General features: G+C 50.2%; 4 protein-coding genes and 1 long non-coding RNA gene across 6 annotated transcripts in view; 4 read left to right on the forward strand and 1 right to left on the reverse strand.

Moving 5' to 3' along the window:
- LOC4324827 (uncharacterized) overlaps positions 1 to 857 on the forward strand; it is a 2,346-nt gene extending 1,489 nt beyond the window's left edge. The window contains exon 2 of the mRNA XM_015766556.3: positions 56 to 857. Coding sequence (XP_015622042.1) covers positions 56 to 281 — 226 coding nt within the window. The 3' untranslated portion in view covers positions 282 to 857. The remainder of the gene's footprint in view (positions 1 to 55) is intronic.
- A 39,738-nt stretch (positions 858 to 40,595) lies between these two features.
- Positions 40,596 to 42,973, forward strand: LOC4324828 (uncharacterized). Its single transcript, XM_015789656.3, has 3 exons — positions 40,596 to 41,054; positions 41,142 to 41,268; positions 41,888 to 42,973. The coding sequence occupies exons 1-3, from the start codon at positions 40,681 to 40,683 to the stop codon at positions 42,731 to 42,733; spliced, it is 1,347 nt and encodes a 448-aa protein (XP_015645142.1). The 5' UTR covers positions 40,596 to 40,680; the 3' UTR covers positions 42,734 to 42,973.
- A 1,250-nt stretch (positions 42,974 to 44,223) lies between these two features.
- Positions 44,224 to 48,223, reverse strand: LOC4324829 (nematode resistance protein-like HSPRO1). The gene has a single exon (XM_015782520.3). The coding sequence runs from the start codon at positions 48,099 to 48,101 to the stop codon at positions 46,677 to 46,679; it is 1,425 nt and encodes a 474-aa protein (XP_015638006.1). The 5' UTR covers positions 48,102 to 48,223; the 3' UTR covers positions 44,224 to 46,676.
- A 5,922-nt stretch (positions 48,224 to 54,145) lies between these two features.
- On the forward strand, positions 54,146 to 55,390 carry LOC136354245 (uncharacterized). Its single transcript, XR_010737913.1, has 2 exons — positions 54,146 to 54,520; positions 54,645 to 55,390. It is a non-coding gene; the product is annotated as an uncharacterized lncRNA (long non-coding RNA).
- Positions 55,391 to 56,414: 1,024 nt separating this feature from the next.
- On the forward strand, positions 56,415 to 60,361 carry LOC4324832 (cell division control protein 6 homolog). Of its 2 annotated transcripts, XM_015766767.3 has the most exons (17): positions 56,415 to 56,675; positions 56,798 to 56,897; positions 56,976 to 57,199; positions 57,280 to 57,354; positions 57,430 to 57,536; positions 57,637 to 57,743; positions 57,836 to 57,895; positions 57,989 to 58,062; positions 58,161 to 58,211; positions 58,382 to 58,431; positions 58,534 to 58,594; positions 59,073 to 59,162; positions 59,248 to 59,313; positions 59,412 to 59,507; positions 59,592 to 59,681; positions 59,774 to 59,915; positions 60,065 to 60,361. In XM_015766767.3, the coding sequence occupies exons 1-16, from the start codon at positions 56,502 to 56,504 to the stop codon at positions 59,816 to 59,818; spliced, it is 1,470 nt and encodes a 489-aa protein (XP_015622253.2). In that variant the 5' UTR covers positions 56,415 to 56,501; the 3' UTR covers positions 59,819 to 59,915; positions 60,065 to 60,361. The 2 variants fall into 2 exon arrangements, with proteins under 2 accessions (XP_015622253.2, XP_015622249.2); XM_015766763.3 differs by having other exon boundaries at positions 56,798 to 57,199.
- Positions 60,362 to 62,652: the final 2,291 nt, after the last annotated feature.

Consider the following 62,652-nt stretch of genomic DNA (forward strand, 5'->3'; position numbering starts at 1 on the left):
GGCCTCTTGGGGTTTTACGGGCGCTGACCGAGGTGGTGGTTTTGCGCGGATGCAGGGCGGAGCACTACTTCAAGCGGGCGGTGCGCGCGGAGCCGGCGGACGCGGAGGCGATGGGTCGGTACGCGACTTTCCTGTGGAAAGCGCGCAATGACCTCGCGGCCGCGGAGGAGACGTACCAGGAGGCCATCGCCGCCGAACCCAGCAACTCGCACCACGCGGCAGCCTACGCGCACTTCCTCTGGAACACGGGCGGCGATGACACATGCTACCCCCTCGACTGATGCGCGTGCATGAGCCATGCCTCCGCGATCCAACACCTCCCTCCCCCAACAAAACTCAACACACACAAAAAGAAGCAAAGGATATTTTTTTACCACACTCCAAGAACAAGACGCACTTCTCCACCCTGCACGTGCTTGGCCGACCACGCCGCTACACTACACTACACTACTACGCGCTAGTAGTACAGATTTTTTCTTCTTGTGGTTGCTCGTCTCGCGGTGAGCCGGTGAGTAATATTGGGGTGATCCGCGGCGTACGTGCTGCTGCTTCCCGTTCTGGAAATCCGGCGAGCGGGGCACTTGGCCGGAAACGGCGGGAGCCGCGCTAAAGCTGGTGTGATCGATCGAGTTCGCTGCTCGCGGCCCTACGGGTTTGCCAGTTGCGTTTGCCCGAGGGACCCGTCCTATTGGCACGGATGCTTTGCGGCGTCATGGAGAGAGATGAGAGTTTGCTGTGTTTACCAGTGGAGTGAATACTGTAATACAAGTGCATAGCAGCAATCCAATTTGCAACCTGTAATTGTGCAGACGAATAAGAGGCTCTTTTTTTCCGCACCAACTGCGGCTTGCACTTAATTTTCTCTTCAACTAGCATGGTAGCACGCGCAGATTGTGCGGCTAGCATCATTATATTTTCTCTCATATAATAGCATATATGTTTTTTCAATATATTATTCAAATATATTAAAATAACAACATAATTTTAAATTTTGCAATAACTTGTAATATTCATATTGTATTTTATATACGTGTTAGTTATTAATAATTTTTAATATTAAATTTTAGTTATTTGTAAATTATATATATTCCTATATGGACTCTAGACTCGTCTTTTAATATTTCTTTTTTTAAATTCCGAATTTTCAGTAAATTGTATTTCTATATAGACTCTAGGCTCTTCTTTCAATATTATTTATTTTATTTCTGAATTTTTATTATTTCTAATTGTATTTCTACGTGGACTCTAAACTCATCTTTCAATATTATTTCATTTTTAATTTCGAATTTCAGTTACTTCTAAATTGTATTCCTATATTGACTCTTCTTCCCATGTTTTTCTTAATCTCAAATTTTAGTTATTTGTAAATTGTATTTTTATACGGACTCTTAACTTGTAGCGCCCGTTCCATCGTGGCGCCTAGCGGAAAAATTTAAATTCTAAGAACCCTAATTGCGAAATCTGTTTTTTTTTCTTGTTGTCAGTCTCCGTGCCAATCCCTAATCTCGAATTCCCGATCTATCGTCAAATTCAAATCCCGAATCCAAATCCTTCCCAAATCAAATTCCTCCGCAAAAGTCTATTTTGCCTCCCTCAGGTTCGGTGGGCCGATTTCCTCGGCCCATCTCTCTCTCTCCCCCAGCTCTCCCCTCGCTTTGCCCGTGCGCCGCGTGCATGTGCGCATGCGCGTGAGCCGACGCCGAGCCGAGCTCTCCCTCTCTCTCTCGTTCTCCCGCTCTCTCTGCCCGCTCCATCCCCGGCAAGCTCCCCGCGTGCCGTTACCTCGCGCGCGCGCTCGCCCGCGCAGTCGTCGCCGTCGTCAGCAGCTTGCTGCCCGTGCCTGCGCCGTCTGGCCCCGCGCCCTGCCGCGCTGCGCCGCCTGCGCCGCGCCCTGCCCTGCGAGCCAGCGCGCGTCCCCGAGCCGCGCCGCCTGCATCCGTCCAAAAATCGGAGGCAGCGCCTCCCGCTCCCATCCCTCTTCCTCCCCAAACCAGCATAGCGCGAGCCTTCTTTCTCCCCCTCCGTTTCCCGCTTTCCTCTCTCGGCCCGACCTCTGCTCTCCCTCCGCTCGGAGCTAGCGCCAGGGCAGAGGAGCGGCCGCGCCGCGCCAGCCCGTCCTCCACGCCGTTTGACCGCGCCCGTGAAGCCTATCCCATCCCCTCGAAGTTCCCTCGCCCCCTAGTGCCGCCCAAGGTCGGTTTCCGAACCGACATTGCCGCCCTATAAACCCGAGCCCCTCCCCAAACCAATCTTTCCCGTTTTCGCCCTCGCCATTGCCGCGCCCTGCCCTGTTCGCCGTCACCGTTCGTCGTCGCGCGTGTTGGAGGAGCCGGCACAAGCGAGGACGTGTGACGTGGACTCCGGGCGCACCCTCTCCTTCCTCTTCCCCGGCCCGAGGTCGGAGTGATCACATCCCGCGCCGTCGGCCATCGTCACTGCGCCCCTTCACCCCGCACGGTAGTGCCTCCTCCCCGTTCTCCCTCCTCGTTCCTCCTCTTCCCCTTAGCTTTCGGTAGAAGCTTGTAAAGCCTCCCCGTAGCTAGCTGGCGCCGCCCCGACCGCTGCCGCCGCTCGCTGTGTGCTCGCCGCCGTCGCTGCCTGTGCTCCGTAGCACCCGCACGTCGCCGGCCTCTCTCGTAGTGTCTCCGTCTAATCCGATGGTAGAAACGGACTCCGGTGGCCACGTAGATGCTCTAGTCCGGAGGAATCGAACCCTAGTCGCGTCGTTGCCGTTTCCTTCTTTTCTCACAGCCGGTTGCCGCCGCCGCAATCCGCCGCCGTCGAACTCCCTCCGGCGAATCCGAGCCGTTGGCTCGTCTCCCCTCGTCTCATGCAACCACCCGGTGTGCTCGCTTTCGCCTGTATCGCCGTGGTTCGCCCCGCCGTTCGCAGCCGCCGTCCGCCGTCCGTTCCGGCCGGCGCCTTCTTCAACCTTCCGCCGGCCCGCGTGGCAGCCACATAGGTGCCACGTCGGCGCCAGCTCGGCCAAGACCGGGTCAAGCCGACCCCGGTCCGCCGCTCCCCTCTGCCCCGCTCGCACGCGCGGTCCACCGCGAGCCGTGAGGCTGCGCGTGGGCCCGCCGCATCCGCACCCACCGCGAGCCGCGCGCGTGCACCGCGCCCCGCTCCAAACCCTAGCGCCGCGTCACGTGCTCCTCCTCACGGTGAGCCGAGCCGCCGACAAGCAGGTCCCACTCAGGACCACACGAGATGGACCCGACCCTCCGGCTCCCTCTCTCCTCCCCTCCCGCGCGTGCCTTGGGCCGCCTTCTCAGGCCGGCCGGCCCATTATGCTCGGCCGAGCCGCCCCTTTCTCTCGGGCCGCGCCCTAGCCGCCCGAGGGAAGTCTGTTTCCCCTCCCTCTTTCTTTTCTTTTTCGAAAGGGTTTAATTAAATCCTTTTTCCTTTAGACCAAAAATCCAATAATCTTAGAAATTCAATATCTTCTCAACCGTATGTCCGTTTGACTCCGTTCAACTTCCAAAATTTCTCAAATCTTGAGATCTATTTAATGGCACGTTTAGAGGTCAATAATAGGGCTTTATTTTCGCCATTTGTTGAGTTGTCCCGTTTCGCGTGTAGTTTCGGAGCCCGAAGACCCGCAGTGCGAGGATTTCAAGGATCAAGCTCTCGAGCAAGGCAAGTCACCTTTGATCATCTTGCACCTATAATTTAAATCTAAGTACTTCTTTTCCGCAAATATTGCATGAATAAGTTTAACACAAGTATTTCGGCCGCGGCTTGCGAGATAGCCTACCGGCCCCAATCCTAATTGTTGCAATTACCCTCCTTGAATTATTGAACACTTGAACCACCTTTGTCAACTGTTGTGCTTCGATGCACGGGCCTACAGGCACGCGCATCGGAACACCTCCCCTCAAATTTAAAACATCCAACGATGGGTAAAACTTGGGGTTTTACAAAAGACTTGGAAAACCCGACACCTGGGTCGGTGCTTGCGAACTAAAATTAAATTTCCAAAATCGCGGACCGGGGGACGTACCGGGAGTACGGTTTCCCGCTCTTGCACTTAAGGACCGTTTCCTTGGAATTTCATCCGAACATAAGGCAAGTGCGACCACATGGGTGGAATGGGACACCCCTGGCTGAGTAACTAGCTAATCGGGGGAACCATGATGGCAAGAGACATGTCGATTCAACGGGGTGGTGCCGGGGGGAACCCCCGGGCTTCCTGGCACAGTATGGTGTGGGACCTAACCTGATATCGGTCTGGGACCCCTCTCGTTGGCATATGGTGAACCTGTGTCGGCTTTCGAAATGCCTTGTCATGAAAGCCTCAAGGTCTCCAGACGTGGCCGTTCTGCACGGGCGGGGTGATCCGGGTTAGTAATGTCATGTGGGTAAAGTGTACCCCCTCTGCAGAGGTTATTAAACTGTTCGAACAGCCGTGCCCACGGTCATGGGCGGATGTGAGGTGATTCCTAGCGTAGTTTGACTACTGCTTGTGAAATTACTTTTATGGAATGGGTTCAATGTTTGGAAAATCTGCGGCTGATGGGATCAGCCAGGCCCGGGTGGCCGTTTGAAAGCCGTTGGCCGGGTGCCAACCTTGAATCAGTTCAAAGATTGATACATTGCACATACTCCGACCAGACGAGACGCACTGTCTCATCCGTGTCGTTTGAGAAGCACTCACTTAGTTGTTTCAACAAGGAGTTTAAATAAAACCAATTGCAAAAACAACAGCATTTCCTTTGAAGCCTGCATTAAACACTTAATTCCCATGGCTTGCTGAGTACTCCTGTACTCACCCTTGCTCTATATAAATAATCCCCCCCCCCAGTTGCTGAAGAAAATGATGTGGATCCTGCTGATGAGGAGTTCTTCCAGGAGCAAGTCGGCTACGATGAGTTTTAGGGTTTTGGCCTAGTTCCCAAGTCACGCCTGTGATGAATGGTCCAAGTCTTGGCTTCCGCTTTCCCTTTTGTAATGCAGTTGTGAGCTCAGCATCTATCCGCAGCCCAACATGATTGTACTCCTACTCTGTAATAAAGAGACCTCTGCTGCTGTGATATTCTGTCTTCCTGTGATACCAGCACTGTTTCCTGGGACTGGTATCGATTAACATGTTAATTTGGAGCGTCACGGGCTAGTTCCGTTCAGGGCTAGTTCGGGGCGTGACAAAAGATGGTATCAGAGCACAGGCTTGGCCCTAGGGCGAAACCCGACGTTTAGGATGACCCTAAGGATACTAAGTTCAAAAACTACTTGCTCAAAGGCTTCTTTTTGCTTTCTTTATTTTCAGTAGTTTATTGCTAAAATGGTTACTGATCTTTTCTCCCTCTTTCAAAATTGTAGATGGTAGTGAACGCCAGCTTCAGTTCCCATAGTTTTGGTGAGGGTCACCACGTCGCTCAGCTTCGTGACCTCGCCCGCTTCCTTGGCTTCTCGTGTCCCGAGTACACGGGGTACTCTGTGGACCGTGTTCCCCCTCGTTGTGAGCTTTCGGTGTACCTTTACCCTCGTGGAGGTATACACGGGGCTGGCCTTTGCCCACACCACTTCAATGTGGCCAGGCCCACTCTCCAGATCGTGTACCAGGACCTCTCCTGGACAGCACTTCGTCGCTTGGTCCACGACTACAGCCACCGCCTCGGGGGCTCTGCCTTCCGGCAGCTCCCACGCCTTCCTTCTGGCCGCACTGACACTAGGTACCCTTGTCCGTACCGCGAGCCTCAGCCTGTGCTGACTCGCATGGTTGAGCTTTCTGAGGCTCAAGCCACCCAGCACGACCTACTCCTTGAGGCTTACCGCTCTGGAGGCCCGTCTGGCCGAGGAGGGTGTCACCTCAGTTGACACTGCGTCTTGGGACTCAGGCCGCCTCTGCCACGCCAGCCACCTGTCTTCCCACAGCTCCCGCGGCTCCTTTCGCACTCCCAGTGGCCCACGCTCCCCCAGCTCGCGTGCGCCGTACTCTCCAGTGTACTCTCCCTACCCTCACCCAGTTAGCCCTTCCTACACTCCTGGTCACACCCCAGTCGCTTCCTCCCGCCGTGGCCCACGCTTTATCTGCACTGCGCGGAAGCGTGTTGTTGGTTCTTCCACTATGTTCCGCTTTGACTACCCAGCTCCCCCACCGCCAGCAGCTCGTGCTGCTGCCGGCCCTCGACAGGTTCCGCCGGTCTCTTCGCGTCAGCCGATCGACGTCTCTTCGACTGAGGAGCCGACTACAGGAGGCAGCCAGGCAGGCGAGGAGTAGAGGAGGCCGTCTTCAGCAGTTGTCCGTGTGTTAGGCCCCTTTTGTGCCACCGCCACCTCTCTTGGAGTCGTGGCGAGGTAATGCGTGCGTGTGTTTGATGTGGGTGTTGTTTGGTAGTCTGGTTCTCCTAGGTGGTGTGCGTACAGTCAAGCTCGGCGTAGCTCTGTGACTTGTCCACACCCGTTGTATCAGATGTCTTTATGATTTGAGAAAACCAGTTTATGCCTAGTGTGTGCTATCTGAGTTGTTATTTATTTTGCTTCTTGTCTTCCTTAAGTGCTTATCTGGTTCTTATCTCGCCCCTTTTCTGGGAGTTTAGATGGCTAGCCGCCCCCGTCGCGCTGCTCGTGCACCAGCCCGCTTCGGCTTTGAGGAAGGTAGAGTTGAGCCAGAAGCAGATCATGAGTCAGCTAATGAGCAGTCTCACCACAGCAACCGTTCGCACCGTACCGCTCCCCGCAATGCAGAAGTCGAGCAATCCCACCGCAGCAATCGCTCGCATCACACAGTTTCCCGTAATTGTCACGACCGGAATTAACCCAACGGGCGTTCCTTACGTGCGTGTATTATTCCTTGTCCCAGGAGGCAAGGTACACCAAAAGTTGATACATTTCAGAGTTTATCAAGCGGAAGCGTAAATAGTTAATTTATTACATGGGCGGCGAAGGCCCAGCACACACAAAGACAAATGAGAAACAGCGGAAGACTAGGGCGACGACCACAGGCGCTTGACGGCAGGCACGAGCTAGACACCAAAGCCTTCATCTTCCAGGGGCTCCTCTTCTGGGTTTGGGAAAAATTGAGCAAGACTGAGTACAACCACTGAGGAGGTGCGGGGAGGGTTTAAATAGAGTTAGAAGGGGGAGAGGGCGGCCGGAGGGGAAGGAAACCGGCGCGGCGCTCTCGGGCTCCATCAATGGCGCCGTCGAGATTTGCGGGGGCAAATCCGCCCGTTTGAACGCGAGAGAGGGAGGGGAAAATGGGGGGAAAGGGAGAGGGAATCACGGGGAATAATTCCCCCCTATTGATTGCACGCGGGGAGGACGGGGGCGGCGGGATTCGCGGCGGCGGCGGCGCTAGGGCGTGGGCGAGGCAGCGGGAGCGGCGGGAGGAAGGGGATGACGGGTGGGCCCCACCCGTCAGCGAGGGTGGCGGGCGGGCCCGCCCGTCAGTGGCGCGCGCGCGGGGAGAGGCCGGATGGGCCGCGGGGAGAGGAGAGGGAGGGGGAGGGAGATGGGCCGAGCCGGCCCGAGAGGGAGAGGGAGGGAAAGGGGTCTTTTTAGAGTTTTTCTTTTTATAAAACCTTTTCAACTTTGTTTATTTCTTAATAATTATTATTTGTGCTCTGAAAATTCCACTAAAATTTATTTACGCATTTTAGGCTTTTAGGAAATATACAAAAACCCTCTAAGCCTTGTTTGACTTTTAACTTTGCACATTTTAATTGTTGGAGGCTTTCACACGGATTTTAATTATTCTAGGCACAATTTAGAGGATATATTTTAGGGTCGTTTTGGGACGTGACAGTAATGCAGAAGTGGAACAGTCTCACCGCTCTCACTGCACTGCCAGTCACAATTCTGGTGAAGAACGCATTCCTTCGCCACCCCATATTCAAAATAACATGCAGCACTTGATGGCAGTTCAGACTCAAATCTTGCAAGGTTTAGCCACAGCCATAGCCGGTATTCAGCACAACGCGCATGGAAATGGCCACCCCCACATGGGCAACAACAGATCCAAGCAGACAGACTTTCTGAGGTCTCGTCCGCCAGAGTTCTCTCAGACCGTCGAGCCCGTTGAGGCTGACGATTGGCTGAAGGATGTAGAGAGAAAACTCAACTTAGTGCAGTGTACTCCTGTTGAGAAGACGTTCTACGCCTCTCACCAGCTAAGAGGACCTGCTGCAGATTGGTGGGAGAATTATTGCAATGCACATGTCGCGACCGAGAAAATTTGCATTTTCCCGAACGCTAGTGTATTAATCCCCGTCCCAGGAAAAGCCGGGGTACACCACACAAACATGATATAAAAGACACATCTTTATTATATCGATAATATTTACATTATTACAAAGGCACTTCAGGCCTGGCAATCAAAAATAAACAGCAGCGGACTAGCGGGCCTACGGCTCCATCTTCACAGGCGCTCAACCGGGGTATAAGCCAGGACTCCACCTAAGACATCTTCTCCAAAGCCTCTCTTACTGAAGAGGGGAAATATTGAGCAAGAGTGAGTACAACCACAGTACTCAGCAAGTCACACCGGCAGATGCATGATTAATGCAAGGGGGTACAAGGGGATAATAATAGGGGTTAAGTTTTGCAGTAAACAGCATTTAAAAGTCACTTAGTTGCCCAAAGCTATTTTGTAAACACGATCCTAGAGCTATACAATATTATTAATCAAGGCCGTGAACCCTCACGAACCTGCCTTAACCCAAGGCCTACGATGATTCAGACCGAACTGGCAACCCGACCCTGGGTCCCAGCTCGTCCCAAGCCAACCCAGGCCAACCATTCCACATTTTAGTTGTTAAGCAAATTTTAAGAATTAAAACACTGACTTGGGTACATTGCTCGGCTTGCCCATAACCGAGGGCGCGGCTATTCGAATAGATTATACTCTGATCAGAGGTGTACATCTTTACCCACAAGACACATCTTCCTCACGTGTAACCACGTGCCACATACCACCACGGTATACGGACGGAAGACGTGACATAGTTCCCAACCCATCCTAGCCATAAACAAGAGTACCGACCCAACCCCACCTACGGCCGGAACCCCCGGGACAGGCAGGCAGGATTGAGCCCCCTAGCAGCAGGACACCAGCCCTGTGCCATGACATCTCGACTACCGGGCCGCAGCTCGTGTAGCCTTCATTTGCCCTGGAGAATGTCCATCGACCCCCGACTTCATCCATCTCCAATCCGTGCACTTTTGTTTATAACCAGACTGAGCCACAAACTAAGCCTTACCCACTAGACATGTGGAAGTACGGTAGTGCTTTGCAACAGAGGCCCGAGCTTAATCCTTATAGTGGCCGGGGTGCTACTTCCCACAACTGGCATGCACCCAAACCCCACCGAAAAACAGGTTTTAGGGGCTTTGAAAGAGGAAGAGAGGGGTATGTCCAATTCCACCATAAGCCAACCATTCCATAGTGTCCAAATGATATGAGAATTCCCAAAGTCTAAAGTTATAAAATCACCTAATGTTGCCTAATTAATCAGCGAAGCATCTACCTAAATTTATACTAGTGGAACCATGAATAGAGTACCCACTAGTTGGGGTTTTGTTTATTCTAGGGTAAACAAGGTAATAATAACAATAGCAATAATAATAAGGCCATAACAAAGGTAAATAGGCAAGGCTAAATAAAACAGTGATAACGCGGGAATTTAAATAAAGCGATAATGCATTAATTTAAATCAAAATAATTTTATAAACTGGGATTCAATATGCTCAAGGATGATGTGACTTGCCTTGCTCGCTTTCCCAAACGTCGGCTTCAACTTCCACGAAGAGCGGATCTTCCGAAGCTGCAGCGTCTACACGACCAACGGAAAAGAAACGGCTTTTACTCTAATAAACTCCATATAACAAGCAGAAACAAAGCACAAAAATGGGTTCTTGACTTCTTAAGGAAAAATTAGAGACTTGAACGGTCCAATTCCGAGTTCAAATGGCCAAGTTATGGCCATTTGAAGTTTATATGCTATTTAAATGGATATTTGCGAATTTCTTCATTTAAATTTTAATTTAAAATAGATTTATTGCGTCAGCCGGGAGAGAGGAGCGCGCGGACCGGGTCCACGGGAGTGGGGCCCACGCGGCAGCCTCTCGGTCCACGGTGGACCGGGTGCACCCGGCTCACACCGGCCGGCGCCGTGGGTCCCACGCGTCAGCCGCACCCGAGGGCGCGGGCGGCTGACGGCCGGGCCCCACATGGCAGCCGCGGGGCGCGCCCGAAGGCGGCCACGCCGGCACAGCCGACGGGAGGCGGCGCACCCGCGCCCCGATGGTCGCCGCCGGTGACCACCGGCGCGGCGGAGCGGCGCCCGAGAGAGGGGAGGGAAGGGGGAAGCGAAACGGCGGTCCACGGCTCACCCCGAGTCGACGGCGGGGACGGGAACGGCGACCGGAGCGGAGGAAGGCGGCGGCGCGGCTCGGGTCGACGAGGACGGCGGCGTTCCGGCGGTCGGCGGGCGAAACGGAGGGGTGGATGAGGTCGGCGAGGTTGCGGCGAACCCGAAGAAGGCGACGCCGAAACGGGAGGAGGTCCGGGGCGACGACGGCGGCGGACCGGAGCTCGGCGGCGACGGCGGAGAGAGAGAGCGACGGCGCGAGCTCGATTCCGGCGGAGAGAGAGAGCGGCGAGAGGCGGAACCGGACGAAGGGGGTGCGGGGAGGGTTTAAATAGAGCCGGGGCGAGAGAGGGTGGCCGGGGAAGGGAGGAAACCGGCGCGGGAGGTCGGCCGCCATCAATGGCGCCGGCGGGATTAGGGGAGCGGTTTCCAACCGAATCCGAGGGAGAGAGGGAGGGAAAAATGGGGGGAAAGAGAGGGAATCACGGGGAGTGATTTCCCCCTCTTTATTGCGCGCGGGGACGGCGGGAGGCGGCGGGATTCGCAGCGGCGGCGGCGCTAGGGCACGGGCGAGGCGGCGGGAGCGGCGGGAGGATAGGGATGACAGGTGGGCCCCACCCGTCAGCGAGGGTGGCGGGCGGGCCCGCCCGTCAGCGGCGCGCGCGCGGGGAGAGGCCGAGTGGGCCGCGGGGAGGAGGAGAGAGAGGGAGGGAGATGGGCCGAGCCGGCCCAAGTGGGGAAGGGGGAAAAAAGGACTTTTTAGGGTTTTTCTTTTCATAAAACCTTTTTAACTTTGTTTATTTCTTAATAATTATTATTTGTGCTCTGAAAATTCAAGTAAAATTTGAGGGCTCCTTTTAGACCAAGGAGAATTTAACAAAAATTCTCCGGGCCGCATTTGAATTTTTCTTGTACGTATTTTAGTGTTTGCCAATTTCTTTTCGAATTTTAATTAATTCTATTATTCCTTTTAGCGAATGATTTTTAATTCGGGATGAATTTATCAGGACGTGACAGCACACCTCGAACCCACTAACATTCCATGGAATGAGTTCGCTACAGCTTTCCGTGTAGCTCATGTGCCTGAAAGTACTATTGACATGAAGAAAGAAGAATTTAACAGGCTTAAGCAAGGCAATAGTCGTGTCAATGAGTACCTAAGTCAGTTCAACAAGTTGGCTCGGTACTCTCCTGAGGAAGTGGACACAGACAAGAAGAAGATCAGGAAGTTCTTGAAAGGAGTCACAGTTGGAATGAGGCTCCAGTTGCTTGCTCATGACTTCCCCACTTTTCAGCACATGATCAACAAGGCACTTATACTTGAGGATGCCAGAAAAGAGGCAACCGAAGAATATAAGAAACGCAAGTCTAACCATCGGGGGAATTCTTCCTGAGGCGCACCTCGCCCTCGCTTTGGACAACCCATGCAATATCACCAGTCGGTCACTCAGGCTAACCGCCAGCCAGGCTATGCCCCTCGTCCTCAGATGAACCATCCGGCACCTCAGCCGCAGCAGCGTGCCCCAAATGGCAATACTGCAGCAAATAGTGTTACCTCTTTCAAGTCACCGCCAGGACTGTCAGCAGTTCAGTGTTTCCGGTGCAACCTGATGGGTCACTATGCCAGACAGTGCCCTCAGAATCCTACCAACTTGAACTCAGGGCATGCTAATGGCAGCACTGCCAGAACTCCTACTCCAGCAGCAGCTCAGTCCAGTCCTAGCTCGCAGGCAAGTGGACAAGGTTCCCGTGCTTCCAACAACTTTGGTCGAGGCCGGGTGAACCACATTCAAGCTGAGACCGCTTAGGATGCTCCAGACGTTGTGATGGGTATGTTCTCTGTCAACTCCGTACCCGCAATAGTTCTGTTTGATTCTGGAGCTTCACATTTTTTCATATCGCAAGCTTTTGTGAAAAGAAACGGTTGTGACGGAGCGTGGGGCTCCTCACCGGGAGACCGCGCAGGCCCCCCTTTGCCGGTTCGGCCGGGGGCGCTAAGTGAGGTTCTTCGCCCTCGATCTGAGGAACGTCAGCGAGAGAGGAAGTGCACAAGACACGGGCGACGTAGACAGGTTCGGGCCGCTGAGAAGCGTAACACCCTACTCCTGTGTTCTGGTGGATCTGTGAGTGAAGGAATACAGAGAGCCGGAGAGCCAGAGAGAGTTCAGGCTCTAGAACCCATTCGCTAGAGTCCCAACCCCTTTCTCTTTTTTCTCCTCCCCCTTTCTCTCCTAGGCCTGGGCCTCCTTTTTATCTGGTCAGGGGTCACCACAAGGGCCTCCAACTACCTAAGAAAGGAAACATGCTTTTTACAATGAGGGCTAGTCTACAGCCGGAAGTGACCTCTGACAAGCAGAGCACACGCCTCCTGCCCCGCTCGCCCGCTTTTCCGGTGGACGCCCATTTCAACCTTCATTTAATGGCCAGCGACTTCCTTGCCATACTTGCGCTGAAGCCTGGAATGGATCTGACCGGGACTGACATACCAACTCCAGGAGTTAGCACGCCGGCTCCGGCTAGGGACGAGAGCCAGGAAGCTCTCATCATTCCGACGGGATGGGGCGAGGCGTGTGACAGGCCGCCTGTTGCCACCTAACCCGCGATCTGACCGATCTGTGACCGGTCACACACCGCGACCGGTCACGGACCGGATAAGCGTGCGCTGCGCCGCATTAAATGCGGCGTGGCGCGCTCGTCCAACTTGCTATAAATGCGGTTAGGTGAGCCCGCTGTGCTCACCTAACCCACACACGTGGCGCCAAAACCACAGGGGGTCGGGGCGCCCCAGCCCTCGGGGCCGAAACGGGAGCGGCCCGACCCCTCGGGGAGACAGAGGGAGGGGTGGCCACGTCACCCTCGGGCTCGACCCCCCCGAGGGGGTTAGGCCACGTGGGTGACCGCGGCTACCCAAGCCTCTAGTCACGATACCCCCGGCCCCATGTCACCGACAGTAGCCCCCGGCGTCACGCCAGGGCAATCGCCCCCCTCGAGGGAAGCGCTCGGGCGTGACGCCACTCCTTAGGCCCGGTGACAGGTGGGGCCGGTCCCTACAGGCGGGCAGAAACCCAGCGGTCGCAAATCGCGCGCATCGGCAAAGGAAAACCGACCGACAATAATGAGCGGCCTCTTTAAGACCGCTACATTACTCGAGCAGCGCGCGAATCGGGACGAGCCGGTTCGTTTCGCCTGGAGACATGATGATGGCGCTTTTCACGGTTGGCGGGCGTAGTTAATGCGCGCACAATCTGCCCCATCTCAACCGCTACGGCCGCACATCTGCCGCGTGCGCCGCAAACGGGCGAGTGGGGTTAGTGGAGGCGTGGGCGCGAGAAACGAGGGGGCGAGGTAGCGGGCGCGGGAAGCGAGGAGCCGGGCATAGCATTGGCAAGGGTGTAAAGACGCCGAGCAAGGGATTCGTTTCTTTCCTCTCGCCACTCTTCCCCTTGCCTTCGCCACTTGTGCTCTAACTCTTCGTTTCCTGTGCCCTACCCTTGCCGCACTCGCTCGCTCTCAAGCTTCTCCTCCGCCGGTGTCATGGCACGGGGCTCCGCACCGCTCGATGGTAGCGTGCTGCCGCCTTCCCGCATCGTGAGCGAGAGGCAGGCCGGGCTGCCGCGCCGATTCATGCCGGAATCTGCCACCGGCCGGGAGGTGGTCGCGCTGGGTGAGGGACGCCCGGTGCCACACTACCCGGGGCGGTCCGTCTTCTTCCTCTCTTTCGCAATGGCGGGGCTGGTCCCGCCATTCTCTATTTTTTTCATGGATATTCTGGAGTTTTATGATCTCCAGATGGCGCACCTCACCCCCAACGCGATAATGACGTTGGCCATCTTCGCGCACCTGTGTGAGATGTTTATCGGGGTGCGTCCATCTCTCCGGCTATTCCGGTGGTTCTTCACCGTACAGCCGGTGTCGCCGCCGACGGTAGTCGGTGGCTGCTACTTCCAGCCGCGGGGGCAGGTGCTAAACCGCTACATTCCCTGCATCCTCCGCAAAAAGTGGGACGACTGGAAGAGCGATTGGTTCTACACCCCCCTCGCCGATGAAGCGCGCTTCCGACTTCCGAGCCAGCCCCCGGCGCAGGCCTCCAGCTGGCGGGCGGCGGTAGATCTGGGAGACGGCTACGACGCCGTTCTTGACCGCCTGGCGGGTCTGCGATCCCAGGGACTCACGGGGGCCATGGTGTTCGGCGACTACCTTCGTCGCCGGATCGCGCCGTTCCAGCGGCGCGCCCAGGGCGCCTGGGAGTACACCGGGCCCGAGGACTACATTAGGACCCACCAGGGGCGCAAATGGGACTGGGACCCTGAGGACTTCAGGATGGTGGTCCAACGGGTGCTGAATCTCAGCTCCGTGGAGGCATCCCTCATCCCCCAAGGGGTCCTCCCCCTCTGCTGTGATCCAGAGCGCGCCAAGATCCTGGCCATCATGCAGGTGGTCGGGGCGTCGGGGGAGCGGGCCCCCCGAGGCCACGATGGCGCGGGCGGGAGCCGCAGGGGGGAATAATCTACCCCGGGAGGGGGTCGTGCTTCTGGGCCCTGCGACGGGGGCCCGGGGGGCAGCCGCCCTGCCGACGCCCGGGGGAAGAGGAAGCAGGAGGGTACCCCTCCCCCATCTCCTCCCCGAGGGGGCGGGGCGGTGCGTGCCAGCAGCAGGCGCCCGGAGGGTGCCGTGCCGACGCCGCAGCCCGAGGGGGAGCGAAAGAAGAAACGGCTCCGCAAGATGGGGGGGATCGTGCCATGCCGGGGGAACCTCATCTCGCCCCCGAGGTGGTCGTTTAGCCGACCTCCCCGCAGGTTCGTCCCCGCGCCCACCGCGGCCGTATTCATTCTCCCATCTCCCAAGGCGAGTTTTCACTCACCCGTTTCTTTTTGTCTTCTGGTTTTTCTTCTGCCTCAGCGAGATCCCGTCGCGCCCCCCCGCCATTCCAAGTCCGGCCGGTCTGAGGCCGAGGAGACGGCGACCGCGGAGGCCCGGAGGCGGGAAGCTGACCGGCGAGAAGCCGCGGACCGCCTCCGGGAAGCCGAGGAGGCTGCCCAGGAGGCCGTCCGGGTTCGCCAGGCTGAGGAGGCCGCTCGGGAGGAGGCCAGACTCCACCGGGCCGAGGAGTCCGTCCGGGAGGCAGAGGCGGCGCGCGCACGCCAGACGGCCTGCCAAACCCCCGACCCGACTCCGCCCGAGGCGACGACGACTTCCGAGGCCACCCACGACGAGGCCGCGGGCGCGCCGCTCGGGCCCGACCCCTCGGGCGACGCTTGGGACGAGCCAGCTTCGGGGGACGCCCCCGAGTCCGGCACGTCGATCGGCGGGCCGAGCCGCGCGGCACCCACACCGAGGCGGCTCTCCCCTCTGTCTTCCGCTGCCCCACTGAGCGCGAAGCCCTTCCTGCAGGCCTTGGCCGCCGCGAACAGCACGGTGCTGGACTGGTTAAGTGCCCAGATGGAGGCCCTACAGGCGGAGCGGGCGGAGCTCGACGCGGCGTGGGCGCGCGTCGACAAGGGGCGGCGCTCGGTGGAGGCCATGGTGGAGGCGGGCCGCAAGGCGCACCGCTGGCACACCTCACAGCTCGAGGCCCGTCGTAGGGACCTGGCGGAGATCGCCAGGGAGGTGGAGGAGGAGCGGGAGACTGCCCTCATCGCCACCGCCGTGCTCGACGAGGCGCGGGACGACCTCCGCCTCTAATACGGGAGCCGGGCGGCGGAGCTAGAGGAGAAGCTCGACGCCGCCCGGGGAGTCCTTGACGCCGCCGCTGCCCGGGAACGGTGGGCGGCGGAGAACGAGGCGGCGTCCCGTCAGCGTGAAGAGGGCCTTGAGGCTCGCGCCACGGCGCTAGAGGAGCGCGCCCGCGCCCTGGACGCGAAGGAGAGAGACCTGGCCGACCGCGAGGCCGCCGTCGCCAACCGGGAGGCAACACTGGTGGCGCACGAGGCCGCCTGCGCCGAAGAGGAGTCCGCACTCCGCCTCCGCGAGGACGCGCTCACCGAGCGGGGGCGAGCTCTCGAGGAGGCCGAGGCCGCGGCGCAGCGGCTGGCGGACAGCCTGTTCCTCCGCGAGGCAGCGCGGGAGGAGCAGGCGCGCCGCAATCTGGAAGGCGCCTGCGCCGAGAAGGCCGCACTGGATCAGCGGGCCGCTGAGCTCGAGGCGCGGGCGAAGGAGCTGGACGCGAGAGCGCACAGCGACGGGGCGGCCGCGGGCCACGGCGACCTAGCCGCCCGCCTCGCAGCCGCCGAACACACCATCGCCGAGCTGCAGGGCGCGCTGGACTCGTCCGCCGGGGAGGTCGAGGCCCTCCGCTTGGCGAGCGAGGTAGGGCCCGGCATGCTTCGGGACGCCGTCTCCCGTCTAGACCGCGTCGGGCGGCAGGCGGGCCTCTGGGGCGGGCGGTACGCGAAGTACGCCGCCAACCAGGGGGGCCTCGCCCAGCGTCTCTCAGAGATGGCCGGGGCCCTCGAGCGGCTCCCAGAGGAGCTCGAGGAGACGATCAAGTCATCCTCGAGGGACCTCGCCCGGGGGGCGGTGGAGCTCGTACTGGCAAGCTACCAGGCCAGGGACCCTGACTTCTCCCCGTGGGCAGCGCTGGAAGAGTTCCCTCCCGGAACCAAGGACGGCGCGCGCGCGCAGGTCCGGGACGCCGCCGACCACATCGTCCACAGCTTCGAGGGTACGGCCCCTCGGCTCGCGTTCGCGCTCGACTCCGACGAGGAGGGCGGTGACGACGGTGCGGACGACAGTGACGACGAGGCCGACGACCCGGGCGCGTTGGAGTGAGCCCCCAGGCCCCCGCCAATCTTAATAACTTCTCCTTCTTCTTCCGAGGCCTTCGGGCCCCCTTCTTGTATAGACTGATTTAATCTGCAATCAAGTAAAGAGGAAATTTCTGCGTCGGTTCTGTTTGTTGTGTGTATGAGACGAGGACGGTCTGTGCCGCGGTCCTTCTGTGTCTTGGCTTGAACAAGGGCTCGTGCCCAGGCCCCAGCCTCAAACGGCGCGTGTCGGGGCTAGTGCCTGGGGAGATCCTCGTGTCGAGACTGGCCAGGCCGGGAGCGTGGTGACCGAGGGTTATGGATGACCCGATTGTGGGCCTTTGCCGATTCCCCCCCAGAGTTCACCACGCCCCGGGGCACGGCTCGGTTCTGGGCCCCGTTTGGCGATTTTAGCCGGCCCGGGCCACCGAGGGCAGGGTCGAGCACGAGCGTGCTAATTCAAGCCAAGATTCTTCAAAAGGAAACGATGGCACAGACACGGTCGTCAGGAAATCGAAAATGCTTTTATTGAAATACAGAAGAGAAAAAAGGTAAGTATGTGCATATGGTAGCCCCCGGCCAACCCTGCACGCCCGGGGGGTGCGGGGTTGGCCCGAGCCCGAGACATGACACCCGACCCCCACTAGGGGTAGAAGCGACGAAGGTGTTCGATGTTCCACGGGTTAGGCAACTCTGTGCCGTCGCCCGTGGCCAGCCGAACGGAGCCCGGCCGAGGGACGCCGATCACTCGATACGGACCCTCCCACATTGGTGAGAGCTTGCTTAGTCCAGCACGCGTTTGGACGCGGCGTAGGACGAGGTCGTCGACGCAGAGTGATCAGGCCCGGACGTGGCGCTGATGGTAGCGCCGCAGGCTCTGCTGGTAGCGCGCGGCTCGGAGGGCCGCGCGCCGCCTTCGCTCTTCCAAGTAGTCGAGGTCGTCTCGGCGAAGCTGATCTTGATCAGCCTCGCAATACATGGTGACCCGAGGGGACCTCAGGGTGAGCTCAGATGGGAGGACCACCTCCGCGCCGTAGACGAGGAAGAAAGGCATTTCCCCGGTTGCTCGGCTTGGCGTGGTTCGGTTCGCCCAGAGCACCGCTGGAAGCTCCTCGATCCACGAGTCGCCATGCTTCTTGAGGATGTTGAAGGTCTTAGTTTTGAGGCCCTTGAGGATTTCCGCGTTGGCGCGCTCCATTTGGCCATTGCTTCTTGGGTGGGCGGGAGAGGCGAAGCAGAGCTTGATGCCCATGTCTTCGCAGTAGTCACCGAAGAGCTCACTAGTGAACTGGGTGCCGTTATCCGTAATGATACGGTTAGGCACCCCAAACCGAGCAGTGATGCCCCTGATGAATTTAAGCGCGGAGTGCTTATCGATCTTGATGACCGGATAAGCCTCGGGCCACTTAGTGAACTTGTCGACAGCGACATACAGATACTCGAACCCGCCCGGGGCCCGCCTGAACGGACCCAGGATATCGAGCCCCCAGACAGCAAACGGCCACGAAAGAGGTATGGTTTGCAGAGCCTGGGCCGGCTGATGGGTTTGCCTGGCGTGAAACTGGCACGCCCTGCACCGCCGGACCAGGTCGACCGCATCGTTGAGAGCCGTCGGCCAATAGAAACCCTGGCGAAAGGCCTTGCCAACCAAGGTGCGTGAGGCGGAGTGGGCTCCACACTCGCCTTCATGGACATCGGCGAGAAGCTCGACGCTTTGTTCCCGAGGAATGCACTTCAGGAGGACTCCGTTAGCCGCGCGCCGATAGAGGGTCCCTTCCACCAGCACGTAGCGCTTGGAGATGCGCCGGACGCGTTCACTCCCTTCGCGGTCCTCGAGTAGAGTCTTATCTGCGAGGTACGCCTGGATCTCAGTGATCCAAGCAATCAATCTAGGGGAGCTGGGAGCGCTCCCCTCGGGTCCCGAGGCCTGGGCTCCGACGGGCCTCGGGGGCCGTTCAGGCGCGTCCGTCTCCCCTACGGGGTCGGGTCGCGCCGACGGCTGGGCAAGCCTTTCTTCAAAGGCGCCCGGTGGGGTCTGGGCTCGCGAGGAAGCGAGCCTTGAGAGTTCGTTGGCGACCGCGTTATCCCGTCTGGGCACGTGCCGAAGCTCTATCCCGTCGAAATGGCGCTCCATACGCCGCACCTGGCGCACGTAAGCGTCCATCTGCGGGTCAGAGCACTGGTACTCCTGACAGACCTGGTTAACGACCAACTGGGAGTCGCCTAACACCAGGAGGCGGCGGATCCCCAGTCCAGCTGCCACTCTGAGTAGCAACGGCTCATCTGGCTCCGGGGCGACCAAGACTGGGGGAGAACTGAGGTACGCCTTCAACTGAGTGAAGGCCCGCTCAGCCTCCTCCGTCCAGGTAAACGGCCCGGAGCATTTGAGGAGCTTAAATAGGGGTAGTGCCTTCTCTCCCAGCCTCGATATGAACCGACTTAGGGCGGCCATGCAGCCGGTGACGCACTGCACATCCCTAAGCTTACTGGGGGGGCGCATCCGCTCTATAGCTCGTATCTTCTCGGGGTTGGCCTCGATGCCTCGGGCAGAGACCAAGAACCCGAGAAGCTTGCCCGCAGGCATGCCGAACACGCACTTATCGGGGTTCAGCTTTATGCGGGCGGAGCGGAGACTTTCGAAAGTTTCCGCTAGATCCGAGAGTAAGGTCTCTTGGTTGCGCGTCTTCACAACCAAGTCATCAACATAGGCCTCAACATTGCGTCCTATCTGGCTACCCAAAGAAATTCGAGTAGTACGTTGAAAAGTAGGACCTGCATTCTTTAACCCGAAAGGCATTGTCGTATAACAATAAGTTCCTATGGGGGTAATGAATGCAGTTTTTCCTCATCCTCCCTAGCCATGCGAATCTGATGATAACCAGAGTATGCATCTAGAAAATACAAAAGGTCGCACCCCGCGGTGGAGTCGACAATCTGATCTATGCGTGGCAGGGGGTAAGGGTCCTTAGGACATGCCTTGTTAAGGTCGGTGTAGTCGATGCACATCCGAAGCTTGCCGTTCGCCTTGGGAACGACGACCGGGTTCGCCAGCCACTCCGGATGGATGACCTCACGGATGAATCCGGCCTCCAGAAGTCGCGCCACCTCCTCGCGGATGAAGGCTTGACGTTCCGGGGCCTGCCGCCGCACTTTCTGTCGGACCGGCCTTGCGCCCGGCCGCACGGCGAGACGGTGCTCAATCACCTCCCTGGGGACCCCGGGCATGTCAGAGGTCACATCGAAGTCCACCCGCTCCGTGCGGAAGTTGGCGGAACCACCGAAGGTGAACGGGAGGTCGATATGACCCAACGGCCAGGTGTGCCCCGGAAAACCCAAAATTTGCGAGTACCAATGATAGTACATTCCCCTTGTCGGTGACATGGGGCCGGGGGTATCGTGACTAGAGGCTTGGGTAGCCGCGGTCACCCACGTGGCCTGACCCCCTCGGGGCGGTCGGGCCCGAGGGTGACGTGGCCACCCCTCCCTCTGTCTCCCCGAGGGGTCGGGCCGCTCCCGTTTCGGCCCCGAGGGCTGGGGCGCCCCGACCCCCTGTGGTTTTGGCGCCATGTGTATGGGTTAGGTGAGCACAGCGGGCTCACCTAACCGCATTTATAGCAGGTTGGACAAGCGCGCCACGCCGCATTTAATGCGGCGCAGCACACGCTTATCCGGTCCGTGACCGGTCGCGGTGTGTGACCGGTCACAGACCGGTCAGATCGCGGGTTAGGTGGCAACAGGCGGCCTGTCACACGCCTCGCCCCGTCCCGTCGGAATGATGAGAGCTTCCTGGCTCTCGTCCCTAGCCGGAGCCGGCGTGCTAACTCCTGGAGTTGGTATGTCAGTCCCGGTCAGATTCATTCCAGGCTTCAGCGCAAGTATGGCAAGGAAGTCGCTGGCCATTAAATGAAGGTTGAAATGGGCGTCCACCGGAAAAGCGGGCGAGCGGGGCAGGAGGCGTGTGCTCTGCTTGTCAGAGGTCACTTCCGGCTGTAGACTAGCCCTCATTGTAAAAAGCATGTTTCCTTTCTTAGGTAGCTGGAGGCCCTTGTGGTGACCCCTGACCAGATAAAAAGGAGGCCCAGGCCTAGGAGAGGAGAAAAAAGAGAAAGGGGTTGGGACTCTGGCGAATGGGTTCTAGAGCCTGAACTCTCTCTGGCTCTCCGGCTCTCTGTATTCCTTCACTCACAGATCCACCAGAACACAGGAGTAGGGTGTTACGCTTCTCAGCGGCCCGAACCTGTCTACGTCGCCCGTGTCTTGTGCACTTCCTCTCTCGCTGACGTTCCTCAGATCGAGGGCGAAGAACCTCACTTAGCGCCCCCGGCCGAACCGGCAAAGGGGGGCCTGCGCGGTCTCCTGGTGAGGAGCCCCACGCTCCGTCACCCCTAGAAGGGATATAAGGGCAACTAAAATATGCCCAGAAGTTAACCTTAGAATTGAGGAAGTTGACTTCCTAGCCAAACCGATAGTCCTAGACTCGCAAAGCTTGGACATCATCCTAGGGATGGATTGGTTGGCTAAGCACAAAGGACAGATAGATTGTGCCGAAAGGTCTATCACCTTGCAAGGACCTGGAGGAAAGCAAGTCTGCTTTACCCCTAACACCCTTATCGCAAGTCGGTCTATCCTAACCAGTTTGCAAGCCACTCCTTTGGAATCGGTGCCCATAGTCTGTGAATATCACGACATATTTCCAGAAGAGTTATCGAGTATGCCACCAGACCGAGAGATCAAGTTCTCCATAGAATTAGCACCAGGTACCGCACCGATTGCGAAAAGACCCTACCGAATGGCAGCTAACGAGTTAGCAGAAGTCAAAAGGCAGATCGAAGAACTGGAGAGTAAAGGTTATGTGCGACCTAGCTCATCCCCTTGGGGAGCCCCAGTGCTCCTGGTTAAGAAAAAGGATGGCTCTGAGAGAATGGTAATTGACTATAGAGCCCTGAATGAAGTAACTATAAAGAACAAGTACCCGTTGCCACGGATTGACGATCTGTTCGATCAACTTGAAGGAGCAAAAGTTTTCTCTAAAATTGACCTAAGATCAGGTTACCACCAGTTGAAAATCAGATCTGAAGATATCCCGAGGACCGCTTTCTCAACGCGCTATGGTCTGTATGAGTTCACAGTGATGTCTTTCGGACTCACCAATGCTCTAGCATTCTTCATGAACCTGATGAACAAAATCTTCATGGAATACCTGGACCAGTTTGTTGTGGTATTCATCGATGACATCCTGATATACTCCAAGAATGAGGAAGAACATGTTGAACACCTGAGGCTGATAATGGAAAAGCTCAGGGATCATCAACTATTCGCTAAGTTCTCGAAATGCGAATTTTGGTTGGACCGAGTAGCATTTCTTGGACACGTGATCTCCTCCAACGGTGTCGAAGTAGACCCCAGCAAGTTTGAAGCCGTACTTGCTTGGAATCCGCCCAAGAATGTGTCAGAGATCCGCAGTTTCCTTGGCCTAGCTGGATATTATCGAAGATTCATCGAAGGGTTCTCTAAGCTAGCCAGACCTATGACCGAGTTGTTAAAAAAGGAAAAGAAGTTGGAATGGTCAACAACCTGTGAAGATAGCTTTCAAGAAATGAAGAAAAGGTTGACCACTGCCCCGGTTCTCACCTTGCCAGATATACGAAAGGATTTCGAAATCTTCTGTGATGCATCAAGGCAAGGCTTGGGATGTGTCCTAATGCAAGAGCGAAAGGTTATGGCCTATGCATCCAGGCAGCTTAGGCCTCATGAAGTCAACTATCCCACCCATGATCTTGAGTTGGCAGCCGTGGTTCATGCTCTTAAGATCTGGCGACACTACCTAATCGGGAACAGATGTGAAGTATACACCGATCATAAGAGTCTTAAGTATATCTTCACTCACACCGAGTTAAATATGAGGCAGAGAAGATGGTTGGAACTAATCAAGGATTACGATCTTGGAATTCATTACCATCCCAGTAAAGCTAATGTGGTCGCTGATACGCTAAGTCGCAAGACCTATTGCAATGCAGTTCAAGTATGGCCAGACCAAGATTGTCTATGCAGAGAACTAGAGAAGTTAAGGCTGACAGTGGTACAGTCAGGCGTCCCTGCTAACCTGACCGTGCAACCTACACTGGAATCGCAAATCCAAGAAGCTCAGAAAGATGATGAAGGTATAAAAGAGTTAATAAAAAGAATACACGAGAAGAAAGACACCAGTTTCACCATAGATGACCAAGGCATAGTGTGGTACGGATCACGCATCTGTGTACCAGCCAAGAAAGAATTAAAAGATATCATTTTAAAAGAAGCCCATGAGTCCGCCTACTCCATTCATCCAGGAAGTACAAAAATGTACCAGGACATTAAGGGATATTTCTGGTGGGCTGGAATGAAGCGAGATGTCACGGAATATGTGGCTCTGTGTGATATTTGCCAAAGAGTTAAAGCAAAGCATCAAAGGCCAGCTACCGATCCCCGAATGGAAATGGGAAGAGATCGGAATGGATTTCATCACCGGTTTGCCAAGAACCCCTAGCGGGTACGACTCCATCTGGGTAATCGTGGATCGACTCACGAAATCGGCTCATTTCGTGCCAGTGAAAACTACCTTTGATGGAAATAAACTGGCAGAACTCTACATGACCCATGTCGTATGTAGATTTGGTTGTCCCAAGAAGATTGTGTCAGATCGAGGCACTTAGTTCACCTCAAGGTTCTGGAAGCAGTTGCATGAAGCTCTCGGAACCGATTTAAATTTTAGTATAGCTTACCATCCGCAGACCGATGGTCAGACAGAAAGAGTAAATCAGATCCTAGAAGACATGCTTCGTGCGTGTGCCCTGGATTTCGAAGGCACTTGGGATCGTTGTTTGCCGTATGCCGAGTTCTCCTACAACAATAGTTATCAGGCCAGCATTCAGATGTCGCTGAATGAGGCAATGTTCGGAAGAAAGTGCTGCACCCCCTTGTGCTGGAATGAGGTCGGGGAAGCACTAGTGTTTGGCCCCGACATACTCAAGGCAGCAGAAGAGCAAGTTAAGCTGATCCGAGAACATTTGAAGACAGCTCAGAACCGCCAGAAAAGTTACACCGACAATCGGAGACGTGATCTCGAGTTTGAAAAAGGAGATCATGTGTACCTGCGGGTATCACCTCTCCGTGGTATGAGGAGGTTTGGGATGTCCAGCAAGTTAGCACCCCGCTACATCGGCCCCTACCTCATAACCGCCAGACGTGGCGAAGTGGCTTATCAGCTTGAGTTACCTGAAGGTCTCGCAGATGTGCACAACGTGTTTCACGTGTCTCAGTTGAAGAAATGTCTTCGTGTTCCAGAAGAACAAGTTCCCCTGGGCAATATCGAGCTGGAAAAGAATCTGACCTACAAAGAAATACCGATCAGAGTTCTTGAAGAGGCAGAACGTCAGACTCGACGAAAGACCATCAAGTTCTACAAGGTTCAGTGGAGCAACCATTCCAAAGATGAAGCAACCTGGGAACGATAAGATCATCTCCGCGCCGAGTTTCCGGAGCTGCTCCCTTAGGTGCTGAATCTCGGGGTCGAGATTCTTGTTAGGGGGGTTGGTCTGTAGCGCCCGTTCCGTCGTGGCGCCTAGCGGGAAAATTTAAATTCTAAAAACCCTAATTGCGAAATCTGTTTCTTTGCTTGTTGTCAGTCTCCGTGCCAATCCCTGATCTCGAATCCCCGATCTATCGTCAAATTCAAATCCCGAATCCAAATCCTTCCCAAATCAAATTCCTCCGCAAAAGTCTATTTTGCTTCCCTCAGGTTCGGTGGGCCGATTTCCTCTCGGCCCATCTCTCTCGCTCTCTCTCTCTCTCCCTCAGCTCTCCCCTCGCTTTGCCCGTGCGCCGCGTGCACGTGCGCATGCGCGTGAGCCGACACCGAGCCGAGCTCTCCCTCTCTCTCTCGTTCTCCCGCTCTCTCTGCCCGCTCCATCCCCGGCAAGCTCCCCGCGCGCCGTTACCTTGCGCGCGCGGTCGCCGCCGTCGTCAGCCGCCTGCTGCCCGTGCCTGCGCTGTCCGGCCCCGCGCCCTACCGCGCTGCGCTGCCTGCGCCGCGCCCTGCCCAGCGAGCCAGCGCGCGTCCCCGAGCCGCGCCGCCCGCATCCGTCCAAAAACCAGAGGCAGCGCCTCCCGCTCCCATCCCTCTTCCTCCCCAAACCGGCATAGCGCGAGCCTTCTTTCTCCCCCTCTGTTTCCCGCTTTCCTCTCTCGGCCCGGCCTCTGCTCTCCCTCCGCTCAGAGCTAGCGCCAGGGCAGACGAGCGGCCGCGCTGCGCCAGCCCGTCCTCCGCGCCGTTTGACCGTGCCCGTGAAGCCTATCCCTTCCCCTCGAAGCTCCCTCGCCCCCTAGTGTCGCCCAAGGTCGGTTTCCGAACCGACATTGCTGCCCTATAAACCCGAGCCCCTCCCCAAACCAATCTTCCCCATTTTCGCCCTCGCCATTGCCGCGCCCTGCCCTGTTCGCCGTCGCCGTTCGTCGTCGCGCGTGTCGGAGGAGCCGGCACGAGCGAGGACGCGTGACGTGGACTCCGGGCGCACCCTCTCCTTCCTCTTCCCCGGCCCGAGGCCAGAGCGATCACGCCCCGCGCCGTCGGCCATCGTCACTGCGCCCCTTCACCCCGCACGGTAGTGCCTCCTCCCCGTTCCCCCTCCTCGTTCCTCCTCTTCCCCTTAGCTTTCGGTAGAAGCTTGTAAAGCCTCCCCGTAGCTAGCTGGCGCCGCCCTGACTGCTGCCGCCGCTCGCTGTGTGCTCGCCGCCGTCGCCGCCCGTGCTTCGTAGCGCCCGCACGTCGCCGGCCTCTCTCGTAGTGTCTCCGTCTAATCCGACGGTAGAAACGGACACCGGTGGCCGCGTAGATGCTCTAGTCCGGAGGAATTGAACCCTAGTCGCGTCGTTGCCGTTTCCTTCTTTTCTCGCAGCCGGTTGCCGCCGCCGCAATCCGCCGCCGTCGAACTCCCTCCGGCGAATCCGAGCCGTTGGCTCGTCTCCCCTCATCTCGTGCAACCACCCGGTGTGCTCGATTTCGCCTGTATCGCCGTGGTTCGCCCCGCCGTTCGCAGCCGCCGTCCGCCGTCCGTTCCGGCCGGCGCCTTCTTCAACCTTCCGCCGGCCCGTGTGGCAGCCACGTAGGTGCCACGTCGGCGCCAGCTCGGCCAAGACCGGGTCAAGCCGACCCCGGTCCGCCGCTCCCCTCTGCCCCGCTCGCGCGCGCGGTCCACCGCGAGCCGTGAGGCTGCGCGTGGGCCCGCCGCATCCGCATCCACCGCAAGCCGCGCGCGTGCACCGCGCCCCGCTCCAAACCCTAGCGCCGCATCACGTGCTCCTCGCTCACGGTGAGTCGAGCCGCCAACAAGCGGGTCCCACTCGGGACCACGCGAGATGGACCCGGCCCACCGGCTACCTCTTTCCTCCCCTCCCGCACGTGCCTTGGGCCGCCTTCTCGGGCCGGCCGGCCCATTATGCTCGGCCGAGCCGCCCCTTTCTCTCAGGCCGTGCCCTAGCCGCCCGAGGGAAGTCTGTTTCCCCTCCCTCTTTCTTTTCTTTTTCGAAAGGGTTTAATTAAATCCTTTTTCCTTTAGACCAAAAATCCAATAATCTTATAAATTCAATATCTTCTCAACCGTATGTCCGTTTGACTCCGTTCAACTTCCAAAATTCCTCAAATCTCGATATCTATTTAATGGCATGTTTAGAGGTCAATAATAGGGCTTTATTTTCGCCGTTTGTTGAGTTGTCCCGTTTCGCGTGTAGTTTCGGAGCCCGAAGACCCGCAGTGCGAGGATTTCGAGGATCAAGCTCAAGATCTCGAGCAAGGCAAGTCACCTTTGATCATCTTGCACCTATAATATAAATCTAAGTACTTCTTTTCCGCAAATATTGCATAAATAAGTTTAACACAAGTATTTCGGCCGCGGCTTGCGAGATAGCCTGCCGGCCCCAATCCTAATTGCTGCAATTACCCTCCTTGAATTATTGAACACTTAAACCACCTTTGTCAACTGTTGTGCTTCGATGCACGGGCCTACAGGCACGCGCATCGGAGCACCTCCCCTCAAATTTAAAACATCCAACGATGGGTAAAACTTGGGGTTTTACAAAAGACTTGGAAAACCCGACACCTAGGTCGGTGCTTGCGAACTAAAATGAATTTCCAAAATCGCAGACCAGGGGACGTACCGGGAGTACGGTTTATCGCTCTTGCACTTAAGGACCGTTTCCTTGGAATTTCATCCGAACATAAGGCAAGTGCGACCACATGGGTAGAATGGGACACCCCTGGCTGAGTAACTAGCTAATCGGGGGAACCATGATGACAAGAGACATGTGGATTCAACGGGGTGGTGCCGGGGAGAACCCCCGGGCTTCCTGGCACAGTATGGTCTGGGACCTAACCTGATGTCGGTCTGGGACCCCTCTCGTTGGCATATGGTGAACCTGTGTCGGCTTTCGAAATGCCTTGTCATGAAAGCCTCAAGGTCTCTAGACGTGGCCGTTCTGCACGGGCTGGGTGATCCGGGTTAGTAATGTCATGTGGGTAAAGTGTACCCCCTCTGCAGAGGTTATTAAACTGTTCGAACAGCCGTGCCCACGGTCATAGGCGGATGTGAGGTGATTCCTAGCGTAGTTTGACTACTGCTTGTGAAATTACTGTTGTGGAATGGGTTCGATGTTTGGAAAATCTGCGGCTGATGGGATCAGCCAGGCCTGGGTGGTCATTTGAAAGCCGTTGGCCGGGTGACAACCTTGAATCAGTTCAAAGATTGATACATTGCACATACTCCGACCGGACGAGACGCACTGTCTCATCCGTGTCGTTTGAGAAGCACTCACTTAGTTGTTTCAACAAGGAGTTTAAATAAAACCAATTGCAAAAACAACAGCATTTCCTTTGAAGCCTGCATTAAACACTTAATTCCCATGGCTTGCTGAGTACTCCTGTACTCACCCTTGCTCTATATAAATAATCCCCCCTAGTTGCTGAAGAACATGATGTGGATCCTGCTGATGAAGAGTTCTTCCAGGAGCAAGTCGGCTACGATGAGTTTTAGGGTTTCGGCCTAGTTCCCAAGTCGCGCCTGTGATGAATGGTCCAAGTCTTGGCTTCCGCTTTCCCTTTTGTAATGCAGTTGTGAGCTCGGGATCTGTCCGCAGCCCAACATGACTGTACTCCTACTCTGTAATAAAGAGACCTCTGTTGCTGTGATATTATGTCTTCCTGTGATACCAGCACTGTTTCCTGGGACTGGTATCGATTAACAGGTTAATTTGGAGCGTCACGGGCTAGTTCCGTTCGGGGCTAGTTCGGGGCGTGACAAAACTCTACTTTTAATTTTATTATGTTTATTTTGAATTTTAGTTAGTTTTAAATTCCTATATAGACTATGTACTCTACTTCTAATATTCCTTATTTTTTAATTCTGAATTTCTATTTTTTTTTCTTAATTGTATTTCTATATGGACTCTATACTCTACTTCTAACATTCCTTATTTTTAATTCCGAATTTGTATTATTTCCTAATTGTATTTCTATATGGACTTTATAGTCTACTTCTAATATTCCTTATTTTTAATTCCGAATTTCAGTTATTTCCTAATTGTATTTCTATATGGACTCTAGTCTCCTCTTCTAATATTCCTTATTTTTTAATTCCGAATTTCAACTATTTCTAAATTGTATTTCTATATGGACTCTAGTCTCCTCTTCTAATATTCCTTATTTTTTAATTCCGAATTTCAGCTATTTCTAAATTGTATTTTTATATGGACTCTGCCTTTTCTTTTTCTCCGATTAATGTGAGAATTTCTAGACCATGAGAGCGAATGTGGAGGCTTCTTTTTCTATTCCTTTAATAATATAACTAGCTGGGTGGCCCGCGCAATTGCGCGGCTAGCACCCAAACAAAATCATATATTTTTTTAGTATGATTTTACTTAAAATTTATTAATAGCTATCTCATTGTCTTAAGACTTTGAAAGACCAAACCTTATCATCCTCGTGTTTCTAATTATATAGTTTTTAAAAGTCACACCAGTTGCTACCCCCTTATGTCATCTCCTTCTTTATTTGCTTGCTCGATCTACCACTATTTTTATTCATTCTTCTTGGAACCTTTAAAAATTGGATTTTGTAGTTTTTAGAGTTTATTGTCATGTTGGGTTTCATTTTTATAATTTCTAGATATCCCGTCAAACGTTGCCATTATACTCCTCTGCGGGCCATCCATTGTCTCTACTCTTTATTGTTATTGAGATTTTAAAAATCGAACATAATTATCGTTTAGGTTCATTTTTACTTTCTAGAAGTCCTGCCAAACCGTCAATAGCTTTGCCATTGTACTCCTCTACGGCTCGCCCGCTGCCTACCTTCTTTATTGTCATTGAGATTTTAAAATCGAACATAACTATCATTGTAATTCATTCTTTATTGTCATTGAGATTTTAAAATCGAACATAACTTGTAGTTTCATTTTTTAAAATTTTTAGAAGTCCTATCAAACGATGCCACTATGCCCCTCTACAGCATGTTCGCCGCCTACTTTTTTATTGTCATTGTGATTCTAAAAATCGAACATAACTATCGTTGGAATTCATTTTTTATTTTCTAGAAGTCCCGTCAAACGTCGGTGGCTCTGCAACTATACTCTTATACACTCCGCCCGCTGCTTCTCCTTTTTATTATCATTGAGATTTTAAAAATCGAATACGATTATCAATGCGGTTTGTTTTTTTACTGTCTAAGAAGTCCCGGCAACCGCCTTACTCGTTTGCTTCACGGCCTGCCTGACGTCCCTCCTTTTTAATCGTCATTAGGATTCTATTTGATGTTTTATTAACAATTTTTATATGTCGTATCAACCGCCACCACTCTACTCCTTTATAGGCCTGTTACTTAGTTTATTTTTATTCCAAATTTTAATTAATCTCGTATTGGGTTCTTATATGAACTCTTCTTTTAATGTTCCTTATTTTTAATACCGAATTTCAGCTATTTTTAAATTGTATTCCTACTTGGACTCTCATTTCCTTTTCTAATTTTGGATTTTATTTTATTTTTATTTCTAATTTTGATTAATCTCGTATTGGGTTCTTATATGGAAACTTCTTTCAATATTGCTTGTTTTTAATTCCGAATTTCAACTATTTTTAAATTGTATTCCTACTTGGACTCTCCCTTCCTTTTCTAATTTTGGATTTTATTTTATTTTTATTTTGAATTTTGATTAATCTCGTATTGGGTTCTTACATGGAAATTTCTTTCAATATTGCTTATTTTTAATTCCGAATTTCATCTATTTTTAAATTGTATTTCTACTTGGACTCTCTTTTTTTCCTAATTTTAGATTTTATTTTATTTTTATTTCGAATTTTGATTAATCTCGTATTGGGTTCTTATATGGAAACTTCTTTTAATATTGCTTATTTTTAATTCCGAATTTCAGCTACTTTTAGATTGTATTTCTACTTGGACTCTCCTTTTCTTTTTTTTCTTTTTCTCTGATTAATGAGGGAATTTCTAACCCCCACAGCGAACGTGGTGCCTCCTTTTAAAGTTGTTTTAATCATATAATAGATAGATTCAGCTATTTCTAAATTGTATTTCTATATGGACTCTGCCTTTTCTTTTTCTCCGATTAATGTGAGAATTTCTAGACCATGAGAGCGAAGGTGGAGGCTTCTTTTTCTATTCCTTTAATAATATAATAGATACGTGTACTCCTATACTGCTAAATTAAAACGATGTGCTAATGATATTTAGTACTACTCACGTAGAACATTCTGGAAAGTCAGGAAAGTATCCCGTGCTCTGTAAAGTTACTTTAGTTAAAGGATGTGAACGGGGGTGCCAGCAGTTGATAATTAGCGCTTAGCGGCCGTGTTGCACATGTAAAAAGGGATTAGTAATATCTGATATGATCTGAGCCCCCTGGTGAACTTGTGCATGGGTGCAGAAGTTCTGCGCATACAGCCCATTGGTGGCTTTATTGCAAGGCAGGGTTGTTGAGGATTTGCATAAATAATAGATTGAACCCAAGCTAGGCGTTCTGAAGGAAGTAGATTTCATGATAAAAACTCTTCATGTTTCTTAGCAGAAGGTACCAAATAATTCAAAGGTGCAATAATGCGCATTGGAGGATCAATTAAGCTAAACGAACAAAATTTAGAATACACTTTTTTTTAATAATTTACGCTTATATATGGGGAGGAATTGTATAAATATACGTGTGTCATAGATCGATCACGCGGGTGCGCTCACAAATCCGCACCGCGGTGTGAGCGTCTCCACTTCAAGTGTATATTTCTACTATTATTTTCCATGCATGTATATAAACATGAATTATTAAAAAAAGTATATTCTAAAAAAATAAACTGCACTACTATAATTAGGAGTATAAAGAAAGAAAAAATGTGATCATATTGCACGCCCATATATTTCTGAGTCCCTTTTTTCCGTGTAAAAGATCCTCCATTTTGATGTCCGCTTGTAGTGTAACTGTGTAAGCCATATTCTGAACTAGAGGTAGTATAATTAGAGCAGTAAACATGCCAAGAAACTAGGCGTCAAAAATGAAGAAATGCAATATACAGTGCCGTCTGCAATCCGGACTGCATGGGGTCTAACAAAGACTATTGTCTTCATCGAAGCCCCTGTTGAGCTGAGCTGTGGTGCTGTTTCTACAGGAAGAAATGCATAACGGAATGACGGTCACAGGGGGACACAGAGGACTAGAGGAGCTTCCTAGAAATGTAACTGTAAATGCAGTAGAACTTCTTAAGAATTCAGTAAATCATCGTCATCGGCGTGTGCCCAATGCAAGAAATAATTCCTTGTCGTCTGCCTTCTGTCCACACTCCATCCGTCGATGCCTGATGATGTAGAGCATTCGAGCCACCGAATAAATGGCTTAATCTCTGATAAATTAATCAGCATGGATGCTAACTAGTCATCAGTGGGTATGATCTACAATGCGATGCAATGATGGGCACTAATACCCCACAAATTAAGCCGAGTCTTTTCAGTACTTTTTTTGCCATAGTGGAATTACTCTACCAGAGCATCACCGGCCGATAATGAATTGAAGTTGCCAGAATTCCATGGGAAACGCGGTGCTAAGGACTACAGAGTTTGAAGAGAAACTTAACCATCGCAATCTTCCACCGAACTGCTTACTCATATTCGATCATCGATATGTTTTCCTGTTTGCTGATCGATCAGAACTTCAGAAGACCACATTATATCCGAAGCTTCTGAATCTGCAAGGGATGAGTAGCCAAACCCGACATGGCCATGCTCACAGCTCCATGAAAACTACATCTGCTCGAATCTACTAACTCATGTCGCTTCAGCAAGCAACTAGATCAGAGAAAGAGATGGTTCCGATCATGACATGTACGGTGGATGCAACCTAGCTCGTCAAATGTACGCCCACCGATCGAGTTGCCGGTTATGTAGCACGATCGATCGACGCGAGCTATCAATCAATTCAACCGGGCACATGCTCTGGGCCACCTGCAGAGTGTAAGATTGTGCCTGAACTTATTCTAAACTGCTGTTCTTGATCAGGCCTCGACATGAGCCTCGCCGTGTTGCTCGATCTCGCATGGCCCCTCTGACGGAGCTAGGGTCCAGAGTTTTGAGTTATTTCCAAGAGGAAAAATCCATGGCGAAGTGTGGGGGTTCAGAATATTAGTGTAGCTTAGTACGCAGCAATGGGATGATGACAAGCGCCGGAGGAGGGAGAGGGGTGCTCCATGATTTCATTCTGCAGCTTAGTAGTTGCTTGCTTTATCGAGATTGATAGAGGCACGTGGCAGAATAAGCCTATTTGCTTTGGGATTTCCGTCTTTTGAAGCTGATTAGCTACGAATTGTGCATGTATTATCATCATCCTGACATCCTTTGCTACGCTACGCATGATTACCGATCACATCTTCGGTACTTGATCAGGAATATATGTAACAGATATTTTCACGCGAGTAGCACAAGCTGGTTGAGAAGGGATTTGAAAATTCCAGGATAGTTCAGCCATTCTTGACAGAATCACAGAATCACGCTTTGTATCGTGTACTGTATAGCTGAAGAATGAGGACCCGACCCACATGTGAGCAGCTTCGACTGACTCTTTTGCCATGTCTGATTCAGTGAACTTTGGGGCAGTCCACATCCAATAGATTTGGTCGAGGCTCTGGCGGTTCTGGACTACATTGCGTCCAATTCAGACTCTCTTTTTTTTTTTTCGACATGGTCCAATTAAGACTTCTGCGTACATAAAAGCTGATTAAAGAAAAACTTGTATCAACTTTTTAAGAGAAAGCCCATAGCAGTTAAAAAGCCCGTTGAACCCAACACCTAAGCAGCCCATATGCTCACACCAAGGCCTTAAAACAATAGTCCCATATTACAAAGCTGGGTATAAGTTCACTTTCACTCCCTAAAATATAGGTTTAATGTGTTTCTTATCCCTCAACCGTAATACCATATATCTTGACCCTAACTATTAAAACTAGTATAATTTGACTCTCTCAACAATATTAACGGCAATTTTCGATGACCAAGACACCCACATGGCAACCCAATTATCAAATACACTTTTAAAAGAGTAGGGCCCACATGTCATCCCAACACTCTATCCCTTCTCTACCCACTCTCTCTCCCCATATCGTCTTCTCAGCAGTAGCAATGCGTTAGCGGGGAGGCGGGGCATTGGCAATAGAGCGGCGGTGACGGAGGAACTCCAGGGAGGTGTGGCATGGTGCGCCGGCTAAGGGCGAAGGGAGTCCCCTTTGCCACCTCCAACTTCCCATTTTCCCTCCTCTCTTGCCCTCCCGACTCATGCGTTCCTAGGCAGTGGCCGACCCATGCATAGCTCTAGGCGGTGGCGGTGAGTCGAGACCTGGAGCCACCTGGGAGTCAGGAGGTGTGACACCACGTGGTGGCCATGAGCGCAGCTTGGCAAGCACACCCTGAACGCCCTGGGAGCCAAATCCTGGATGATGACGACGCCCAGGAGAGCCTCTTCATCGAGCATGTCGCGGCGGCGTGCGTGGGAGCATGAGATGGCGCCACGGGGAGAGCCCGATCGGTGCTCATTGCAATCGTCCCTCTCTGACGTCATCGCTAAGGAGAGGAGACAAAAGTACCTTCCCCACGGCAAAAGCTGGTGTGAAAGGGAGCCTACGTGTTGCATGCCAGGGTGGGAGAGAGAAGAGGAGCGCTCACTGCCAGCCGCCGCTGCTCCCGTTCTTCGTCCCGCCGTTGATCCTTCTCGTCGTCCCGTCACTGCTCCCGCTTGTAGTCCCACCGCGACCGCCGCCGCTGTGGAGAAGAGGGACAAGAGGAGACAGCCATGGGAGGAAGGGCCAAAGGGGGAAGAGAGAGAGAGAGAGAAGGGGGAAAGAGAGGAATGGGGAAGAACGGAAGGGGAGTGAGAATGATATGCGGGTCTCACATGCTGACTCAGTTGGATAGACCAAGCTAATTAGCCACATCAATGAAAGCCACCGTCAATACTGTCGAGAGAATCAAATTGTACCTGTTTTAATAGTTGGAGGGAGATGAATCATATTAGACATATATTGAAGGAGTTGAACTGGACTTATTCCCAAAGCTGGCCAACCACATAGTCCTACGCAACTAATGGGCTTACCGGGCCATCAATTTTATCACCCTAACCATCCCCATTTTGCAATGTAAAAACGCAATGTCATATGCTGTGCTAGGAATGAGGAATCTATCCATCAATACCTTCCACTCCGTATTCTATCCCAATAAGTCGCTCTGATAAATTAAGTTCCCACTTCAAAAAGATATAACAATTAATTAAATGGATCTTATTGTCATGACGATCGATCATACTAAGAATATATGTTAATTAAAACATGCCTTTGGAAATACCAATGACTCTTTAGTTTTTAGCTTTGGTTTCCCTTAAAACTAAATAAAGTCAGTGTTGTGGATAATGAAATACAGTTGTCGGACTGAGAGGATACAAACAATCAATGGAATACCGATTAATCATAATTATATGGAAATTTGGTCTTGACAGATATATGGTTTCCCATTTACTTCACTTGTTAATTGATTTACATATTAAATAAATTATATAAATAAATTATTAAATGATTTTTAAAGTTCTAAAAGAAAATCAGGGCGTGACACCCATTTATCTACACTACTATTGATGCAAAAAAAACACACTGGCCTAGGAGATCTGCTTAGCTCCAGTGCATGTCCAAGATTTTAATGAGATGCGGGCGTGCCAGTCAGTTTGATCATGCAGCTGACAAGATATGTAAACAGCAGATCGGCTGACAAGCCAATGGAGTAATATCAGCCGATAGCCGATATTAGTCGATGCTGATTCTAGCCGATGTCGATAGGGTTTTAAGCAATCAGCTATATGTTCAATGTAGACAATGATATAAAGACAATCGTCTGATGATAATAAGATATAAAAATAATATAATCCAATAGAAATCAATCGGCTAATAATAATATGATAGGATAAGTACTGATCCGATGGTTAAAGCATATACATCGGCTAAAAGTCCGATGCCATAAAATCCAATCGATTTAGATAAACAGTGAGACCTTTGTTGCAATCGGCTAAATCCAACTTGTATGTAATCTTTGTAAGCCGATGCAACGTCCAGATAACTTATCGGCTAGTACCGCGATAAAACACTAGGTCGGACCTAACCGATGCAGCATGAGATTATATATGATAATCTAATACTTGATGAGCCGATAGATCTGTCTAATGTGATGGATATAACAAGTCTATTTATAACAGCATTGTGATTGTAGAGATATATCGGCTAAGACAGAAGATCAGACATAACCAAGACAGTCCCAACTAAACTGATGCTTTTCTAAACACAATGCAATTAGAGATAGAATTGAGATATAAGGTAGGCAAATATATCAACCAAACTAGAGTGATCCAAGAGATCGAAGCGATACAGCTTTGAACAACACCAATGTAGCTGATAGATTCACCAGGGCCGATGGAACGTAAGACTTACCCCTTCGTCGGAGATCGAACTGAATCGATGCAGGCCCGCGTCAAGTGCCAAATTCCGCCGGTTGATAAGTAAAACCTCAGAAAAGAAGGTAGCGATGCGCCGAGAGTAGTATTGATCGAGAGATCAATTACAATAACCCCGGGTGTATATATGTATACCCATGGGTAGATACTAATCCTTGTAGGATAAGAAAGAAACTTTCCTAAAGATAAAAGGAAAACATAAAGTCCTTATCGAACACTAAACATACTTCCCTAAAGATAAAAGGAAACTAATAGACTATTCTTAATTAATAGATAAATTGACATGCCGCATCCTCCTTGAACTCGGTCACTTCTAGATAAACTTCATTTAGTAGATTAATTTTCATAACCGAATCTACTAAGAATCCGACTATTGGCGACTTGATAATTCCCATCGGCCGATTCCATGGCTCTGAAGTCGATACTGACTCTAGGCCGATGATGACTTTGGAGCTTACCAAATTTCACTATTAACAACTACTACATAAAGTGTTTTTACATTCTCGGCCAAAACCTATTTTCGCAGTCGAATGGCAGCCCGCCTTCCCACAAGTGTCTACGAAAATAGAGATTATCGTAGGTCCATCCAGCCGCATGGGTGAATCGATTATCCAACATGACCGGTTAAGACGGCCAACTGCGATAATGTTTTTTGGGTGAAAAAATAAAATCAAAATATCCCCAAATCCCTTCTCCTCTCACAAACCCTAGCTCTAGATCCAGATCCAAAAGTTCATCACGACAACAACAGAATCCATTAATCCATTACTTGAAATTGAAATTGAAACAGAACCAAAAACCAAATGCGAACAAACATAAACTTCATCCACATCCACAAACATGAACTCCATCCACAAACAAACATAAAACAAATGAAGATCTGGCCACCTCCACCGTCTTCTTCGCCGCCGGATCCGGCCGACGCCACCACCATCGTGCGGATGCGCCACCTCCACTGCCATCGCCGCCACCGAGACAGGCTGAAGAGAGAGGCACGATGCGACCCTCTTCACTACTCCCCGCCCCTCCCAAGGTCACCGCACTAGATCTGTTGATGGCAACGGGGTGCCTGATCTTCCGTCAAGTAGAGAAAACTATCAATTTGGTGGAAACTTGACACATTATCGTGCTTCTGATCAACACTATCCGAACCCTATAATTGCAGCACCACGTCTTCTCTGGTTATCAACCATGTCGAAACCGATTGACCTTGTTGCTGCAAATTGAAAACATAAGCAAGAACAAGAAAGGTTGCAACACAAATGCAGATGATTGATTAATAACTCGAAGTTGGGGTTCCACAAATCAATGAACGACGAAACTGGAATGGTATAAATAATCTAAGTAAACCCAACCCTAACTTGATAGTGGCTACAATATATATAGGTTCTAAGGTCGACCAAGGAGGCAAGGACACCTGGATGCATCCTTATTTGATTCCAACACGATACACGGCCCAACAGCCCAAAAGACGGTGATGCAACACCCGTACATATTCTAGACGCCACGTGTTTCAACAATTCCATTTGACTTTGAAGGAATGATGTGAGACCAGGTCCATTGGAAAGGCGGTCTTGTTACCTTTCCATACATAGGTAGAACGTCGAAGATGGAGTCCGAATGTGACTTGTGCGACATTTTTTGCACAGACTGCTCAGGGAGCCCGAGGTAGACTCGAACATGGTATGATTTGGGCCTCCATATTGACTTGAATGCCCTTGATGATCTTGTCCATCTTCTAGCTTCTCTCCTTGTTCTTCTCCATAGTTCCTAATCATAATAAAATTATTAGGTAACAATCTTTCCTAAAAATCACATGAAGAAGTACTTAGGAACAAGCTCACCTATAAATGCAATTGTCGGGTGTGAGCTCTAGTGATTGGACCTTGTACGAAAACATGAGAAGTATTTTGCGTATCCAAAGGAGTAATGTCCTCATCATCCATCCTCATGTGGCTGCGCTCAACCTCCCTGCCGCCTCCTCTTTGCCATGCCATCGCCGGATCCACCCCTCTCAAGGCCAGTCAGCGGTGGGTCTACAAGAGAGGCAAAGAAATCGTCGTCGATCCGTTGCCTCCATGCTCAGTCACCATCGGAGCGGAGGGGGAAAGGTGATGGGAGAGCAGGAGAAGGAAGGCTGACCTTCGCCGCCCTCTGCCATTGCACGCTGAGAGAGAGAGAGAGAGAGAGAGAGAGAGAGAGGACGGGATAGCTAGAGAGAGGGAGGTGGAGAGAGGGTGTCAGTGGCTCGGTGCGGGTCATTGCACAATAAGAGGTCCACTTGCGATAATACATTACCGCAGACTGGCCTTGAACCGCCCCCCAGGGGAGCGATTTTTTGCATGCGGGGTCAGTTATGGTCCATTTATAGCCTGGGGGAGGCCTCGTATGGAAAAATCAAATCTGTAGTTGTGCTAATACCCGATTAATTTCAAGGCTCTTTTTATCCAGCAAATTGATTCCCTGATCCTTTCCATAAAGAAAATCGTTTTCCATTACCTTATGATGAAAAGAATCCATTTTGATCATATTTGTTGCTACCTGCTACGAGTACATCAATAGTACAATCATCAACTACAAATGCCACACATATAAAGTTACTCGCTGACTAGTTGGCATCCATGAAGAAATAAAATCTGCACAAACATTGAAACTTTTTCAAATTGGACACCCATGAATGAATGTATGATTATGGTGACCAAATACTCCAAGTGACCTTTACAACAAATGAGCTTGTTCATCTCAGTTTGGTCCTCACTTCTCAGCTGAGAATCCCGTTTATGTACCTACACAAGATTAGCACAATTGCATAAACTAGAAGACAATCCTCTTTAATAAATATTGACTTCTTCCTTATTTGTGGTTCCAAATGATTGTTAGCCTATGTGGTGAAAGCTTTCTAGCTGAAATTGTTTAATCTTGTACACGTTTTGGCCCTTCTAAAAGGCTTCCGTGTACTAAGGGCCTGTTTGGCACAGCTCCAGCTCCAGCTTTTTTGGAGCTAAAGCCCAGCCAAATAGTTTCTGCTCCACCTAAAATGGGAGCGGAGCTAGGTGAAGCGCTCTCATAGAATGAACTAGAGAGGTGTAGTTGGGTTTAGGCAGCTCCACAACTCCACTCCATACTCAACTCCTGAAGCTAAATTTTGGGAGTTGGAGCTCTACAAAACAGGCCCTAAGAAAGCTTGTGTAAAACGTTATGTTGTGTAACACTGATTACCTAGGGTTAATGGTAGTTAGTAAGTTAAAGATGTCACGGCTCAAGCTGCTACTGTACTAATCATTTGTGGTAAGTAGTTAATCATATACGTTTAAGCATTCTCCTTGGAAAGTACAAGGAGCAAATGAAGTAATTGGATGAAGTAATCAGGAGGCGTGCCATTACGGCGCCCCAACGTCTAGTTTTCTTATATACTTATCAATCAGTCTTTGAACAACCGCTCCCATTTGGATATGACTCATGAGGACCAATTAGCTCCATTGGTCATTCTTCATCCAATGGCTATGGTTCCTTTATCTCTATTTTGTCTTTTTGGTATCAGATGGCTGCCGCTCAATTGCTTACATGGATGAACCTAGCTAGTACGAATTGGTGTTGGCGTTTCACTTAGAGAGAATGGGACAATCGACATCAAAATGCCAAAAATTTAAGGATAAACCCGTTACTTTAGAGCATATATATGATGTATTATCCCATAGATAGTAGTTATCATGCACCATTTATCATTTGTTTTTTCTTCGGTACCTCGACTAATTACCGGTTATTCTGCTAGATATGTAACGGCATTGAATATATATCCCTATTTAGACATGTCGGTTTTAGTATGCAGTTTCACTAATACGACAAATCTTTGTCGTATGTGAAATCAAAACGCCAGATTTCTAAAAGCTTAAATCCGCGGGTAGTTAACATTCAGTATTTTTATAGTTTAATTCTTGATACTTCTGAAGATAACAAATTCTAAATTTGTGATGACAATAAGATTAACCTGTTTAAATACTTTGGTGAACATTGGCCGGACTCTTGAAACAGCCGTCCATCCTATTGATGCATTACAGCATTGCTTATGGTATCTTGATCAGTACTACTGGATTAAATGCTCAAGGACTGTAGCCAAATCAACCATGGTGGTAGACACACACTCAACGTTCATATTCATGCCTGGCATGGGATGTACACTAGAGTGCTTTGCATGGCATGCAGATACAGCCATATACCTTTGCTCAATGCCTATCCTACTGGCAGCTCATTGCCACTACTGATATGAATTTTATATTGACAACACCCTTTTGTCTGCCAGCTCACCTCTTCAAACGTTGCATGCACTTGGTGTACACAACCTCCTGGGCTATACGGACAGCTTAAAAGAGACCTGGAAGGTTATAATCTAGCTCTATTTGTGACCATTGGATCACTTCACAGATGAACGGCTGATGCATTCCCTCTTCTCCTATATAAAGAGAGGACTCAGGTCTCCATCACACTATTCTATCCCCTTATTGACTTTCTCTCAATCGACCTCATTCTGTCTTTCCTAGAAAATCCTCCACCCACAATCAAAAATCTATGCTTCCAACCTCAAAGAACAAGTTGATGGCGGCTGCAGGTAACTCCTTCCTCAACCAAGATCCGACGATGATGGGATCTGGGATGCCGCATATGTACTTTGCAAGCTCTAGCCATGGCACCGGTGCCCACTACCAAAGTCCTGGTGGTGCTCCCATCACCATGGCAGTCCCGGACATGGGGTTTCTTGTTGCAGGGATAGGCATAGCTCCATCTAGCTTTGTGATGCCAGAGGGGGCCCTAGCAGCTAGCTATAGCGCCATGGCTACCGTTCCAGTAGGGGTTGTTGTTCCTCAACAGCAGTCGTCACGATTTGGGGGCAACAATGGTAACCCTGGGTCGTTCAAAGGAGCATGGACAAGGCAAGAAGATGAGTAAGTAATAGATCAATCGACTTCTAGTGAGATTTTATTTTTCTCACTAACAAGATTTTTTATATCTATGTGTTAACTTGTTTTCAGAGTTCTCAAACAAATGGTGATACTCCATGGAGATCGTAAGTGGGCAACGATTGCAAAGAGCCTCCCAGGTCGGATCGGGAAGCAGTGTCGCGAAAGATGGACCAATCATTTGCGCCCAGACATCAAGGTTTTACTCTTAACTTCTTGATTCCTATATTATTATGTAGATCTAAGGGGGTTTCTTCATCCATGTGATTTTGAGGGGTGATTTCTTTTTAGATTTACATTAAAATCATGCTAAGCAGTATTCTAGCATAGGGATTATCGAAATAATTCATTTTGTTGCGGTTGTTGTGTATGCTAATCTTAATGTTCTAGGCACCGAGTAATCCAAAGCCTCCGTTTTATATGATGTTTTTAGGACTAGAAAATCAGTAGATCTTGGGCTACAAGATCAAAGATTCAGACTCATCATGTCCCTGCAGGAAAAAAAAACAAAGGCAAATCTGTCCAAAATTGTACCTACTTCAATTAATGCGTATTACATTTTATAAGGTTAAATCTCTTCTTGATTTATAACTACGGAGTAAACAACAACAGTGTTATACAACACCCTGCATGAATATGGTAGCCGTTAATGATCATATATAGATATATTTTTCTATCCTTAATAAATGTACTGCTTAGATTTAAATTATTCCAACTATCTACCGATCTTAGAAGGTTCGAGGGCATATTTTCTTGTGTTGTGTCGCCGATTGCGTGGATGAAATTAGTATTCAAAAACTGTACAATTTATACTGCAGAAGGACGTCTGGACTGAGGAGGACGACAGGATGCTGATCGAAGCACACAAGACTTATGGGAACCGTTGGTCAGTAATCGCAAGATGCCTCCCTGGCCGGTCGGAGAATGCTGTCAAGAACCATTGGAACGCGACTAAGCGGAGCCTGAAGTCGAAGCGTCGGATGAAGAAGAAGAGCGTGCAAGTGGTGAATTCACCGCCGGGGCAGCTCTCCCCCCTTGAAGAGTACATCCGCAGCCAGTACCCGTCGGCCGTTGAGACCACACCGCCGCCACCGGCCGTGCCTGCACCGCCTTCCGACGTCATTGTGCACGGTGCCGGATCGGTCAGCGCAGGTCCAACCGTTGCCACACAGGAGCCCACCGGCACCAACCCATCGGAAATGGGGATCTACCTTGGCCTGGGTAACCCGGCTGGACCGACCACCCAGCAGCTAGCGGCGATGAACCTGAACATGTCACTGGCGCCGGACCTCAACGCCTACAACGATCAGCGAGAGGGGTACTACCTCCCGTTCGTCCCGCAGGGCAACCTGCACTATGGGATGCATGTGCCGGCACCGCCGGTGCAGCAGCAGCAGCAGCAAGGGATTAGCGTTGATCAGGGCCTGCATTCTTCTTGCCTGAGCCTGTACCACCCGTTCCCGGGAACCCACCCGGTTAGCCTGGATTTCGGTTGCCAATCCAGCAACCATGCCAACGCAGGTGGCTACTACAGTGAAGCTGGCCCAAGCAGCGGCAGTGGCAGCGGCGACCCTGACGACGTCGACGTCATCCAGATGGCCTCCAGGCAGTTCCTGATGCCGTCCGAGGCTGAGGTCACTCTCGACCTGACCAGGTTCAAGTGAGGTTCGCAGTGCCAGTGCCAATGCCATATCACCGCTCGGTTAATAAATTTATCTTTTGTTTTAGCAGCTCCTGTTACCTTTCTCCAAGTACAATGCATACCTGACTGTATGACTGCAGTGCGCGTTTAAGCTTTTCTTGTATTTCTGTTTGGTACATTCGGTGATCATTCGAGCTTTGCATTGTCCATGTGGTGTACTGGTGTGGGAACTTTAACTTGTTGTACTAGTACCTTTTATGCATGGATCAATGTGTGGATTTCATAGTTTTCCCCCTAAAATTAGTACTCCTATTCCTCGAAAAGATGCTTTTAATTTTGTAGTTTACTACTGTTGAGGTATTGGAGCGTGGAAAGTGGTAGCACCTGGTACGTCTACTCCATGTACTACAGTCTTTGCTTGCTTCCGCGGATGGTGCGCAGCTATCTGGGCTTTAAATGTTGGCTCGCAGACAAAAAGAGCGCAAGAGTTTGACGTGCAGCAAAGCTGTTCAGTTCCTCTCCCCGAACCACTCAAACGGCTGCCTGCGCGCGTGATGCGCCAGCCAAGGATGCATGCATTGCATGCAGCTAGCTGCCTCGGCGTACTTCACTGCTGGAAGTAGCCCGGGAATAAAGGCGAATAATTGTAGTACCTTAATTAACTATTATTACTACTCTGCTACTGGAGTTAAGTTGTAACATTTGTCGTATTAACTTCAAGTGCCAAATGTGTCATTCAGCATCTTTCACACCAATACACCATGGTAGTAACCAGTAGGCAGTAGCCAGCCACTCCATAGTCCATGACACCGTCTGATTCCGAACTCTGACTGATATGACAGATTTTTCCTGAGTTCAGTGCAATGTCCTATGTGGGAGGCCCAAACCACGTGGGGACGGCCCAATCCTTGCCGGAAAGTTGGTTTCACGGGAAACGGGCCTCCTGAATCGGCCCTAAATGTATCTTAACTGGGCCGAAGCCCGATCCTTTAGATCAGATGCTTCAATTTCGAAACAAGTTCATTCTAGATACCTCAATTTGTCGCCAAATATGATCCTTAGTCTTGAAAACCGGATACAACACATCCTTCAACTTATCAAACCGTGCAATCGAGGTCCCTCGATAGTATTTATCTCCGGTTTTGACTGACGTGGTGCCTATGTGGATCGTTTGACCAGGTCTTCGTCCGACGTGCGCTGGCGTGGCGCTTACGTGGCAATGTGATCCAAATATAATAATAAAACCATGGGGCCCACATGTCAGTTTCACACAAAATAATAAAATATAGTGGATCCCATGTGACCCCACATATCATCTCTATCCTCTCTGTTTCTCCCTACTTATCTGTTTCTCCCTTCTTCGGCCGGCAGAGCAGGGGCGGTGGTGCCGTTGTGGTCGGAGCAAGCCGGCGGCAAGAAGGCCCCCTCTCCCTCCTTGCCCAACGATGACGACTACGAGAGCCGCGCACCGCCACCTCATCAGGAGATGACGAGGATGGAGATGAGATAGCGGAGAGGGAGGATGCGGGGAGGCCGACGAGTGTGGCGGAGAGGCCTCCCGGCGCTCACCGCCAAGCTCAAGGCCGTCGGCGCCGCCGTCGCGCTCGAGTAATCCCGAGCAGAAGAAGGGGTTCGCCCTTTTTTTTGGTTCCTATTCATTATCCTTAGATCGAAGATGCTACGCTTGTGGATGCCTTGATTTGTTTGGATTGAAATTAGATGCAATTGGGGCAACTGAGCTGGGATGAAGGTCTTGATTGCATTGTTGTAGCTTGCCTAGTTACTGATTTATCATGTTGCCTAGTTACCGCCTTCTGCAGCAGCGCCGAGGCTGGACAGCATGCATCCGCGCGCCATGCTAAGCGCCGGCGGCAAGAGCGGGTTTCTCGTGGCGGCCATCGGAGAGAAGGGCGATGATCGACAGGAAGGAGCTAGGCGACCTCGTGTCCCCTCCCGACATCCTTCCTCCCTCCTCGAGCTCCTTGGCCTACCAGCGAGCGCGCGTAAGAGAGAGATGTCTTGTGGCCGCTCTTCTCTATCTGGGGCCCATTCCCAGCGTAAGGGAGACGAAGAGAGGGGAGAGGAGGAAGAAGATGAGGGGTGAGTAGACTAGCATGTGGGGTCCATGTGGTCCCCATCATTTTTTATTAGTTTGTGTGTGAAACTGGCATGTGAGTCCCATTGGTTTTATTATTTTTTCGGATCAAACTGCCACGTAAGTGTCACGTCAACGCCACTTTAGATGAAGACCGAGTCAAACTAGCCACGTCAGCCAAAACCGCTGTAAACCACCGAGGGATCTCATTTGCACCGGTTTTGATAGTTGAGGATCTGTTATATCTGGTTTTCTGGTTGAAGGATGAAAATCGGATTCATTGACAAGTTAAGGGACTTCAGATGAACTTATTCCTTCAATTTCGTCGGCATCGTGAGTCATGATGTTGCTGTTGGACATGCTGGCATGTAGGCCCAATAAATTAGGCCTTACCGTCAGAAATGGCCCATATGCCCTTTTGATCTCCTTTCCTTCGTACTAGGCCTTTTTGGTTCATCAAAGATGGCAGGGAGATTTCTAAAAGTAATACTATATGACAGAGGGATGAAAGGTGCTTCGTTCTACACACGTAGATACGTTTAAGGTTGGCGACGACGCTTGCGGAGAGTTTTTGGGAGTACCTTGAAATGAATGGGCGCATGTTGATGGTGTGTTTGCAAGTGTGCCTTTTATGCAGTAATTGAGAAAAGAAAAGGTTATAATCCTTTGAATGTTGATATAGTGTTTTGCTTTTTCTTTTTTTTTTACGACCACTACATGAATAGACAACTCATGTTGTATTTGTATGCCCATTTGCATGCTGATGGTGTTCATCTCCCTTTCCGGCTAGTGCAATCCGAGGAATTATACCCAGCTGCGCAGATACAATGGATTTGCGTGCAATCGCCCACTGGTTTAGCCATTTGGGTCGTCCTACCGAGGAACTCAGACTGCCTCTGACTGGGAGGCATGTGCTGGTGACGCGGTCTCGACGAATACATGTTGCCCAGTGCACCTGCCGGGATGATCTGGACAAAATGGTGGTCTAGCTAGTTCATATCTAGTTGGACTTGGACCGGTTCTTTGAACGTAAGGAACGGCGAAATTGTGTCTAACACGTCTAGATTCTAGAAGCAGCCTACTTAATTTGAACCTTCCTTAACCCTTCCTGTAGTAGTTGGCATGTTAGTCAGTTAGATAAGCTGTAAAAATGCGGTTGTATAGCTTCAGTACAATGATCTTTGGCTGAATGCTGTTTTTTTCCTCTATGGTCTACCTTATCGGTTTTGTGATGTCCGGATTAGTCGCTGGAATTTCTTCCTTTTTTTTTCTCTGTTGATGAGGGGGTAATTGATTGTTCTTCCAAATCTGTCATGTGCAAGTATTACATAAACAGCTCGGTCGTTACTTTTAGTTGCATACTCTAACTCATGTCCATATATACCAAGTCCGCTCAAATCTTCTATTAGGACATGGTCAGCTTAAGTCTCAAAAGATGGCCTGAGCCACATCCTCTTGATTTGATTCATCACCAGGATTACATTTATAGAGCATTGCTGTAACTAGGTATATAAACATATATAAAAAATACTACTATCTGATTAGGAAATAATTTTTCCTTTGAAACAATTCGTAGTACATCAAACATTATCAATATCGGACACATAATCCATTGAAACATATTTACAGAGCATTATATACATCATCAGTACTCTAATTGAAATATATGATCCTAGATCATTTTCCCGTTACCATCTAGTAATCAAATCTAAACCAAAATGTCTCCCAATAAAACATTTACTCGAACTGAAAGATGAACGCGACCACTACCCTACAGAAATAAATCATAAATGTATTAAATGTATCATCAACCTTGAAAGACTGCAAAATTCAGGGTCCGGCGGCATCCATCCGCCACTATTTCCGCCGCTCAGCTTCGCCTGGACGAAGCAGAGTCACCGTCACCGGCCATCCGCCGTACCCAGTAGTCGGCCAAGAACGTCTTGGCGGCGTCGAGGCTGGGGAAGTAGGGCGGCTCGAGGAACATCTGCGCCAGGGGGTCCATCTCCTCCGCCGGCGAGAACAGCGCGCGGTTGGTCGACGACTCCGCGGTGCCCATCACCGCCGCCACGAGCTGCCGGTACGCGAAGAAGAACCTCCTCACCGCCGCCTCCACGGCCTGGAACGCCTGCAGCAGCTCCACCTTGCCGGCCTCCTCGCCCTCGCCGCGCCGCCGGCTGTGGAACAGCCTCATGGCTGCCTCCTGCACCCTCGGCCCGCCGTTGGGGTCCACCTCGACGCCAAGCACACATGGCACACGCTTCTTGAGGTCCCTCGTGGCGTTAGCGACGTGCAGCAGCGCCCTGGAGCGGAAGCAGGAGGACGCGTCGGAGCCCGGTGCCGCCCGTATTGCGAGCTGGCTCTTGAGCCGCAGGAAGTCGTCCGGGTCCATCAGCAGGTGCAGGTCCTCGACGTCGGCGAGCAGCTTCCAGACGCGTTCCAGGATCCAGCAGTCGCTCGCCGCGGCCTCCCAGTTTCTTGCTTCGATCCGGTTGTTTAGGCGGGTGAGAAGCTGTGAGGCCGCGCACAGCCAGGACTCGAGTATCTGGTGGATAGTGAACAGCGCCTCGTTCTCCTTGTTGCGGTAGCCGGTCTTGGGCTCCGGCGCGATCTTCGCCTTGAGGGCGTGCAGCTCGTGCGGCCTCACGACGCGGTCGTACTCGAGCACCGGCTTGCCGGCGAGGTTGGGCTCGCCGAGGCCGAGGGTGAACACGCAGCCCTGCATCTGGCTCTCGATGGCGTACTTGATCCTGGCCGCCACGGTCTCGGACTTGTCCCAAGCGGCGAGCCGCGGGAGCAGGCTGGCCTCGCTGACCTGGCACACCACCGCGGCGGCGCTACCGGGAATCTTCCACACCTCAGACGCGCTCCGCTCCCGCGGGAGCACGCCTTTGGACGCGCTCAGCTCGGCCAGCGGCGGGCACTGCTCGCCCTCGCAGAGCGCGGCCACCAGCTCCACCTCCCTTGCCGCGAGCGCCTCCAGCCGCCGCGCGAGCTCGCGGCGGCTGGCGTAGCCCCGCGGGTCGGAGAGCGCGACGGAGATGAAGCGGAAGGTGATCTCCAGCGCCTGCAGCGCCGGCTTGACGAGGCCCTCGTCGGCCCACTCCGGACAGCACCTATCCTTCCACAGCCTTGCGAGCTCCGGAAGCCGCAGGTACTGCTCGTACTCCTCGACCGCCGTATCGTCCTGCACCCTCAGAGGCGCAGCCACCGCCCCCGACGACGACGAGGAGGACGCGCGCTGCTTATCTTCCGGCCGCACCGGCGATACAGGGGACAGCTTGGGCGTTGCCATCTCCGCGCTCCAGTTGAGTTGAACTCTCCCTCGATATGATCAGCGTCTAGTTTGAATTTTCCAACTGTATACTCCCTCCAGTTATCGATCGCTAATCCTCGCTTGTCTTTGAGTTTGGCCTCGAGAATTAGCAGATGAGTCGTCTTTATATACTGCTGCGCTAGGTGGAAGTGGAGTATTACAGCTGTACAAGGGGAGCGTGCCAGCATGGCGTGTGGGCCACGCTGCTGCAGCGTGATTCGAAATTCAATTTTGGAAACCGCGGGTGGGCCGGGCCCTGTGCCTGTGGCTGGCGTTCGCAGAGAAAGGCAATAAATAATCGTGCAAAGTGAGAAAAGAAAGAGATCTTGAGCTTATCCGGATGAAGGAGAGGTGACCTCTAGTTGTGTGAACTGTGAACGGCGGATGCGCTCGTGGCCTCGTGATGTCCAGGTCGTCGTGAATCGCGATGTTCTCTTGCGTTGGGGCAGCTCACGCCGACGTTGTATTCGATGTAATGCTTAACGCGGACATCTCTATCCGTTGCGCACTTGCGTTGCCCACCCTAGGTAGGCCGGCACGAACGAGGTTCGCTGAATGGATAAACGGCGTCTCTGTTTCTCTCGCTAGTCTCGTAAAAGAATACTATCAAATGAAAACTTCGTTCGCTTGCCCTACTTTGCTTGTGGTTTATACTTGTGGATGATTCTATATTGGAATACTAGTTCCCGAAGCGAACGGCGCAGCATGTATGATGATTTTGGGTCGGCAATATCGTCAATGAACGACGTCGTAGCTCTGTTATTTTCCTATATGTTATTCCATATCGTGAGCGTACGTAACTTTCATCGAAAGGCTTTTGCAGTTTCGCCCCGCCCGGCTTTCGGTAGTGATAGATATCTAGGATAGGCAGTTGACCTCAACTGAGTTTTCCCTCTTCGGTTTATTTAGCACCAAACGTTCTTGTCAACCAATTTTGTAATATGTAGTGAGCGTTTAAAGTTGTCTTTCTGAGCTTTCTCCTTATCTTCTCGGGTTGTTGAGCACGTAAGAATACAAATACAACCAATCTAGACTGCATGCTATGGCCTTCTTTACACTATACTCAAAACGACTGTGTGATACCACTTATAGACGGGGTCGACAGTTCTAAACCATAAATTAAGCACGGTCGGTGGAAATAATCCCATATGCACTACACAATTACTACTTCACTTACTGTGAACTTTCGGTTATACTGACGCCTAAGTATCTCTCTCCTAATTATCTCAGCAAAAAAGTTGTCTTGTCGTAACGCACTAAACCAAGCCCAAGTAGGCAGCAGCTCGTGTAGTCGTGTGTCTATTGGCTAGTGCGAAACAACCGGATCAATTTCAGTAGGGCGTCGCAATGCAATGCTGATACGACGTGCACCTAGCCCATCACCCACGCTCAAATTCCACCGTCACCCACGCTCAAATTCCACCAGCGGGTCGATCGCCGCCGCGACCGAAAATTCAGCGGTCGTGGCGTGGATTTGCCGGACGACCGCCCGCCCGGCCGTCCGCGAGCGCTGCCGAACTTTGACGGCGTACGCGCCGAGACACCGCGCGGCCCTGCTCCCCAGCCTCCTACTAGTCAGAACCGGCAGTAGCCGAAGCAACCAAGAAGGTTGGGTGGATATGCGTAATGCGTTGATTTGGGAGGGAAGCGCCGTGTTTTGCCATGTGTCGCCTTGCTATTCGCGGTGCTTATCGCTCGAGTGGATTTTCATATTGGTTGACCTAGTATATTCCACGACGACCTGTGCTGTTTAGTTAGTGGCGTAAATTAATTCAATTTTGGAGGATTGGTATTTTCGCGATAAGTACGAATGCGTTTTTTTTTTTAAGTTGACCGGAGGAATGGGAGGTTGAGAATAGGTTTTTGTGCATATCCAGGAGAGATGGAGATCGATACAGGCTAGCTGGGGACGGGTTGAGGCTTTTTAGCTGAAGAAGACGTGCTCGTACGCGAGATGAAAAGCATGTAAGGTCGGCAGATTACCTGCCTAAGTTACCCTGTGCGACAGAGCATATGACGTGCACCGACTGATTTTGTTCAGTTACGCAACGTTTCAGTATACATAACTGTGCATGCGAGTTCAAATGATTACCTCAAACGTATAGAGACATCATATGGTATTTGTTTTCAAGGGATTAGTTTACTCAATGAAGGAAACGGGCATGCGAAAAATTCAGATCGGTTTCTCTCTGACTCCGAGAGTACTCGCCTCTCAACCCATGAACCGCGAACAGCCGCTACAACTGCATTGTGGATAACATTGACCCCTCTTTATACCGAGGGTGGTGCATGATCCCAACTGGCAACGAGCGTGCTCGTGCATGTGCATGAACCCGCCATTAAAACCCGTCACGGTCGTTTCGTCGAGGGCCATAATTCGTGCATCAACGGCTGGGCTCCGGCGCGTGAGTCGTGACGTCTGGGAAGGGAGGCCGGGTCCATGCCGATACGGGGCCAAGATTATGGCCACCAATAACATCTCATCATGATTTCCGGATAAGAGCTTACGAAGGTAGTAGTAGCTGACCAGCCGGCCTCCGACGCCTCCCTTCCTTGCCGCCTGCGCGCTAGTACGAATAACGAATGGACAAGGACGACCGGCCGGTAAACGTCCACGACCCGATCCGAGTATCTGACCAATCCGTCACCAGGATTAGCTCGTTAAGTTTCTAGGCGGACAAGACTTTCACGCAAACGCACGTCCGTCGCTGTCGTGAAAAAGAGCTCTCGATCTCCCAAGAAAACCGATCCGATCGCGGCCCCGGTGTCCCGTACGTCGATCACTCGATCACCGATCGAGGGCGACGTGTCTAGGCTGAGGGGAGACAGGGACGCCCCGCCACGAGCGAGGAGGCGCGCGCCTCGCCGGTTAACCCGCTGTTGCCGGACGCGACGCACGCCGGCACACGCGGGTGACAGCTAGCGGTTGGCGAGCGTTCTCACGAGTTTACCCCGGTCCGCGACTCCGAGGGTGCGTGCTGTGCATGAGCCGATGCGCGTCGGCTGCACAGCGCAGCGTAGTGGTGCGGTGTGACCGACTGGCGTACTTGTGCTGGCGACGGCGGCAACTGGGGTTGGGATTGGATTGCGCCGGTGCAAACGCGACATTCGTTTTCTCCGTTCCGTCCCCTAGCCGACGCGCCTTCTCGTGATGCGGGATCTGGGTCGGACGAAGGAAAGAAGGCTAACGACAGAAGTTCGGCGGTGTGTGTGTGGGGCACAAGGGCTTTCAGTTTTCGGCGTTCCAGATAAGGGGAGGCCTCGTCGCACATGGCGTGCCGCACGGGCCGCGGCGCACTACGGGATTAGACGAGGCCCATCATGTGCGATGCCCAGCTCGGCCATATGCTGCGAGGGGGCATCGGTCATCGGTGCGCGCCGGCTGAGATGACCAAGCCGACGAGCTGGCAACCGTTTCACCGTACATGGCAGCTCATGATCTTATCTGGTTTGATTTGAAGACTAGTCCAATTCGCACGGTACTGTATTGCGTAGGGTACTATGAAAATCATTGGTTTATGCTTCCAAGCAGACATTACGTCGAGTATCTACCCTTAGTTTCAGACATCACTGAAGCCATTTTTACTACACCAAGGTTCACAATTTCGTTTAGGGTCAAAATACAAGCCCATTGATATGAAGAATTTCGATAAAGGATTTTATAAAACCAAGTGGTTCCGGGAGCTTCGAATTACGGAAGAAATTCAAATAGAATTGTGCACCCTAGCTCAAGCTAAAAAGTCAGGTTTGAGCCTAGTCCCAACCTAAAAGACCAAGCCGAAGCTAAGTCCAAACACCTTTTTTTTTAATAAGTTCACTTTGAGTCCCTTAACTAGTGATCAAATCTAATTCGTATCCTTAAACCACAATATCTTGACCTCCAACTATTAAAACCGGTGTAACTTGACTCCCTCGACGATTTTGGAGGGTGGTTTCGCTGACGTGGTGTTGACATGATCTTCGTCCTACGTGGTGTTGACATGACGCTTATGTGGTCACCACATGGCGCTACGTATGACGAGGACCAAGTCAACACCGCCATATAGTCGCCACGTCAGTAAAAGGTGATTACCTTTGATGTTGTATGCCACATGCTCACGTGACTAAGGCGTTGTGTTTGCACCTAAATGACAAAGTTTGGGACGTGCAATACACCCTGCCTCTAAACATTTTTCTAAGAACTTTTTTTTTCTAAACCTGTTTATATAGGTTGGAAGCATCTAAGATTAATTTAAACATCGAGATTTCTAAGTCCAAACAAATAGTCATGAAAATGTTTGAAAATATTTTTGAGCTTTAGTAATAGTGTCATCGTTGGCTTAAAAAAATACAACTCAAAAATCAACATGAAAAGAAGATACAAAGAGTAAAAAATCTACTAAGCAGTAAAATGGATCATATTTTATAGTTTACTGGTAATGAGGAAAAAACAGTTTATAAATAGATAATTTCTCAAATCAAATAGTTCAAGAGAGTAAAATTAACTATTATTTCCTTCTATGAATAACTAGCAAAACTGCCCGTGCATTGCCACGGAAAGAAAAAAAAGAGAAAATTGAATTACAACATATTAAATTATAATTAAATGAAATACAAATTTTCTGGAATATTTTGGGTATTTTTTAAGTAGGTAGGTATATAATTAAATTAATTTACAAGTAAAATAAGTGTGAGAAATAAAATGATATGGTTGGATTTAATTTTCATTAAATTCTCCATATTAATTACACTTTTTGAAATTTTCTTGGAATTTACTGAGCTTAATTGCTAATTTTGATAATACAAACATCATTTAAGCATTTATTTAAATAAAAATCATTCTTTCTCTATGAGCCATTTTCAGCCTATTTTTTTCTTCAGCCTGCAAGCGACCAAAGTCTACATAATATCCCCACACTCCTCACTTGCCGTGCGGGCCGTAACCAAAAATGTGTTGGACCATCGGCCCACGTGTGGCCCAAATGGTGCGGTCCGGTGATGTAGGCCAGCCCAACGCTCGATCAATCCGAGCCGTTTGTTTTGATGGATGGCTCAGATCAGTTCCAATCAATCAAAACCCTAACCCTAACCCTCCCTCTCCCCCTCCCCGATCGGCTCAGCCATCCCCCATCCCCCCTCCCACCGCCGGCCGCCTCCCCGCACGACGCGGCCTCTCCCCCTCCCCTCACCGGCGCCGACTCTCCCTTCACCCCTCCAGCGGCGCCGCTTCCCTTCCCCTCCCTTCTCCACTCCGGCGGCGCCACTCCCTCTCCCCCTCTCCCTCCTGTCTCGCTGGCAAGGCGCGGCGACAGCGGGGTACGGCGGTGATAACGCACGGTGACACTCGTCCCTCCCCCTCTCCCTTTCCCTCTCCTCATTGCCTCAATGCCCGTCCCTCCCTCTCGGTGATGACGCCTTCTCCACCCTCAAGATCCGGCGACGTCGACGGCGACGACGATGTCGTCAGCCTCCGCGGGTGGATCTGTCGGTGGTGGCGGCTACCGCTTGCGGATCTGGCAGCGACAGCTCCCTCCGTCGCCTCTCTTCTTCCTCTGGCGACGGTGGTGGCGTCGGCGGTGGTCGTGGATGAATCCGGCAGTAGTGGCGACGGCCGAGGGGATCCGACGACGCCCCGTGGTCGGATTCGGTGGCGACGACGGCGTTGGTGGCTTCTCGGTGATGTTTTTATTTTTCTTCCCTTTTTTTTTCTCAATCGCTTGTTGTCCGATTGAATTTTGTATGAATTTTTTTTTTGCTTTTTTTTTGCCTTATTATGATGCAACCGGATTTGATTTTTTTTCACCTTTTTTTTTTTTTTGCCCTTTTTCACGGACGGACGACGGAAACACCTTTTAATTTTTAGACGATGGAAACACCTTTTAATTTTTTAAATAGTAGAGATGTAGTTGACAGAGTTGCCAGGCCTATAAAAACACGATTCCAACTGGCCCAACGGTCTTCCCTAGCCAACTGGCCCACGGCCCACGGCCCACTAGCAGCACATCTGATGCTCATCTTTGTAACCTAGGTCACATAGCCAACTTGACAGTTGACACTCGGGCCCGCGAGCCCCCGACTCGCCCGCCGCCGGCCGCCAGGCCGATGTCCGACGACGCTCCAGCCTCCTGCGCTCCTCACCTCCTGTTCGTGCTTGCTTGACGTCGACGCTGGCCTGGCCTCGCTCGGTCCTGACCGAGCCTCGAGGAGACGTCGCCGCCGACCGCCGGGGCTGACCTCTCCTCCGATTGCCCGACGCCCGCTCCAGCGCTCCTACTCCATCTCCGGCCTCCGACTCCCAGCCACAGGGGCGCAGGCGGCTGATCCCCAGGCTGCTATCCGCGGCGGCGGCGGCGCGTGCGGCACAACTCGCCATTTCGAAGGGAGTAGCCGCTCTTTGATGAGCGGGCGAATGGGTACAGGTATGAACCCGTACACTGTAACCGTCTCACTGAGAGGAGGGAGCGCATCGTCTGCCGTCGTAACTATAACGGCACGGTCATGCCGTTGGCAAATCCTGATCGTTCCTTTTCTTTGGACGATTAGGATTTAGAAGGATCCAAATACCAGGCCTGCAAGTTCATTCAAGCCCACTAACCAATCGGCTGGTGCGGCAATATAGGCGCCGCAACCTTCTGACGCGAGAGAAGTCCCGATGCTTTTTTTTATCGATTTCACTTTCCCCATCTTCATCTCTCACCTCTGTCTCTCTCTCCACGCATCTCTCAATCACTGCAAAGCAGGAGCGCCGATTCAGTGGCTTCAACCATAAATTTTTGCTGCCAATAACAGCAATAAGCTCCCTGATATTACCCAGGTTTGCTTCCCATCATTTTTGTCAATTAATTTGGCTCCTGTTGCTAGCAGCAATCAGTCCTGGAAGCATTGGCAACAGTACGCAGCTATGGTTGCTGTAATCAGAGAAGTCAAGCACGCATGCATGAGCAGAAAATGGAAGAGACGAAGCTAGAGGGTTTGGGACTGATTCCAGAATCATCGGCCAATTCAATTTCAGTAGCTTGTGCTTTAGAAATCTTCCGTTGTGAAGACATTAGATGACTTGTCTCTGGTAGTTGGAGCATGTGGTTGTGTTCAATAGATAAATCATGCAAGGTGTAAAGACCAGAATCCCTATCTAAGGTAATTCCCATTCGGGCATCACAACCTGTTCTTGTCTCAGCTCGGGGAAGTTTTGTCAAGTGATCTCTCTTGTCCTGTGCTCGGTAGCCCTGATTGGAACATACAAATCTACATGATGTAACTACCTTGTCAATTTTACTTGTGTTCTCATACTTCTTCCTAGCATTGAATCCTACTTGACCTCCATAGAATACCCAAAAGTTCCAAGCCTCATCAGCACAACTAAAATTCATGCCTATTCGAGGTATCCAAGAAGGTGTGTTATTTGTGCTGCAAAACATGGCATCGCTTCTTATTTTACCAAACATGATTAATGTAAGATATGAAATGAAATGGTCGGACTGGATTTAGATGGTACATATGGAACTATGAATCAGATCCTGATATGGCACTCACAAGTTTGATGACTCAGAAGGAGCAGGTTTTTCTTGCAGCGATTGCTTTCGTACTAGCGTCTGATCTCCCTCAATCTCATTGCTTCAATCAATTGTAATATTGTTTTAATCATAGGAGAACTAATTATATGTATTACAGATGAAGATGATAATATGACTTACTTATTTGGAGTCTCTGTTGTTGTTGGGGTACCTCGATCTTCAGAATTATCCAGTGAAGACATTTCTTTAACTCAGATCTTGCTTGCATATACTTTGGCCTCTTGAAACTCTCGATCAAGAGATGGCATCAGACCCTTTGGAGAGAAAGGTGAAAACTGATTTCTATAGGTTTCTATCCTCTAAAATGAATGGGTGAAATTGGCGCCAAGTTATCTGCTTGCCGCGCGCCATTTCTCTCGCGTCAGAAGGTTGCAACGCCTATATTGCCACACCAGCCGATTGGTTAGTGGGCTGAAATGGACTTGCAGGCCTGGTATTTGGATCCTTCTAAATCCTAATCGTCCAAAGAAAAGGAACGATCAGGATTTGCCAACGGCATGGCCGTGCCGTTATAGTTACGACGGCAGACGTGCCGTTATAGTTACGACGGCAGACGATGCGCTTCCGGGGGACCCATACCCGCGAAGCATTAAGCGGTCCCCAAAATTTTCAACGCGCCCTTTCACACTTTCGTGTCGTTCCCGCGCGAGGGTGGGAAACCCTTTGGCGGGCTTGGCTCTCGCGCCACTCTCCACCACCGCGCCCTTTTTCTTGTCGCCCACCTCTCGCCCCATCCCCCACAAACAATTCCTCCCCAATTTCCCTCCCAAATCTCTCCCGCCTCCGATCCCACAGTCTCTCTCTCTCTCTCTCTCTCTCTCTCTCGATGCCGACGCTTCGCAGCGCCACAGCGAGCGCGTCAACGGCGGGCACGGCCTCGCCGACGGCAATCGCCACCCCACGAAGCGCCAAGCGGCGCCTCACGAGCCCTCGCCGAGCCGCAGGGTCACCCGACGCGTCTCAGTTCACATCCCCCCACAAATCCCCCAATGTCGGAATCGTAAGTCCCCCACCTCCCCTCGATCTCTAGTGCAGGACTATGCAGATGCTGGCGTGCTGCTGCTGCTGCTGCATATTACCTGGTATTCTGTTGCAATGAGGAGCAATTGCTCGATCTTGCAGGTTGGCACCCCGAAGCTGCTCTCGGCGTCGCCCAGGTCATCTAGGAAGCGGCTTTACGGCGACTTCGTCGCGGCCGAGAAGCCCAAGTGGAATCCTCGAGGCAAGTCTCCAGAATCCCATTTCAGTAGGGCTCAGAGTTCTGATTGGGATCTGACGAAAGAATTCATCTGTTCTGCAGATCCCGCTCAGATGCAGGTGGTCAAGGAGGCGCTTCACGTGGCTACGGTGCCCTCTTGCGGATTGGTCTGCCGAGATGATGAGCAGAGTCGCGTGCTTGAGTTCTGCAAGGGTTGCGTGGAGCAGGAGCGTTCAGGGAGCCTGTATGTGTGCGGGTGCCCTGGTACAGGGAAGACCTTGTCGATTAACAAGGTTAAGGAGAGCGTGGCGCGTTGGGCAGACGAGGTAAATTCAATTTCTCATGGTTCTGTAAGATTCCTGAAATAGGAGTGTGTAGTTGTTGATATGGTTGTTTGTCCTCGTAGACCGGAATGGAGACACCTGATGCCTTATCGATCAATTGTACAAGCCTAGCAAAGACGCATGAAATTTTTAGTAAGGTATTTACTGTTGCCTAATTATTGACTCGATATATCTATGCAATGCTGACAGGCACTGACAAGTTCTTGATGCAGATACTTGCGAAGTTTCAGACTCGGAAGAAGGCAACCTGCAAACTGTCACCACTTCAGCAACTTCAAACCATGTTTTCCCACAAGGAATCAGCCCCAAGAAGGATGTTGTAAGGACTGCTTGAGCCCAGTACCCATCCTCACAACCTGGCCTTTTTCGTGCCATTTAGTTCCTGGCATCACAATTTTCATATTACTGCTCCTCTGTAGGTTGGTCGTTGTGGATGAGATGGACTACTTAATAACAAGAGACCGGGCTGTGCTACATGATCTTTTCATGCTTACGACTTACCAATTCTCAAGATGCATACTGATAGGTTAGATGTCAAAGGATGCTTCTTGTACTTTTGTAATTATGTTAATATCAAAATACTGTTTTGCCAATCGACAATTGGTGCTATTTTTTCAGGTATTGCAAATGCTATAGACCTAGCGGATCGGTTTCTTCCAAAGCTTGAGTCCTTAAATTGTAAGCATTTACCAAATACTAGCAAGAAAAGTGTTAACATAAATTGTATGAAAGAAATTAACATGTCTTTGGCATTATAACACTAATTTACAGGCAAACCACTTGTTGTGACTTTCCGTGCTTATTCCAAGGATCAAATATCTGACATAATTAAGCATAGGCTGAAGGTAATTCGTTTATCATGTGACCAACTGTGGCTCGTGCACATCTGTGTTCAATTACTTGACTTAAATAGGTTGCTTACCTTTTGTGATACTACACATAGGTTCTCGAGTATGATGTTTTTGAACCACTGGCCCTTGAATTTTGTGCTAGGGTAAGTCCAATTACTACCCAAGTACTCATTTGTAGCTAGTTCATTTTGAAATATGTCAGTTCACAAGGCAGCATAGGTATTTTTTTTGTTAAGGAGAACATCATGGTGCAGTTAGCATGAAATTGACGTGTTCACTTATTAACAATGTTTGCTTAATATTCTTATACCAGAAAGTCGCTGCAGCCTCTGGAGACATGAGAAAAGCTCTTGGTGTTTGCAGGTAACCCACTTCTCTTGCAGTGACAACTATTACGTTTTTGCACTAACATGTTGTTCCATCATAAGGTAAGCCAGTCCATAACTTAATTTTTATTTATTCCAGGAGCGCTGTAGAGGTTTTTGAAGCAAGGTTACAAGAGTCTTCTGATCAAGAATTTGGACTTGTAAGTCATGCCGTCTTTTGATAGCTTTTTTTTTTCTTTTGAGGGAAATCATCTTTTGATAGGTAACATGTATAACCAACAAAGTGGTTCCTGTAAAGGAAATCACCTTTGTTCATGTCTACATTGATGTAAGTCAAGTTCACAGTAGTTGCTTCAACTGTAAAGCTTCCTTGCGGTTGGGTCCATCTGTGTCTCTTTGCCTGACTTCTTCTGGCCGGTAGTCGGTAGACCACTAGAACATGATTCTAGTGTAGTACTTACCACCAAACAGAAATTTGTATGTGCATGACTGTTGTACTACTAAACAAGCGATTGACAGTGTATTTCATGCTTTTAGTTGCCTGGATCTAACGCTGGTCGCCAAAATAAATTTATCTTTTGTTTGGATGATGAAACATTGCCACATTGTATTTCTTTCACAAGATCAGTAATTTACTTTCCTGTTCCAGTGTCCTGTTGTCTAATATAAGTATTACAGGTGACATTTGACCACATGGACATTGCTTTGTCAAAGGCTTTCAAGTCACCTGTAGTAGATAGCATTCTCTGTCTTCCCCAACATCAGCAGGTAAATTCAGATTTACCATCTCCTGTTCCCCTCGATTCTTTTTCCAAATTTGCTGTATTCATTTTCCTCGAATGACATTCCGCAGATGGTATTGTGTGCATTGGCAAATACTTTTCATCATTGCAAGAAAAAGGCAACGACTCTAGGAGAGGTAATATTCAATATTTATTCACAGACATTCTGATAGATCACGCTCGTTAGCCACATGTTGTAATATTCTAACCAATCTATTTTAATGCCCTTTTGCAGCTCAATAAATCATACATAGAAATTTGTAGATCAACCCAAGTCCCAGCAGTTGGAATGCTTGAATTTTCAAACATGTGCATGGTTTTGAGTGATCAGGTATGCAAACATGAAGTAAGGCCAATCCAAAGAAATGGAAAGAAATTCAAAACATATCAAGTATTTATGGAATTTACATTGTAGGGATTCATGAAGCTTGGGCAATCCAAAGAAGATAAGCTCAGGAGAGTGATGCTTCAAATTGACAGTTCAGATATCACTTTTGCATTTAAGGTATGGATAAAGTGGTTCTGACTATTGTAAATTCTTCGCATCATTGTATGTTTTGTTTCCAGATGTACTCATTAGCCTAATTCATACTACAGGGTAACCGGTTCTTTCAGAAATGTTTGGAGCAACAAAAATTTTAGTTAGTCACTCAATTCAGCAACGACGTCTATACACAGTTTGCATTGTATCTTATACCAAGTGCCAGCAAATCAAAAGCAATAATGCCCAAAAGTTCAGGTGAAATTCTATCTCTATTACTGTACCAGTCACTTTCATACTGCAGCATGTTATCCAAAAAAACATTTCATACTGTACCAGTCACTTTCTCAAGCATCGAGACTACTACAACTTTATGAACTATACTTAGATCTTTTTCCTTGTTTCAGGATTTTGCATTCTATTGGATCAAACCAACGTAAATTTTGACCCCGTCCTCAATGTTTATCAATATTTATGATTTATGGCGAAACCCTTTGCTGAGAAAACTGTACATGCGGGATGAGTTATGATTGTTTTTCTTACAGTTCTTCTGAAAGATTCCTAACTGTATTTGTAATTCTAAAAGGTAGTTGATTGTAGTTCTGATTTTTCCCCCTAGTCTTATTTTCCTTCAACACAGTCTACATTGATTATGATTTAATCCATTGACATAAAAGATAATTTATGACGGTTGAGATCTGTAATGCAGACCTCTCTCTCTCTCTCTCTCTTTTACTTTACCAAAGGTTATGTATAATTTCACTTTATTTATAATCAAGCTACAAGGCTCGAAGCACTTTATTTGTTCTGTATGCAGTTTTATCTCAGACCTGGAAAAAATAATTCTGTTACTTAGGCTGGCTATATAAATGGGCCTGGAAGTGCTATTGACAATTGGGCTTCTGTGGGCTCTTTCTTGGGCACATTTTCTTCTCTCCTTTTCCCTGCAAAAACTATAGGTTGGCTTACCTGGGCAAGGAGGTTGCAAGGATATGCACACATTTGTATCGGACCGAGTTAAAATGCACCTATGTTTTTCTTCGACAGTGACGGATCGAGTAGATACTAGCCAAGTACCCATGTGTTGCAACATATTATTAAAAATAAATTATGTTGTGCATGTCATTTAAAATTCAATATAACTCTAAAAAGTTGAGTTTTTTTTCATCGAGATGAAATAAAGCAATAGATGACACCTCGTGTGTTGTTTCTGAGCAACTATAAACATTAAAAATTGGATTTCGTTGCTATTTCAGAAGGAAATTATGTCATGCTAATAATAGTAATAAGCAAATGCAATCTAAATAGTAGCTTAGGTTTGATGGCGGTTTAGAAACATTATCAAATAGACAAATAGAAGAACAACACTGCAACAGAAAGACAATGTTGTTCAGGGCCTAATACTACAAAGACAAGGCTGATATTTGATAGGCTCCTCAATCAGCTAAAACAATTCTCTTGATGTGGCTAAGCGTGAGTATTAATCTATACTCCATTATATATATAAGATAGACCCATTATATTCTAAAGCTTATAATATAAACTCACATGATCATTAACTAGCAATTATTGTATTTTAAAGTTTATACACATAACAAGTCATAGATGCTGTGTTAGTATGTGTTAACGACCAAATTTGGTAATATCATTATCGGAAACGGAGATTAGATCAAGGTGGAGTCGAAGGCGGAGATTGATCTGAGAACAGAGCAAGAATCGGCTGAAATCCAGATCGGCTACGATTAGGATCGGCTGGGTCTGAGTCGGACTAGGTGAGCTGATGCAGCCGATTCTGACAGTATAATCTGGTGTATGACATTGGGTTGAATTGAGGTGCTTCAAGATGATTGCCGCATATGGATAGAGTCATGAGAAGGCAATTGTATCTATTAATTAGGATGTTTTATGTAACTTCCTTAGAGATATGTTTGGGCAAAAGTCTGCCGCAATGACTTATGGTATCTTAGAGTTTGTTAGAGATAGTGGTCGTGTTCGGTATAGACATATCTTGTAATTCTCGGGTATAAATAGACCCCGAGCCCTATGTAATTTTTAACATACACGTTCAATACAATTTCGGCGCATCGCCACCTTTTTGCTTTAGTTTTACTTCGACGAGTTTTTGCTTTCGGGTTGAGCTGCATCGGTTTCGATCTTCAACAAGAGGTAAAACTTGTTATGACGGCTTGTGTTCTCGGGATTAGTGCTTCCATCTTTATGACACTAATCTTGTCTGTATAATTCGTCAAGTTATTATATATCTTATATAATCTTTGGCAATATCGTCATCTAACCTACAATCGGTTAACATCTGTTGATAGAAGGCAGCCGATTAGGTTAAATAGCGACGTTGTCTTAGATTATATAAGATATCTACCACTTTATAAAACATCCAGCGGCTTGATTGTCTAGATATTGCTCTTCTTTTCATACTTAATGCTGCATCAGTTGAGTTTGATCTATTAAGTCGTGCTTAGAATATCAATCTCTAGCCTGTACTCTGGTTGCCGATTAGGGTAGTATCGGAGTTTCAGCCGATCTTATTTGATTTAACCATATTCGATCTATATGCTTCAATGACATGTTAAATCCGTCCTTTGTGTCAAGATATCGTCGCAATCTAAATATATTAAGCTTCTGTTTAATACATTATACCTGTTTTAATATCTTGATATAGAGTAGTATCGGAGTATTAGCCGATACACGCTAGATCTATCTGATCGGCTATGCTATAAACATATATAATCCTGTTATTAATATATATTTCGATCTAAGTGATTTATACTGTCTTGGCATGGTGACCGATCTATCCCAATCACTTGATTTAAGTATATATTAATATAAGAACTATATATCATTAATATCTACAGCCGATCGAATAGATTTAGTTCCTTACCACCTATTTATAACCGCCGATCGATTCATATATGACATCGGCTCAAAGATAAATGATATGTCATCGGTACCTAGCCGATCGGCTATCATTTATAGATTT

The sequence above is a fragment of the Oryza sativa genome, chromosome 1 (genome assembly GCF_034140825.1).
Source record: "Oryza sativa Japonica Group chromosome 1, ASM3414082v1".
NCBI classification, from domain to species: domain Eukaryota; kingdom Viridiplantae; phylum Streptophyta; class Magnoliopsida; order Poales; family Poaceae; genus Oryza; species Oryza sativa.

What these genes read in the sequence shown, in the direction of transcription:
- LOC4324828 (XM_015789656.3), top strand. Translation starts at nt 40,681, where the DNA reads ATGCTTCCAACCTCAAAGAACAAGTTGATGGCGGCTGCAGGTAACTCC. An exon ending in TGGACAAGGCAAGAAGATGA is followed by an intron (nt 41,055 to 41,141) that starts GTAAGTAATAGA and finishes ACTTGTTTTCAG; the next exon opens with AGTTCTCAAACAAATGGTGA. An exon ending in ATTTGCGCCCAGACATCAAG is followed by an intron (nt 41,269 to 41,887) that starts GTTTTACTCTTA and finishes TTTATACTGCAG; the next exon opens with AAGGACGTCTGGACTGAGGA.
- LOC4324829 (XM_015782520.3), bottom strand. Translation starts at nt 48,101, where the DNA reads ATGGCAACGCCCAAGCTGTCCCCTGTATCGCCGGTGCGGCCGGAAGAT.
- LOC4324832 (XM_015766763.3), top strand. Translation starts at nt 56,502, where the DNA reads ATGCCGACGCTTCGCAGCGCCACAGCGAGCGCGTCAACGGCGGGCACG. An exon ending in TGGCGCGTTGGGCAGACGAG is followed by an intron (nt 57,200 to 57,279) that starts GTAAATTCAATT and finishes TTGTCCTCGTAG; the next exon opens with ACCGGAATGGAGACACCTGA. An exon ending in CTCAAGATGCATACTGATAG is followed by an intron (nt 57,744 to 57,835) that starts GTTAGATGTCAA and finishes CTATTTTTTCAG; the next exon opens with GTATTGCAAATGCTATAGAC.